Source organism: Wyeomyia smithii, chromosome 1, assembly GCF_029784165.1.
Source record: "Wyeomyia smithii strain HCP4-BCI-WySm-NY-G18 chromosome 1, ASM2978416v1, whole genome shotgun sequence".
Taxonomy (NCBI): Eukaryota; Metazoa; Arthropoda; class Insecta; order Diptera; family Culicidae; genus Wyeomyia; species Wyeomyia smithii.
The window spans coordinates 44,870,405-44,942,493 of NC_073694.1; the positions used below are offsets into that span (position 1 = coordinate 44,870,405).

At 41.1% G+C, this 72,089-nt stretch overlaps 2 protein-coding genes across 2 annotated transcripts; both read left to right on the plus strand.

The window, feature by feature from the left end:
• The first annotated feature begins 7,765 nt into the window (after positions 1–7,765).
• On the plus strand, positions 7,766–13,984 carry LOC129716715 (uncharacterized). The gene is made up of 5 exons (XM_055666550.1): positions 7,766–8,258; positions 8,350–8,670; positions 10,007–10,366; positions 10,439–11,614; positions 11,706–13,984. The coding sequence occupies exons 1-5, from the start codon at positions 7,766–7,768 to the stop codon at positions 13,982–13,984; spliced, it is 4,629 nt and encodes a 1,542-aa protein (XP_055522525.1).
• Positions 13,985–37,688: 23,704 nt separating this feature from the next.
• LOC129718071 (uncharacterized) lies at positions 37,689–38,936 on the plus strand. The gene is made up of 4 exons (XM_055668480.1): positions 37,689–37,910; positions 37,973–38,148; positions 38,206–38,585; positions 38,645–38,936. Exons 1-4 carry the CDS (start codon positions 37,896–37,898, stop codon positions 38,872–38,874), a joined length of 801 nt encoding a protein of 266 aa, XP_055524455.1. The 5' UTR covers positions 37,689–37,895; the 3' UTR covers positions 38,875–38,936.
• The last annotated feature ends 33,153 nt before the right edge of the window (positions 38,937–72,089 follow it).

Here is a 72,089-nt window from a genome sequence, read left to right on the forward strand (position 1 = left end):
CATCTGGAGACTCCAAAGCCGAATAAGCTGCGTAGTTGCATTCCCTTGGGGAATGTCGCGGAACAACTCTGCGGACACCTAGAGCCAGCAGAACTCCGGTAACATTTCGTCATCATCAAGTCGTTAGTTGTCAAACTGTCCGCCCGGGAAAAACACTCTACCGAAAAACCAAAGGAAAGTCCACACTCCGAACTTTGATGGATTTTCTCAGGGAGATTGTCATTGACGCATGTGAGGCAGCGCACGAGTCCAAAGGTGACTCGTAATTTGGAAAGAAGAAACCGAAGAGGAAGGGCGCTTTGTACTGCCATACCGAGGAGACCCAGCACCATGTTCCAATGATAGAAGGAAGTTGAAATCATTTAACTTAATGAACACAACGGTACCTGTCAATCGAGTCGTACGACTGTTACCTGGGACTACTAATCGGATTGAATAATCACTTGTTTGGTCGGTACTCCTATCCTGTCTTGACCTATTGCGGTTCGCTACAAGTTTGGATAGACCATATAGGGCCCAGGGCACTCTACTGTGATTGGAGCGGGTTGTTTCTTTGGTTACTACCAAGCTATAATGAACGAAGATCTACCTGAATCCTCAAAATCCACTACGCTCTGGAACGGTCGATACCCGGATAGTTATCCCATAGCCGTCAAGAGAATGAAGCAACAGCAAGATTGAGCTACAAAAGAACGTCGGCCAGTAAACCGATGAATGTCATCAAATATCAATTCGTCCAATTTGATGATCCTGTGCTGCAATTCAAGACCACAGCAGTGGAAGAAGGTGACTTGAGAGCTAAACTATATTTAATCTTATGCGACATCTATTATACGCAGGTGACGGCACTCGACACCGATCGAAGAGAAGGACCGATCGGAGAGGGAGAAAAAGCAAACCGACTTGAGTGGTGCAGGACTCGTCGGAGGTAGGGAGAAAGTACCACCGTTCTGGCAAGGTCGAGTACATGCAGAAGAACTGTTGTCCGAAGAAACCAGAAGGAAATGCTTTAGCGGCAGTCCATAAGGAGGCAGACGCGTTCATGGTAAATGGTAGCCAGCGGTCTATACGATAAATGAAAGATGCTATCATTATCGATGTGTCCAAGAATGCCGTGTCACTGTTCGGAAGGCATGATGGAGTAATTAAAGGTATGCCTAACAAAGGAGACGACCATCCAGACTGTAGTACTGCTGCCGTATCTTCGGAAAATCTTGTTCAAGATCAAAAACTCTCACAACACAACTTTGCTGACTTTGGATGCCGTTTCTTTTGGGCATGCCAATATCAGCTAATAGCCGAGATAAGTGTGTTTAGTATTTACTCGGATCGCTGGCATGAAATGCATCACATTATTTCATATCTTTCACGGTTGGACGCACATCGCTGTAAGCGCAAAGCAAAGGTGTTTCAAGGACTATAAAGCAATAGCTATAGCTCAGTGGCAGATAAAAGTCTCATCGTGGACCAAGATCGCGAATATTCAAGGAACGAGAATCAAGGAATCCCATAGCAAAACGGTTAGCTGAACGCTTTAATCAGATGCAGGCTAAGAAGCTGAGATCATTTCTGCCTAACTCAAAAGCTGCGAAGATGTTGTGGTCGTCAGCGGCTCCGACGACAACGACCCTTCTGAACGGTTGCCCTATGGTGGCTTTGGCTGGACTCCTGCAGAGAAATGGATCAACGTGAAACCAGACCTTGACAGTATACAGATTTTCGGATGTAATGCTATGACATGGATCCTGAAACAGAAGAGAAACGAAATTAGACCCCAAGAGCCCAGAAATGGTAACGATTGGCTACGCTCCGAATGGATACCAGCCTCGGGACGAATGGCGAAGAATATCGTTTGTGCAAGAGACGTCAAGTTCAACGAAGCTCGTATCTTTGACACTGAGTGGTTCGCAAATCAGTGAGTGGCTTCTTGTTTAAAGTTTACGGCCACAGTCTCGTGGTCCAACAAGAAGCATGTGGTATTGAGCGCTGATGTGGCTGGAGTGATTGGAGTGATGTTGGTGATAAGATTACGGAACTGGCGACGATCTATAAAGACGACCGTAGTGGCATAGGGATGGCCTAAAACCTGATATCAAACACCATTTAATACGCGGCCACATCGCAGCTGAACACTTACAAGTGGAACCTATTTGGACCGACAATCAGTTGGCGTCCGACGTTTCTGCCTTCGATCACTCTAGCTAACAGAAATGCACGTACCACCAAAATACTAAATACGAATGTAAAGGACCCGGTGAACTCAATGCTGCAGCATGACGTCATCTATAATATTCCGTGCAGGAACTGCGCGGGGTGTTATATCGGTATGACTACAAACAAGCTAAAAACCCGTATGAGTCGCCACAAGTCGAATGTAAACAAACTTCATGGTATCTTGAACGCGGGTCACACCTACAATGATCAAGCAGTAGTCGAGATGAGTAGCAAAACAGCTCTTCTAGAGCTTTGTATCAAACACCAACACCGGTTTGCATTGGAGGAAACCAAAATTATTGACAGATCTTTCTCCGCATCTCAACTACCAATGCTTGAGTGTTTTCACATTTACAACACTCCTCAGACTGTGAACTACAGGATAGATGTTGAAGAAATAAGCTCGATCTACGCAGGACTATTGCATACGATTGCGAAAAACAACCAGAACCAAAACAAATATTCCACCACCAGCGCTAACACCACTACCACCCCGGCTACCATCTCCACCAGTCACATCGTTTCCAATACAGCTTGAAACGACATTACAGCCAAAACCATTAAAAATAGATGCAAATTTTATCTCCACTGAGCAGGAATAGTGAGCGGGATAGAGTATCTCTCCTGCCCTATACCTATTTACCACACCAATACTGTTTTCAAGCATTTAATTATATAGAAACGAAAAATATAAGTTAGAATCCGTCTTGGTATTACCAGGAGTGCGATAAAAAGCCCGAGAAAACGAATTAAATCCACCAACGCATCGTGCTTTGTGATGTGGTAAAAGTTTGTAGGTAGTTTCTAAAGCTCAAACTAACTCTAACGTTTCAATATAGGTACTTTGAAAGAGAACCTACAGATAGTTATGACATCCTATCGTAAAGCCTTGTACGCTGAACGAAAAACGGAACAACTTTTTGTAATTTTTTTGAAAAAAAAAAACAATGTCAGAGTTTTTGAAGAGGAAAAAAAAGTACTATTTTTATAAAATGTTTTTAATAAATTTGTAGATCCCCTGAAAAAGGCCAAGTTAAAAGGCCGAAACGTCGGACATAAACCTAGTAACGTTTTAATACACCCCTAAGACTGAAAAAGCCGTATTTTCCTTGAAATTTCATGTTACAGTCGTCTATAAATTTGAATATTAACAAACAAAGTAAAGTGCGTATATATGTTGGCATAGGTTTTATTCAAAGCACGGCTGGGGTACGCACAAATGGCTGGGCAATGCGTACCAGCAGTACACCCGTAGAAGTTGGCATTAAAAAGACCCCAGTGTGGTCCATAGGATAATGCCCAGCAAATCCAATCTTTACCTCCACGTGGTACTGACTGGGATACGAGCAGGTTTTTTTCTAATTAAACTCTTTTTTTTTGTAGAGAAAGCAGTTCAATATAGCTCAAATAAACAATAAGTTATCTAAAAAGGGCGAACAGTTAAAGGGTTCACGTTATTCGCACAGGTATTTTGTATTAGATCTAAATACATTACTTTTTATAAACTTTTTTTGAATTTCCTGTCGAAAAAAAAAAAAACAAACTGTCGAGTGATAGCAATAGTAGAAGTGCTGTATTTGCAAATATGCGTATCGTTGAAAGAAAGTGAGGGTATCTAGCATCTAGTTTGCACTTTATTAGCGAGCATCTGTTGTCTAACGTATCAAATTTAATATCTAGCGATCAATCTTTTTTGGGGGCAGTTATGATAGAACTTTTTTCTAGATTTCGATCCTTAAAACTGCTACCAACCCTCAACGTGTGGTGAAAAATCCACCAAACCAACCAAAAAGCAACAGTATCATATGGCACAGGAAAATGTGCTCTCATCCACTTCTGTTATTATTTTGTAGCGCTTCGAAGCAAAAAAAAAATACATCTCACAAACCCTCTCCGTAAGATAGAAAGTGCTTATCAACTCTGCGTGCTCCAAGAACAACTTTAATTGGCTTCTGCCAACTTTGAGTTTTTGTTGGTGGTTGTTGTTGTTAGTTGTTGCTGTTGTTATGAATCCTCTGAAAGTAGCTCCATTAGCTTTCCCAACAAAATGCGGTAGGCGAAAAAGCCGAAGAGTCATCTATGGTGCTGGTTCTCGTACCGAATACACGACCAGACGACAAACTCGGCTGGAAAAAGAATAAAGTCATTGCCCTTCGCACTGGACATGTTCAGGCAGGAGTGAAGTGGGTTTTTTTCCCAACACTCATGTGGGTACCCATTTCCGGTACAGTCCGTCCCATTTGCATGCTGACAAACAGTGTTCATAGGTGCCCCGCTGTTTGTTGAGTCTTTGGTGGTACGTGTGCTTTAGTAGGTACATTTGCTCAAAATCTCACCTGGCTAAAAAACTGCAGACCAACAAACGAAACCGGTGTCAACAAAAAACGACCAATCGTGGTTGGATGCCACTAATCGCCGGTGACAAATTGGCAGAGTGGGGTCAATAAGTTTTGCAGGACTGTGGAGGCGCTTGGTTTTACATGAAGGTATAATTTCCAGTGAAAGTACGTGGACGCTTGGAGAAGGTGACCCAGTGGCAGTGACACATAGTGTCTGAGTATCATTATTCATTAGTTCGATATTTTGGAGTTGCACTGTTTTACCCCGCACACAGCAGAGCGGTAAAATGTCACAAGCTGACCACCGAACTAGGTGGCAAAATATCTTCGTGTTTCGAATGCTTAACACGATGGTAACTGAAAGGATTTCGCATGTCCCGCACGGTAAACTCAGTTAAATAGAGTTTTTCTAGTGCGCCTAGTTTGTTCTATGCAACAGGAAAAAATCAACTTTTAATATATTCAGACTGCTATAAAAATAAAACTGAAATGAGGTTTTGTGAAATTTTTGTTGTAAGCGCAAATAAACCGTACCCTAGAGAAGGTACTGTTTGTTTATTTTTTCTCATGAAACTGTAGTTAAACCTAGTACTTATTTGTTCACTAAGATATGTGCTTTAAGCGTTTCTAAAGGCGCCATATTTAGTAGAATTTACTTTGGTAGCGCTACCATACATATTATAAAGATATTTTTTTCAAGCACATCACTGGCAGCTCTGAAGTAAACCGAGCAATAATTAGGCTCATGTTGGTTCTAAAGACAGAATTTTCTTCACCATAACTACCATGCGTCTTCACTGGAAAAGCTAATGTAATGCAGTATCCAGGTCGTTTGTTATTTTTGCTCGGAGCCAAGAAATCGGATAGATATTTTTTGCATGACATTGATCAGAGTTGAAGAATATTTAAATACATGATTCATCACTTAGTAACAGCTAGACCTGTCTCTACTAAATTTGGCACAGGTATGTATTTCCATAAGAGAAAAGTTATAGAATGGTAATGGTGGATTAGACCCTGATTAATAAAGTGATCTTCTCTTTTGTAACATTTGAACCACTGCGATCATTATTTTGATCTTTTGTGGTAAAATAATCTTCTTACAATCCGGTTCAAAAATATAAATTTAATAGTAACGACCAGATAGTAACTACCAAGCCACCATAACAAAACAAGCTGATATTGAATCCTGACCATGATCGGGTACTCAGCTAGTATTTATTGAGGCAAATAAGTTTTTGCGTCCACGAGTAATAAACTAAGAATAATCAAGCTCTTCAAAATTTTAGAAGTAAAAAAATGCTACACTAAGGTCGCTTTTCACGCGGCTTTTTTACGCGGATTTCGGAATTTAAAAAGTTTTTTTTACGCGGATTCCGGAATTTACGCGGTTTTTTTTCGCGTTTCTATACGCGGCACGTAAAAAGCGACTTTAGTGTATTTTGAAAAATAGAAATAAATACTAGGGTAAATATGTATAAAACTACCACCCCCCCCCCCCCCCCGAGGCATAACGCCCCAGTCCATTTTTTCGGAAACACACAAAAAATAAGACATAACACTATTGCAAAAAAATAAACAAAAATCAATTTTGATTTGAGCTGCTTCGGATCTAATTTTTTGCAGCGTTTCCGTAACGTTTTTCCACTAATGTATAAAGTTTATTATCTGGTATTTACACTTATATATCTCAAATGAACCTCTAAGCAGCTGTATCTAGTGAAGAAACGATAAAAATTGTATGATTTGCTTAAGTATTCAATGCTTTCTGCTTCATTACAGCTCCCGGGCAATATGCCCCACCGCTAGCCCGGCTGATTTGTTCATTGCTTCAGCGTTTGCTTCTGAGACTTCAAGCGCTGTTTCGCTTCGCATGCTGAGCTGGCATATGAAGCTACTGCAAGGGGCATATTATACTGCATCTGGGGCGTTTTGCCCCGGTAGATTGGAAAGCTTGAAATTTAGTCATATTTTTTAATAAAATTATGGCGTTTTTGTGTAACAGTAATTACAAAACAAAATAATAGCAGTGCATTACCAACTAAATCGTGTATCCAACTGCATGAAAGATTTGTTGTTTATGATAAACATAGCTACAATATTGACGATGTTCCTTAGGGGGGGCGTATTTTACCTATTTACCCTAGTGCTTAGTGATTGTTACATCAAGGCAACCAGTGAAAAGTTGTCCTTGACATCAGAGTAGAAAATCTGATTATTCTTTGTCTAACCTCGAATATATATAGATGTTCTTTAGTAAAAACTCTTAAGTTCATTCAAACCTTTGGATATATTATTTTGGCGACGAGGATCTCAAGAATCCACGAACATGGCAGAAGATAGAGTTGATCAGCAGCCGCAACCGAGAATTCAAGATATGATTCTCGAGATAGCCCAACTTTTACAGCAGATGGCGGCCCAGCAGCAGCAGCCTCAGTATCAAACCCCAGAGCAGGTTTTGAAGTCCCTCTCGTCGAACATCACCGAGACGAAGAAAACGGAGTTACGTTCGGACGCTGGTTTAACCGCTACCAGTACTGTTAACACCGCTGGGCATTAATCGTGGGCCAGCCAAACTAAGCCACAGGGATAACCGGAGTGACAGCGAGTGTCAGCCAACCAGAGGGATAGCGAGGCGACAGCCGGTGTCAGAGGGGGTAAATAAAAAAAATAATAAAAGATTAACGATAGCGAGCGTGGATTATTAATAGTAAAAATATTGCTTAAAATTCATAGAAGATATTATACTGATCATAGCAGCTTATAAATCGTAAGAAAGGTATGTGCGAATTGGATAACATTAAAAAAAATCTAGCCGCAAGTTTGCTTACAGTATACGAAATCAGCGCGGTGCAAATATATATTACCGCATAACCTGGAAAAATACAGTGAAATAGTTGTAAGTAGAAAAAAACTGAAGGTGTATAAAGATTAATTATTACGTTTATCAGGAAAAGGAAAGGAAGAGAAAGGCAGGGAAAGGAAACGAAGGTTCAAGTGGAAGGGATCTATAGTGTTCAGGAAGACCAGGAAGGGAAACTAATTGTAAGATTCATTGATTCATTGAACTACGAATTATGCAAATCACTATATAAAAATCTTTACAGTTTGAGCTTCACTAATAAAAGGCTGCTTAAAAAAAATAGTTATCGGTTCCGTCAGAACATTCTCAAAAACAATTATCGAGAAATAGGATTCTGCTTCAAAACGTTATGGCTGAGAATACCGAACTGAATTTCACGCAAACTCCTTGCGCAGCCTGCGAACAAATTTCAACTACTAATGAGAGTATGATTGGCTGTGATGGATGCGAAAGCTGGTACCACTGTCGTTGTGTCGGAATAACCGCCGGAATGAGGCTGGAAGAAAAGTGGTTTTGCGACAGAGAAACCTGCAAAGCCCTGGCTTACAAGAATGAAAAAGAGAAGGGTGCTAAAAGAAAAAATACTAGCAAGAAAATTGCTAGCGATTCCGAACGGGCCGTTCAGCAGAGACTAAAGGAGATGAAAGAAAACCAAAAACGATTGGAAGTGGCTATGGAAGCAGAATTGATGCTGAAAAAAAGAGAACGACAGTTAAAGCGGACACTGGAGAAAAAGCGAATGCTGTTAGAGCAACAAATGCGCGAAGAAGAAGAAAAGGAAGAGCTCGCGCTGCAAGAGCAGATTCTACGAGAGAGAAAAATGCAATTAGATCGACTACAGGGTACAGGCAAGGCAGCAGTTGTTCCAAATCGAGATGGCAAATTTGGACTCTCAAATGTCGAAACTCGAAAGGGTTGGTGCAAAATCGGTAGCAAAGGTCGATTCGAACGTAGGTGGATCAGATGTACACCCTCTGGAGAATAAAAACACACCGCTTCGCAATCCGGAGGTTAAAGGGCGACAGAATCCGAAAAAACTGCACCGATTTGCTGGAGATGAATCCTCAGAAGAAGACGGCTATGAAAGCGAAGAGGAGCATTCTTCTGGCGAAGAAAATACTGATTCTAGTGACATTGATTACGATTCGAAAAATACAAAAGTGAAGGAAGATGGGAAAAACGGTAGCATTGGCCGCGAAGGGCTGGGGCAGCTGCAATTGAAGCCAACTAAAGCACAACTGGCTGCGAGAAGTGGTATATCGAAGAAACTTCCTAATTTCTCTGGGAGGCCGAAGGAATGGCCCTTATTCTACGGAGCATATCAGGTCTCGAACACACTTAAAACTGGATCTCGAGCTCGGCAAAAAAACATCCGAGTTCACTCGGCAACTTTGGATTAAACCGGTATTTCAGCAAAAAAATGCCGGTTGCCGACAGTTGTCAGATCATTTTGCCGAGACTTCGTCCAAAAAACTAAGCTTGACGAATCTCGTCTCTATTTTTTGCCGAATTTATCGTTAAACACTGTTGATGCCGAGGTCAGCAAAAACATTACTGGTATCTCGGCACAAATTTTACTCGTTGCCGTGTTTCGGCAATACAGCTGTCATCCTCATGAACGAGTTGCCGCCATTTTTCTTAGTGCAAATTTATGCGTGTTACGGGTGAGCAAACAGGAATCGGATACAAGTTTGGCTGAAATTTGTGCAAATTACAAGTGTTTACAATCCGGTAGCCGAAAAACATGTAGTACAGTTTGGGGGAAGTGGCTGGAACTCAAAAAGTGTAGTTTCAAATCGTGTGAATACTATATTTTATTTGTTTTAGGGATAGGCATTAGACGTAATTTTAGATTAGATGTTTAGCTCAATGCCCTACTGGCGAGCAAGATAACGATAAGTATTCAAGATTTAGTATGAATAAATTTCTTTACTTACTGAAACTCATCGAGCTTATAATTTATCTTTTGAAAGAAAACTACCTGATTTACAGCAAAACTATTTTCGACGATTGGATTCCACTGAAAAAACGGCTCTTTACTGTGCCGAACATTCAGCTTATATAACCGAAAGGTCGTTAGACTGGTTTGCCGCTTCTCGGTTGGATTTGCCGAGAGCACAGTCAACTGTGTACGCGATTCTCGGCATAAAATGACATCTGTCAAATATTGGTTTTCCGAGATTCTCGGCAAAAGAGATTCAGCCGAGATGGTTGCCGAGCACTCGGCTGTCCAAATCTCGGCACAAACTCTCGGCGAAATTTTTTAAGTGTGAATGAAGCATGTGGTTTCTCCGCCGTTGAAAATTTAGTTCGACTGCAAGAATGTATTGAAGGTTCAGCGCTAGAAATGGTACGAGGGCAACTTCTTTTACCTAAATCCGTACCGAAGGTAATTGAAAAACTGCGCAGCTTATATGGTCGCCCGGAACAGTTGCTACAAAGCTACTTAGAAAATGCAGAAAACTTGAGCCACCAAAATCTGGAAAGCTGGCGAGATTTATTCCCTTCGGGACTGTAGTTGAACAGCTCTGTGAGCATTTAGAGGCTGCTGGTTTAAAATCACATCTTATTAATCCACTCCTAATACAAGATCTAGTTGGAAAGCTTCCGGATAACGATAAGCGTGAGTGGGTCCGCTACAAACGCGGAAAGAAGCGAGTCACGCTACGGACATTCACCAATTTTATTTCCGAAATAGTAGAAGAAGCTTGCGAGGCAAATGTGACGCTAGAGTATAAGCCCGTTACCGAGTTCCGAACGGGCAAAGACCGACAGAAGGAGAAAGGCGGATTGTTTAACCATAGCATCAGCGAGAACACGAGAGCTAGCAATCAAGAACGGAAGAGGCAAAAACCTTGCAGAGCATGTCAGCGCACTGATCATCGACTGGAAATAGTAAATCAGTGGGGTTTGTGCTCAGTGTGCCTGAACGAACACGGTATGGCTCAATGTAAATTCAAATTGCGATGCAATGTTGGCGAATGCAGAGAACCTCATAATCCTTTACTACACCCCTTTACAGCCGTCGTTGGTACGAGTGCCCATATTCGAACCAACAACGTGACATTGTTCCGAATGATTCCAGTGAATCTCCACTGGGGGGATCGTACAATCACAGCTCTTGCGTTTTTGGATGAAGGTGCTTCCGTGACGCTGGTAGAAAAAAATATAGCAGATCGTTTAGGTGTGTGTGGCGTCCAGGAAAAGCTTACGATTAGATGGACGGCCGATATAATACGAGTAGAAAAGGAGTCGCGTAGGATGAATCTTTGGGTATCCGCCGTCGGTGCGGATGACAAATTGTTGCTGAAGTCAGTTCGGACGGTGGAAAAATTAATGCTACCCCAGCAAGCGCTAAAATCAAAGGAGATTGCGGCACAGTACGCTTACATGCAGGGACTATCGATAACATCGTATGATGGACGACCGGAATTACTCATAGGTTTGAATAACATCCATTCGTTCGCACCGACGGAAATAAAGGTTGGGACGGAGACAGAACCTATTGCAGTGCGCTGTAAGCTCGGATGGACAGTATATGGACCAACCCGAGCAAACCAATTTGAAAAAGAAGGCGCATGTTTAAACTTTCATCAAGAGGTCAGCAATGAACAACTGTACGATTTGCTAAAGACCCACTATGCATTAGAGGAATCAGTGGTTTGCGTGCCAAGGGAATCTGCAGAAGATAAGAGGGCTCGCGAAATCCTCCAGCGCACTACTAAACGAATTGGAGACCGCTTTGAAACCGGGCTTCTGTGGAAAAATAACGATCCGTATTTCCCGGATAGTTATTCGTTAGCCGTGAAAAGACTGAAGCAGTTGGAGAAAAAACTGGAGAAGAATCCAGAGTTGTACGAGAACGTATGCCGACAAATCGATGAGTACCAGGAGAAGGGGTACGCGCATTTAGCAACTCCTGAAGAGCTTGCTGATACAGAACCAAGAAAAATATGGTACCTCCCTTTAAATGTCGTCTTGAATCCCAGGAAACCAGGAAGAGTACGGCTCATCTGGGATGCTGCAGCTGCCGTGCAGAACGTATCACTCAACTCTCAGTTATTAACGGGTCCTGACATGCTTGTTCCGTTGGTTACAGTAATAATCGGATTCCGAGAGCGCAGAATTGCCTTTGGAGGCGATCTGCGTGAAATGTATCACCAAGTAAAAATAATCGACGATGACAAGCAGGCCCAACGTTTTCTTTTCCGAAAAAAAACCCCAAGACCCGCCAAATATTTTCGTTATGGATGTTGCCACATTTGGATCCACATGTTCTCCCTGCTCAGCTCAATACGTGAAAAACTGTAATGCACTGGAGTATGCCGGACAATATCCAGAAGCAGTGGAAGCAATTATAAATCGCCACTACGTCGACGATTATTTTGATAGTGTCGATACCGTTAAGGAAGCAATTACCAGAACGAATCAAGTAAAGTTCATTCATAAATGCGCCGGATTCGAGATTCGCAATTGGGTATCGAACTCGTCTGAAGTACTGCAGAGTTTGGGAGAGGAAATTTCAGCTACGAAGGTCCATTTCAATCAGGACAAGATTACGTTACAAGAGCGTGTGTTGGGTTTGATATGGAATCCAGAACATGACGAGTTTTTCTTCTCCACACAGCATCGAGAAGCAACTCTTCCGTACCTTCGGGGGGACAAACGGCCAACAAAACGAATAGTGTTGAGTTGTGTAATGGGTTTTTTTGACCCCTTGGGCCTGCTGGCACCTTTCACAATACACGGGAAAATTATCGTTCAGCATCTTTGGCGTAGCGGTTGCGACTGGGATGATGTAATTTCCGACAGCTGCTGGGAGATGTGGAAACGATGGATCGGTTTACTGGTGGACGTAGAAAACGTACGCGTCCCACGATGCTACTTAGGCGATTCAGTAGCGGCGGACGCTGAGTCAATAGAGATCCACATTTTCACCGACGCCAGTGAAAACGCCTATGGAAGCGTTGCATATCTCCGGGCGGTTTTCAAAGGCGAGGTGCGGTGCTGCCTGGTTATGTCTCGAGCGAAAGTAGCTCCGCTGAAACGCCAATCGATACCTCGACTGGAATTTATGGCTGCTGTTCTAGGGGCTCGAATGAGCCAGACCATACTAGCAAAACATACGTTGAAGATTGACCGTTGTATTCTGTGGACAGATTCCTGGACAGTGTGCAGCTGGATAAGCTCTGACCAGCACAAATTTAAGCAGAACGTGGTTTTCAAAGTTGGGGAAATTCTGGAGCTAACTCGTGTAACAGATTGGCGATGGATTCCGACAAAGTTGAACGTGGCTGACTTACTAACTAAATGGGGTCGAACTCCGTTTTTGCACAGCGACGGAGAATGGTTCAAAGGTGCATCTTTTCTTTACAATTCGGAAAACCAATGGCCGTCTACGAGTATACCAATTGAAGATACCGACGAAGAAACTAGAGCTCACGTACTGTATCATGAGGTCATCGTTGATAATAGGTGCTCGCGATGGACCACATTACTTCGAGGTACAGCATACGTGTTAAGGTTCCTGAACAACTGCAAGCGAAAGAAAAACAAACTTCCCATCATCACTATGAAAGCCACGGAAACTCAGCGGAAGTTGATCAAAGCGAAACATGAGACGATTCAGCTGCCACTAAGCAAAGAAGAGTTCCAGAAGGCAGAAAGTGTTCTTTGGAAACAAGCACAGTTTGATGGGTTTCCAGACGAGATGAGCGCGCTGATGACCAACATAACGCTCAAACCAGGACAAGAACCCGAGAGGATTACGAAATCCAGTTGTATTTACAAACTAACACCGGTCCTCGACGAAAACGGGGTACTGCGCGTTGGCGGTCGAATGGAAACATCAACCGATATTCCGTTTGTCAAACGATTTCCGATTATTCTGCCGCGGAAGCACGGCTTGACAAGAAAAATAATTCAATTTTACCACGAAAAGTTTGGTCACGCTAACCGCGAAACTGTGGTGAATGAGCTTCGCCAACGTTTTTGGATTCCAAATATTCGAGCAGCGATTATACAGGTCATGCGCCAATGTATATGGTGTAAGGTGAATCGTTGTCGTCCATTGGCTCCGATGATGGCTCCACTACCCGTTCAGAGAGTGACCCCCCATCTTCGACCATTTAGCTCGATAGGCATCGACTATCTGGGTCCCATTGAAGTGGCGGTCAACAGAAGGAAAGAGAAAAGGTTGGTCTGCGTATTCACTTGTCTTGCGATTCGTGCCGTACATCTCGAGGTTGTACATAGCACAACACAATCATGTTTAATGACCATACGGAGATTTAATAAGGAGCATGGCATACCAAAAGAAATTTTTTCGGACAACGCAACTTGTTTCAAGGGCGCAGACCGCGAGATGCGTAGAATCTACAGTGAGTGCGCGAATACAGTAGCGAGCGCAACGACAGCGTGGCATTTCAATCCTCCAGCAGCGCCGCACATGGGTGGCATCTGGGAGAGAATGGTAAGATCCGTGAAGGAATGTATGAAAACGCTTGATGATGGAAGAATCCTAACCGATGAAGTTTTGCTAACGGTCCTTGCGGAGCAGAGGATATGATCAGTGCGCGTCCCCTAACGTACATACCACAAGAGTCAGCTGAAGAAGAAGCAATCACCCCGCATCATTTCCTTCGTGGAAATGTGACGATTGCGGACATGAAGGTAGACGGGAAAGTTAATGTTGCAGGCGCTCTACGAGACGCTTACAAGCGATCGCAAGTTGTTGCGAACCGAATGTGGGAGCGCTGGTCTAAAGAATATTTACCAACTATAAACAGGCGAACCAAATGGTATGAAGACCAGAAACCATTAGAAGTAAATGACCTAGTATTCATTGTCGACGGAAAGAACAGGAAGTGCTGGACTAGAGGTATAGTAGAACAAGTGCTTCAGGGACCGGACGGGCGAATCAGGCAAGCAAATGTGAGAACAGCTGGAGGCGTACTGAGACGTGCTGTAGCCAACTTAGTGGTGCTGGAGATAAGAGACTGTAATTCCGAAACTTCCGGAAAAGTTACCGGATGTTACGGGCTGGGGCATGTTAACACCGCTGGGCATTAATCGTGGGCCAGCCAAACTCAGCCACAGGGATAACCGGAGTGACAGCGAATGTCAGCCAACCAGAGGGATAACGAGGCGACAGCCGATGTCAGAGGGGATAAATAAACAAAATAATAAAAGATTAACGATAGCGAGCGTGGTTTATTAATAGTAAAAATATTGCTTAAAATTCATAGAAGATATTATACTGATCATAGCAGCTTATAAATCGTAAGAAAGGTATGTGCGAATTGGATAACATTAAAAAAAATCTAGCCGCAAGTTTGCTTACAGTATACGAAATCAGCGCGGTGCAAATATATATTACCGCATAACCTGAAAAAATACAGTGAAATAGTTGTAAGTAGAAAAAAACTCAAGGTGTATAAAGATTAATTATTACGTTTATCAGGAAAAGGAAAGGAAGAGAAAGGCAGGGAAAGGAAACGAAGGTTCAAGTGGAAGGGATCTATAGTGTGCAGGAAGACCAGGAAGGGAAACTAATTGTTGTATGATTCATTGATTCATTGAACTACGAATTATGCAAATCACTATATAAAAATCTTTACAGTTTGGGCTTCACTAATAAAAGGCTGCTTCAAAAAAATAGTTATCGGTTCCGTCAGAACAAGTACCTCTTCGAGAACGATGCAGGTCAGCTGAATGATGCGGCGAAGGTACGCTTACTTCTCCGGAAGCTGGACACCCATTCGCACAGCCGCTATCTCAACTACATCCTGTCAAAGCTTCCCAAGGACGTGAAGTTTAAAGACACAGTCAAGACTCTCAATAAAATCTTCGGGCATTAAACGTCAACGTTCCGGAAGCGGTTCATGTGTCTTTTCACGATTGTTGTTGACCATCTGCCGATGAACACTCAGCAAGCAGAGAGCACTCAACCGCTGTTCAACCATTGTTAACCTCAGCCAGGTTTTCACCCGACGTAATGTGCTGAACGAGCGTTCGATCGTGCATGTTTTACATGGTAGGGCAAGTTTATTTGCTTTCTTAGTCGCAGGGAAGGAAGAACAGGCTTTAGCTAGCAGGTCTATAAGAACCAACAACATGCGTATTACGTTAGGGGGATGCAGCAAGGACAACGCGTAGGCAACTGGAAAACCTGTGCAATTCTACACAACATAGCGCAAGTATTTCAATCAATTATTTCTGATTGGCTGATAGTTTACACAGATGTTTCTATGGGCTAAAGATGTCGTTTTGTGCTATTAGAGTTATTGAAAACAAAATTCTGCACCAATGTCAACAACTAGGTGTGTGTGTGTGTGTGTGTGTGTGTGTGTGTGGTAACTGCTCCCTGCCCCCCCCCTCTGGCTACGCCTATGGTTCAGTGCATTGGGCCATCATTAGATCATACAGATTTTTATTCTCTGCTAATTTGTTGAGCAGTACAGTAGCTTATGTTTGTTCCGTTCGATTTGTACGTTCGTTCGTAAGTTTGTGTGTTCACGTTGGAAACCGACGCTACGGTGAACCATGATATAGGTAAAGCAAAAACCAGTTCCAGTACGGGGAAACGGCCTCGGCCTGACAATACCCGTGGAAAACGCCACGGATCCCGAAGTAGTGAAGAAGGAGAAAATCCCGCCTTTCTATGTGAAAGGCTTCGCGCCTACGTGAAGCAATTGTGGTTTATATCGACGAAGGACTGAAATGCACCATCCTCATGTGCACTGAGGGATACAAACTGATGGTACCGTCGTTGAATCATTACAAGGCGGTGCAAGTGATACTGCAGAATCACGAGGTGGAATATTTCTCCCATGATATCGAAGCAGAAAAACCCCTCAGGGTCGTTCTCCGCGGTCTTCCTGACATGGAAGTTGACTCCCTGTTGGAGGAACTAAAGGCAAAAGGGGCCATCCACATACCACGTGGACAGATTTTTAATGATTCCAACCCCCCCCCCCCCCCCCCTAAAGCTGTCCACGTGGTTTGTGGATGGACCCAAAGGACTTAAACCAATCCAGATCCACAAGATGACGCGGCACAACAAAACTCGGGAGTACTGTGATCAACTATATCTCGTAAACCTGGAGAAAAATTCAACGTGCTTGGCGGATCTGCATTCCATCCGAGCACTTTTTCACATCATCGTAGCCTGGGAGCGCTACAAACCAGTGCATCGTGACGTCACCCAATGCTCTAACTGCCTGCTGTTTGGACACGGGACTAAAAATTGCCATATGGCGTACCGTTGCATCAAGTGTGACCAAACGCACGCCCCCGATGCCTGCCAGCTGATGGCGACCGCCGATCCGGTGTGCGCCAACTGTGGGGCTGCCAACAAAGCAACCAGTAGAACGTGCCCGAAACGCGCAGAGTTCATCGAGATTCGTAAGCGGGCCTCCACCAACAATCAACCAGGTCACCGGAAGGTGCCCCCAAACAACACAAAGGAGTTCCTTGCCATTAGCTCCCGGCACCCCATAACTTTGCTCGCCCCGCTACCGCTGAATCCAACCACCAAACCAGTAACAGCTGCCTCTACGTATGCTGAAGCAACGAGATCCGGTAGCCGTTCAACCCCACCAGGTCTCCAAGGGGACTCGTCCGCGATGACTTTCTCCCAAGCTGCAACTGGCACAACTGACAACGAACCCATGCTCACCATGGAGCAATATGTTTCACTGGTCGTGGAATGTATCAACACTTTTCGCAATTGCAAAAGTAGAGCTGAACAACTGCAGTCTGCGGTGATGATTGCTTCCAAATATGGACCGTGAAATCATCAAGATTGCTAACTGGAACGCTTACTCCATTAGGAACAAGAATCACGAGCTTGTTGACTTCCTCAACGTACACAAAATAGACATTGCAATCATCACGGAGACGCATCTCAAACCTGAGGTGAACATCTTCCTTCCCGACTTCCGATTTTTACGGCTGGATCGAGCATATTCTTCTGGAGAAGGTGTGGCTATTGCTCTTCGGCTTGAAATAAACTGTCATCTGCTACCGAGTTTCCAACTCAAAGTCATTGAGGCCGTGGGATTGGAAGTAACCACTGGAGTCGGTCCCATTACCATCATCGCAGCCTATTGTCCCAAGCAAGTTAACGTAAGCGATGGGACGCCAACGAACCTAAGAAGCGACATCATCAAACTGACTCGGAGGCAGGGGCAGTTCATCATTGCGGGTGATCTCAACGCAAAACACCAAGCCTGGGGCAACAGTCGACGCAACCAAAACGGCCTGATTCTCTTCAACTACCTACAAGTAGGCCACTACAACATCCTAGGTCCGGCCGCTCCCACCCGGTTGAGCAGATCCGGAGTACACGCAACCATCTATCTATTCATCTCAATATGGGCAACATCACCGACCCGGTTGTACACCAAGAACTCAGCTCGGACCACTTCCTAATGGTATTCGAAGTTGGATCCTCTGCTAACCGATTCCAAGTCTCTCGGCGTAACTACCATCGAGTCGATTGGGCGCGGTTCCAGCGATGTGTGGACAACGCAATTGACTACAGCGTCCAGCTAGAGTCCTCAGAAAACATCGACCAGTGTCTTCAGTCCATCGATGAGGCATTATCACTGGTCCAGGATATGCATGTGCCGGCTTCTAATCTGGTGAGTAACTCTCTGAACCTAGACAACGCAACCAAACGATATATCCAATTCCGTAACACTATAAGACGGCAGTACCAGCGCTCTTGCCTGCCTCACCTGAAGACCAATATCAATCGTCTCAACAAAATCATCAAAGCCAGGTTGGTGGATTTAAGAAACCAACATTTTTCTCAACATCTTCGCTCCCTCCCAGTCCGTGGAAAGCCGTTCTGGAGACTTACCAAAATTCTGAAAACCAAACCGAGACCTATTCCCCCTCTATCACCCCCAACACCAAACCCCGGTCATTTCCTTTTAACAGCATCTGAAAAAGCCAATGCACTTGGTCAGCATTTTGTCAATTCTCACAATTTGGGTCATGCCATGGTTAGCCCGCACGAGCTTGCCGTCCAGGAAGTAATAACTAGAGTCGTCGATCTTCCATCAATCATTTCCGATGAATCTAAAACATCCGCTGATGAGGTGTTAGCTGCTATCAAGCGCACCAAGAACATGAAGGCCGTCGGTGCCGATGAGGTCCTCAACCCTGAGTTGAAAAACTTGAGTCGAGAATTTTTTGAACATCTGGCAGCGATCTTTAATAAGTGTCTGGAGCTCAGCTATTTTCCGTCTCACTGGAAGTTAGCTAAAGTGATCCCCATTCACAAACCCGGTAAGGACCCTACCAACGCTAAAAACTATCGTCCCTTCAACCAATTATCGTGCATCTCGAAGTTGTTAGAAAAGTTGATTCTTAGTCGCTTTCTGGAGTTCGTAAACCATTCGTAACATTTCCCTCCCACGTTCGTAACATTTTCCTCCCAGAACAGTTCGGGTTTAAGCAGGATCACTCCACCGTTCACCAACTCACTAGAGTTACTCAGACCCTAAGGCGGAACAAGCCCGTTAGTAAAACATCTGCCATGGCATTGTTGGGCATCGACAAGGCGTTCGATAATGTTTGGCATGATGGCCTGGTGTTCAAGCTGCAGCGATTCAACTTCCCGATCTTCCTCGTAAAGATCATCAAAAATTATCTGTCGAACAGATCATTCCAGGTCTTCCTCAACAACACTCCCTCTGATACGTTTAACGTAGATGCTGGGGTTCCACAGGGTAGCCTTCTTGGTCCCATCCTGTTCAACATATTTACCTCAGATGCTCCTCCCCTTCCGGGTGGTGGCATCCTGTCTATGTCTACAGACGACACTGCCATTATCTACAAAGGTCGAGTGATTAGAGCCTTGACGCGTAGACTACAGGAGGAACTGTATGTTCTGTCCGACTTTTCCAACAGCTGGAAGATCTGCATCAATGCAGCTAAGACCCAGGCTATTATATTCCCGTATTCAAAATCAACTCGACTTGTTCCGCCTGCCAATGTGAGAATCCATCCCAATAACACTCCCATCGAATGTTCGAGCGAGGTTGCCTATCTTGGTCTCTTCCTGGACCAAAAGCTTCTATTTCGTTTACACGAGAGAAACCTGTTACCAAGTGCAACATACTGACCAAATCCCTCTATCCTCTCATTAATAGGAAATCCACCTTTTCCCTCACCAACAAGCTTGCCGTTCACAAGTAGGGGTAAGCGGGGTAAGACCGCCCCCTTAAGCAATGCTGTTTATAAAAAAAAAGTTGCGGCTGCAATTTCATTTTTTCTTCGCTAAGAGGTTCTTCTAATCAATACCCGCATTTAAAAAATAAGAACTGATTTTTTTGTGTTCATTTTCCAGCTTTTTTTTCAATTTTAAAAATTCATTGAAAATGTGCAGATCTTTTTCATGCGGGGTAAGCCCGTCACCAGCGGGGTAAGATCGCCCACCATTTTTTGAGAATAACAAATATTTTTAGGGCCAAGTTGGGTTGATTTTATCGGTATAGTGTCTTTGACAAAGTTGTGGATGGTATTTTTTTTCTTTTTTGATAAAATATAGCTACACTGTGAAAAATCTGAAAAAAATTTTTTTTCTAAGTTTTAACTTTTTTTGTTTTTTGATTATCCAAGGTCAAATCAATGTTTAGGTAGCTCTTTGTTGTTTTCAAAATACATAGATTTTTCAGAATTGGGGTTTTTCAAGATATTCAATTTATAATAAACCTGTCTTTAAGCTAAAAATACGAACTCAATATACCTGTCTGTATGATTTTTTTGAAGACTTATTATGTATAGAGTAATAATAATATTATTGATTTTTTGTTCATATTTTAAATTTTTCTATGGTTTTTTTTACGAACAAAATTACCAACGACGCCCGAGAAAAAATCTTTACAAGATTTGAGCTATAAATATTTCTATTACTCCATGATCGAATAACCATCAAATTTTAGCTTACCTTTTGTAGATTCTGCAGGCAGAAACATCATTTTTTTAAATAAATAAAAAAACAAATTTTAATTCTATTTTTATATCTTTTCTTAAATTTTTTTACAGTGTATTCTTTTTCGGAAGTAAAAAACTGCTATTTTAAACTCTGCCGGAGAAGTCATATCGATCAAACAAACCGTCCTGGCACTAATTTTTTTTTTGTTCATTAATACCATTTTTACACAAGTTTACTTTTTTCAAAAATTAGTCGCGTTAAAAAAATTTCTAGAAAAGCTTCTACCAAATCGGAAATGGTCGATTAACATTGATGTCTTATGTGGCTTGAAATTGCTTTACTGATCCTGTAAATATTCCCTTTGTAGTGTTGAGGCATTTGGGTCTTGAAGTAAAACAACAAGCACTTGTATACGTGGCGGTTTTACCCCATGTATAGTGGGCAACTTTACCCCCAGTGGAACATTTTCATATTCCATCGAAAAAGTAGTCAAAATTACAAGATTACTCACGGCCTTCGATAGTTCCGAAAGAAGACAGATTCAGGCAAGCGGTTAAACGTATATTCACGAATAAAACAATAGATTTTTAGACAGAAAACCCTTAAGTCCCGTTGCCGCAAAACAATAGCGCGTTGACTGGTTGCCAGCTGAAAGGTTGTTTTTAATTATTTCTGTGAATGTTCGCGCACTATCAAAAATGAAAGGGGTGCAAAATGTTATGTAATTATACTGTAATAGACATGTTAAAGAATTTTTTCAATTATTATATAACTTGGTAGTAAAATCACGGTGGGCGGTCTTACCCCGCTGGGCGGTCTTACCCTGTTTACCCCTAAATAATTTTGCCGGTCATAGAGTACGCTTTGCCTGTCTGGGAGGGCTGCGCTGAAACCCACCATCTTAAACTTCAGATTGTTCAGAATAAAATATTACGTATGATCCTAAACACCCCTTCGGGGACACGAAACTTTGAGATCCAACGCCTGGTTGGTCTTCAGGTGCTGCAGGAACGGAGAACAACATCGTTGACTAGGTTCAAAGAGCCCTGCGCCAGGTCACCTCACCAGATCATTCGTGAGCTGGTACTTTAGTTTTGAGTTAATTTTAAGTTAGTTAGGCTGATACAAATTTCGAATTCTTTTTATGTCCAAGGTTATCAAAGTTAGCAAAGGGGGTGGCAAAAAATAAATAACACCGAGACGAAAAAAAAGAAATATCTTTGATCAAAGTTTGTGTGCAAGTTATGACGTTTGTAACTTGCACTCAAATAAATGTTGCAAAATAACACTTTATTATTATTACTGTTTAGGCTGATACAAATTTCGAATTCTTTTTATGTCCAAGGTTATCAAAAATAAATAACAGCGAGACGAAAAAAAAGAAAAATCTTTGATCAAAGTTTGTGTGCAAGTTATGACGTTTGTAACTTGCACTCAAATAAATGTTGCAAAATAACACTTTATTATTATTACTGTTTATTTCGCTTGCTTTTTGGAGACATTCTCGCTGTCACTGGACTTGTTTGTTGCTAAAAAAAGCATTTATGCTGTCGGAAAACCAATAAAATGAATAAAACAGTTTGAGCTTTTTTTTTCTTCCCCCTCCAATATTCAAGATTTTTGAAGGGGGGGGGGGTTGACATAAAATGGAAATAAAATTTGTAACGGCCTTATTCGTAGTTAAGTAGGTTATAAAAATTTATTTTTCAATTAAAAACTAGTCCTATAATGGATGAACTGTAAAACTCTACACAAATAATGTAAATCTATAGAATTAAGTAACCAGCAAACCTCAAAACAAAGATGCAGAGCCTTGAAAGGTTAAACAATTATTATGTAAATCATATGTAACCATATAAAAAAAATAATAAATACACGTTGAGTTGAAAAAAGCATTGGGCCAGTTAATATTCGGATGCGAAAGAAGTAACATCAGCCAGCAGCAGCAGCCAAACAAGAGTTAACATTGAATTTTCTGGTTAGTCCGATAGGCATCGGACTGCGCAGTTCGGATTGGCTATATAAGCCCTCCACCTAGTTTATCCATTCGAGATGGAGCAACCTCCTTTCGCTGTCCACCGCGACAGCGACAAGCAGGATTGTGCTTATTGGCACGCATATCATGACGTTGAGTTTTAGATTTTATTCAGTAATTGCTTAGTTTTTTCCTAACTCTCTCTTCAAATGCGTTTTTTTCTGCCCCCCTCTTGGGGAGCTTGAAGCCCAACATCTTCCCCCAGCTTATGCATGGTTAAAGTGTATTTATTGAACAGCTCTCACGAATATATTTCATCACAAACAAATGGTAATATAATAGCTACATTATTAAGGGAAGGAATGAAACGAATTCTTAGCTTATCCAAAACACATATTTCAGCAGATTCCCCGTTCGCCGTTCGATATTGGAAAACGCGACCGATACTTCCTCCCCCTCATCCTGTGGTAGTTAAACTGCGAAACATATACAGGAAATTTTCCAATATTTATGGGAAAAGTTTTCAGTGGCTCTCAAGTTCACGTATGAGAGGGGAATGCGTACCTCCCACAAACAGAGCAGGGAGTTATCGAGGATGGTATGAAGAGAATCCAATAACATTGTAGAAAATATTCTTTTCGTTTTCGTTAAGCATCTTGCGATTAAAAGCTCACTCGAACTTCGAAGAAATTTTCTTTATACTATATATCAAATCCAAGTTCAGGCGATGAAGGTTACGATGTCTTCATCGTTCAATACAGTGCGGTAAAATTATGGTACAGGGTGTTCCCTCCGGGCGAACAGCGAACCGTCCCAACATGTCAGCTTCCCGGTAGCATGAAACATTGCGTTTTTATTATGTTTTTTTTTTAAATTTTGGCGTAAATTTGTTCATTCGTGGTATCGGTAGGCGATTCTGCTGTAAAAGTAACAAATAAGTTGATTGCATAGGCTTTTGTTTTCGTTTTGTTAACCTCAAGTCTTGTGATGGAAAAACACTCAAGAGTGCAGGCGGATTTAAAAAAAAAATCGAGACATCGAAAATGTTGTATAAAATAACGCTAGAAATAATAAAATAATGATAATTGGATTGCTAAAAGTATGAAACTTAATTAATTTACCACTCATTGAACGCTAGTGAATTTAAAAAACCAGTAGTGGGAATTACTAAACATTGATTCCTTCACGCGCTGAACATTAAGCCCAAATTAGCAAAATTGTTATGTTGTAAATGTTATCAGTTTATCGAATGAAAAATATCAAAACTTTTGGTTGCACTATTGCTTAACGAATCGTGTGACAAAAACGTTCCACTATGTACAGATGTTAATTTACAAAGTTGTTTCACCCGTCTATTGTGAAATCGAGCGGATTGCATTGTGTTTTTCGAATCTTACACACGCAAGGGCTTCGTCTGTCGTCGTTGTGGCTGAAGTCGATATCTGCATCACCCGTCTACAAACCGAACGAAACGGAAACTCTGTCGAGAGAAAATTGGATGAATTTTTTGCACAAATAAAGTTGTAAACTTATCGAGAAGTGATTCAATTTTGTTTGGAATGCATTCCCTCACCCGCCCTGTTTGTGTTATGTTATAGTACAGACTGATAGACGCAACACTGGCGCCTTGCTGCACCGTCACAGGAAATGATTATTTTCAATTTGCAATCAAAGAACATGCGACATGCGACAAGCCGACAAGACAACACTGCCTGCTAGTTCCCAATTTGACACATGCACGTACGCTAGCGCTGCTGTCTAAATGTAAGGGCGCAGCGCAAACACGGCAGTAGATGGTGTGTTGTTTACGTAAAGTACTGTTATCATCCGGACGACGATTTTATCAAACATTGCATAAAGTCTTATGTCTGTTAGCCTGTGGCTATAGTTCGCAGTACCGAGTAAACCAACCCCATTCGTAGTGGTTAGCTTTGGCATTTTTCAATAAGAGGTTAATATCAATTGCAATCACCAACATTTCTAGATTCTTGGAATATGTTGAATGAGTCTGTTGATCAGTTTTGCGTTACATTGACATAAGAGAAAAAAAATTAAGTGCTACTGAACGATTTTATTGATATTCTCTAATTAAGAGACTTTGGAGGTTACTTTTTTGATCAATTTTACATTAATCTATATTTATTCATGTACAGAATTTTTAATCACGATTTTTTGTTAAGTAATTTGTTTGACAGTAATCATTTATTATTTCTACTTTACAAAAACTCACAATTTGTGTTTGCGAACAATTGTTTTGGAAGCTGTCAAGCAAATTTGGAATCCATTTTCTTTGTGAATACCGCAAAATACCATATTGTAGGGGATATTGATTCTAATAGGAAGTAATTCAAACATATGATCGGCATAAATAAACTCCGATATAGCTATTATCGTTTTTACAATAAAAGTGGCTTAGATGTGTTGAGGAGCAAATACTTACTGGAAATATTCGGTTCATCATGCTACCATTAGCAGATAGGATTTATTTTTGCCTTGCAATTTCGTACAACAAAGAAGAAAACAGCTCAGGTTTCCCCATACCGGACAATTGGCATGTGAGCACTAGGAGGAATTGCTAGGAGACCTCATGCACAAACAGTCTGGTCGTTGATGGGTGCTACACAAATGCATAATTGGCAAATATTTTCTCTACTAACGGAAGACGGGGAGAGCTTATTCGTTGAGCAAACAATAATATCATTTTCGTCGCATCGTTTGCTCCGCTTACGGAGTGGGCGGCGATGGCGGGTGAGCGCCACATTCCCATCTCAAATACTACCCTGTCCGGAGCATCCAGAACGGTAGTGGTTCTTGAAGGAGCCAAGCAAGTCATGGCCGATAGTTGAACGTCTTGCTCACGTAATCTAGTTTTGCATGTCCTTTCTAATATAATGGAGGTAACGGATCAAACGGTGCATCTGCTATTTGCTGCTTTTTCGTACGAAAAATATCGTCCATTTGCCGATTTGTCAAAGCACCCACCGTTTTATGACTTATACCGTACCTCGAAGGTACGATTTTTGAGTCCTACATACAGTGTGCTACCAGCTGTTGAAGAGAAATATAGTGCAAGCAAAAGCAACAGTCGAATAGTGTGGAACATGCGATTCTCGGGCGACAAACGAAGGGTAGCGAAATGCTATTATGCAGATGATATACCTAAATGTGATATGATGCTCCTAATATCAACAACTATGACAAATAACAAGATATTTATAAGTGAACGGTAGAAGAAATGGATGGGATCTGCTCCAGGGAGTAGACATGTAGCTGAATGATGCATATTGACTCAATTTGCGAGCAGGATTGTGTATTGGATGCTGTTGATTTGTTCTATTGTTCATACGTTGTGCTCGGAATATGAAATTCTACGTATGATAGCCGAGTGATATTATAATCGTATTTGTATTTTACATGGAGCATATTTTTATTCGAAATGACCTACATATCGGGTTGCAAAGAAATATTATTCAGTTCTATTGTGTTTCTATAACTTACAGCACCAGTAATATTAATTACGGCTGAATTGTATAGTATAATACTATAGTACAATTATGATTGCATGTTGTATGCTGGTAATACCTTTTTCCCATTACGAGGATAGAGAGTTTGATCTGGGTAACACGGTTTAAAGTTTTTTCATAACCATATTTAAAGTTGAAATCTGGTTCATGAAAACCCATTTCGAACTGTTTGAGGTATCACACGGGGTCGTTGTTCATTTAGGTTTGTTTAATGCAGATAATATTGTAGTTCCGTTTATATAATGCTCCAGCAAGGTTTTAAAACAGTTTTCGTGTTTCACGTCATTTTGGTCCATTCTCCGTCTGGTAGTAATTTCGTCCTCCACCTGGCGCAATTTGAACGACCGGTAAAGCTTTTATTCCAGGGTGCTTGCGATACCTGGGTGGTAAATAGCGATGAGAGATTCAGGGTCGGGTGGTTTCGAAAGGCGAATGTTGCGAATGAATATGAGGTACCGTGCTGGATCGAAACCCGTACAGTATCGAAATCCGTACACCTTGATGTTTTTCTTCAGTTTTAAGCATTATAAAAATGAAAATTTATATAATAACTACATGTAAATATCCGTTGAGCTGTTGGCCTTCTGTTGAATTAAACTATGCGCCAGTAGGCCATGAAATAAAAATATTAAAAATGAAAAATCAATCGTGTATCGGTTTCAGTTGTCATTTCGTTGTATCGTTAGAGAATTTACTAAGGGAACGTTCTTCAGATAAAAACGGTTTTCAAGTGGGATATAAGTGTTTTACTCTGTGAATCTTTTTGAAATTGATGGGAAAGATAAGTCTTTGTCATTTTCGAGCTGTATATTGTCTGGTAAATAGTGTAAATTGTATTTATTCAACAAAAACTGTTCTGTACGGATTTTGATTCTTGTTAATTGCTTGAATCGAAATCCGTACAGCGTGTGTATTATGTATATATTATTGAACTTTCTTCTTGTTTTCAGCATATAAGAAGAAAGAATGGAAGAAAACAAGTATAAATATACGGCAAACAATTTCGAAGGAGCTGTGACTGAGGTGCGCAAGGAAAGTAGTACCGGGATGCTTCGAGAGGTTCCGGTTACTACGAAACGCTACGAAAATTGCACTATTTTAGCTGATATAGAAAATTAGAAAACCGTGTGAAACTTTAGAAACCAATTGATCGTCAAAATATATTTATTCGTAAATTCAAAGATAAATTATAAATAAAAGATGTTCATTTTTGTACTTCTATATCTATTCGGATTTTGATTTATTGTTGTATGAACTTTGATCCAGTCTATATCGCGTTCGTGCGTATTTCGATTCAAAAGTGTACGGGTTTTGATTTAGACAAAAAACTGTGTACGGATTTCGATTCAAAACATGTTCTATTTAAACATGATTTTTTCGAGTTTCGGAGTGATTTTAATCATTTTGCTTGAAAATAGTGATAAAACATAAGTAGACCTATAAGTAATCATGTCAGTTTAAAGCAATATGTGATTTCTTGTTTTTATATTGACCGTTGAAGATTATCATGTGCTTAGGTGTACGGATTTCGATCCAGCACGGTATTGGAGATTTCTGCTGGAGGATAAAAGGAAAATACCAAATATTGAAGATAAAAAGGGGGTCTACCCGTTTCTGGTGACCGGATTTTGTGTAGCCATCGGGCTCGATCCTAATTCCTTTTTTGGTAAAATCATTGGAACAACCCTTTAGGCGAGTCTCAACCGGGCAAAAATTAATTTAGTTGGTCAATATTCGTTTCGAAGTGGCGCTTAAGAAAGCTACCTACCTTCACGTGGCACCGACTGGGTTATAGGCAACCAAGGTAAGATAGGTGAACCGGTTAAAGCTTTATGCTTGGGAGACAGCTTGCCTGACCAACTGTCCACTATGCTAAGGGCAGATAAAACAGCTGCTGATTACAACACTCAGATCCTTCAGGAAGAGGAAAGTTCAGCCTACACCAGCCGACCAACGAAAACGGCCTTAAGCTCATCGACTTTACTGCTTCCAAGTATATGGCCATACGTAGCACCTTTTCCAGCACAACCTCCCACATCGGAACATTAATGTTAGCTACATAGCAGCGTAGCAACGTAGATGCTAAGATAGTTAGGCGACATCCATAAATTACGTAACGCAAAAAACCCAATTTTTGGACCCTTCTCCCATATGTTACGAAACGTAACGCCAACATCATCACAAGAAATCGCTTGGACAAAAAGTAACGCTTTTAGCGGTTGTTCAACAGGGCAAAAGTCACATCTAACTGGAACGACTACAGAGCGTCCCTCACTAAGCACAACGCCGAGCTACGCAAGGCTAAACGGAAATCCAGAGTTAGTTTTTGTGAAAGAATCCACTCTGCCGGAAGCTACGCGACTCCAAAAGGCGATGTCCAAAGACCATACTAACGGTTTAGGACAAGTGAGGAAAGAGGATGGATGCCTCACTGTCACTACCAAGGAAACGTTGGAGGTTCATATGAACACCCACTTCCGACAGAGACCGAAGAACTGAATAGTGATGGGTCGCGGCGAGACAATTAGAGACATATGGCGTCTCGGGAGTCCATCCTGCTGGCCCGTCGCCTGTTCACGGAAGCTTCAATAGGTTGGGCTCTAAGCTCATTCGACCCTATGAAGTCTCCAGGTCCAGGCGGCATACTACCCATTTTTCTACAAAAATCGGCCGCAGTTATCATGTCCGAACTCATCATCCTCTTCAGAGCCAGTTTTATCCTGGGCTATATTCCGGATAACTGGCTGAAGGTGAAGGTAGTGTTTACCCCTAAAATTGGAAGAAAGGACAAAACCCTACCTGAGACTTTCAGATCCATAAGTCTGACTTCATCATTTCTCAAGTTGATGGAGAAAACAATAAATGAATATATCCGTGATGAGTTTCTTAAAGACTCTCCGCTGCATAGGAACCAACACGCCTATCAAAGCGGCAAGTCAACGGAAACTGCTATTCACAGCTAAGTGACGTTGATTGAAAAGTCCCTGAATTATCAGGAGACGTCGCTATGTGCCTTTCTTGATATTGAAGGGGCCTTCGATAGCACGTCCTTTGCATCAATTAATACGGCTCTCATCAATAAGGGAATCGACCACACTTCAAGGAGCTTGATACACGCAATGCTCTCTAGCAGAGTGATCACAGCAACCTTGGGAGATTCGTCTGTTACAATGTCGGTGATCAAGAGATGCCCGCAAGGAGGGGTTCTCTCGCCCTTGTTATGGTCACTAGTTGTCGACGCACTTCTCAACAAGCTTTCACAGCTTGGTTACGAGATCATTGGATACGCTGATGACATCGTCCTCATCATCAGAGGTAAACACGACGCAACTCTGTCGAGCCGAATGCAAGCGGCTCTGAATGCCACCATGTCATGGTGTCTACAGGAGGGTCTAATCATAAACCCCTTTAAAACAGTCCTGTTTCCATTCAGCAGACGAAGGAAGATCTCCATCATTCCTCCAACATTGGATAGAGTTAGATTGGGATTCAGCAATGAAGTCAAATACCTCTGAATTATTCTGGAAAAGAAACTGAACTGGTCTGCGCAACTGGATCATGCCGCTAAGAAAGCAACCTCGGCGAGCTGGGCCTGCAGGAATCTGTTCGGTAAGGCCTGGGGACTGAAAACAGACTTGGCACTCTGGTCTTACAAGACCATTGCCCGACCAAGAATCACCTATGCTGCCCTAGTGTGGTGGCCTAAGGTGAACGAAGTGACTGCGCAAGCCAAACTCAAAAAAGTTCAAAGATGTGCATGTCTTTCAGTTACCAGCGCTATGCGAACAACTCTAACTGCAGCCATGGAAGCTATGCTCTGCCTACTGCCTCTACATCTTCATGTGAAAAAAGAAGCAGAGCTTGGCGCTCTAAGGTTGCAAAGGAGGAAAACTATACTTGAAGGGGACCGAATCGGCCACCTTCGCATACTTAGGGAGTTCAAACTAACTCTGCTATTAACTACAGTCTCCGACTGGATGGACGTTAGGACCAACATCGATATTCCATAAACAAACCGTTCTATGTGGAACAATGGAGGGCTAATCTTCCACCTGCCATCGTCAGTTTTTATACGGATGGCTCGGAAATGGAATCCCTAACGGGATCTGGTGTATACGGACCCGGTATCAAGGAAACGTTTCCCCTGGGCAAATGACCCACCGTTTTTTAAGCAGAGGTATATGCCATATATATCTGCGCAAAAATATGTCTGAAACGCAACTACAGACATGCGAAAATCGGTATATTCTTGGACAGTCAAGCAGCACTACTAGCACTTAAGTCCGTCAAATGCGCTTCCAAACTTGTTTGGGAATGCATTGAAACTCTACGGGAACTTTCCCGACTGAACTCAGTTTTTCTGTTTTGGGTGCCTTTATATTGCGGAGTCGAGGGTAATGAACACGCTGATTACCTAGCAAGACAGGGATCAGCTCAGTGGTTTATTGGCCCCGAGCCGTTTCTGGGTACGTCCAATTCCGCTATCAAGAGCGAACTACTAACTTGGGAAATGCTAGAAACGCATCCCAATGGCAACAGGTACAGGGTTGTAGGAAAGCTAAACAGTTAATCTATCCGAACCCTGGAACCGCCAGAAAGTACTTAGTATAAATCGTAGTGAACTACGGATAATCACGGGACTCCTTACCGGGCACTGTCCCGCTTTTTATCATTTAAAGAAAATCGATGTGGTGTTGAACGACACCTGCCGATTCTGCAAATCTGAACCAGAGAGTTCAGAGCATTTGCGTTGCTCTTGCTTCCTCTAGGTACAACTTCTTAGGAAGCTACATTTTAACTCCATACCAAGTATGGAGCTCGAATCCCAAGCATGTCATTAGTTTCATCAACTATGTTGTACATAATTGGGGTACCGGTTTACAACAAAACAGTTCTGCTCCATCAATGAGTACGAGCAGTCCGTAACCTGCGCACAGCAATCGGGGCCCGCCACAAAAGACAATTAGCACGAATGTCGCAGTGGCATTTCAGTACCCAGTGCCCTTCAGGCATACAGAAAAAAAAACGCTCTTGAAGCAGATCACGAACCAGAACTACCAAGTAGGTAAGAATATGGGAGCGTATCTGGACGACTTAATGAAACGTTACGCAAGGTTGGAGAGTTCTGAATTTTAAATAGAAGAATGTATGAAGGTTGCTTTTATTCTACGTGGGCTTCCGGATTCGTACAATCCTTTGAGGACTGCTCTAGAGGCTCGTAAAGAAGAATAACTTACTTTCCTGGTGGTAACAATCAAACTCTTCTGGCATGAATGTGAAAAAGTGTGAAACCTAGCCATCGTGCGAGTGTTGTATCCAGCGGTGGCAGAGGAAACTTCAAAGAAGATCTTGGACATTGTTCACAGCGACGTCAGCGGACCGATGACGAATTTTATAGGTGGTTGCAAATACTACTTGACCATGATCGATGACCATAGCACATATGCAATACTTTCTAAAGGAGAAGTCAGAAGATAAAGTTTTGTGGAGAACCAGTCCGGCAAGAACCTCGAATCAATGCTTTTGGGCGCTGGATTGCCAAGACGATTCTGGGCGAAGGCAGTAGATGTTACACTGTTCGTAATTTGGTTCGGCAGGAAGCCAGATATGAAACATTTGAAGGAATTGTGCTGTAGTGCATACGTTTGGAGGTCACCCCTAAAATGCTTATAGCCAAAAGCGACGAAGTTAACTGGATATGCAGGAGATAGCAAGTCCTATAAATTGACGAACACTAAAACAAGAGAAGTAGTTATTAGCCGTGATTCCAGATTCTTTGAGCTTTATGATGAAAACAACAAGTTATCAGATGGATCCGTGGGAAAAGATCTGAAAGAGAACAGTTCTGGAGAAATCCCTGCTCGTTTTTCTGATATGGAAGATGTTCAGCAATAAGAAGAAAATGAACAATCAAAAGAACTAAATGATTTTGGGCAGTTCTCAAGGCTGAAGACGGTGATTATTGTGGAGAGCCAGGCCTGGAAGAAGATGTGCCATTTTCTGATTCAGCACGACGTTCAACGCAATCTAATATTGGTTTTGCGGTAGATTTACCAACTGAACCAAGGACGTACGCTGAAGCTATTTTGTGTTCGGAGCATGTCAAATGGAAGACTGCAATTGAAGAAGAAAAGGCGTCACATAAAGAAAATGGCACATGGCAAATCACCGATCTACTTTCGGACCGTAAGCTGATAGGATGTAAATGGAATTTCAAGCGGAAAAAAGGTGAGAACGGGCAAGAAGCCAGATACAAGGCTAGACACAAGGATTTTCCCAAAAATTCGGCGCAGATTATGACAACCTCTCAGCTTCACGAGTACCGAACGTATCGTGTGCCGATTGAGACGCAGTCTATACGGTCTCAAGGAAGCCGCAATAGTTTTGAACCGCAGAATCTATGATACTGCCAAGAAGCTTCGATTCCAACCGTCAAGTGCAGAATAACTCAACAATGTATCTACTAGTTTATGTGCATGACGTCGTCGTAGTTGAGAAACCATTTAGTGAAAGCAATACGAGCAGAGGTCAAGTTAACAGAGCTGAACGAACTACGTTTCTTCTTGGGAATTCAAGTGCAAAAAAACGAGGGACATGTTGTCCTGAACCAGAAGAATTACATTTTAAAGATATTCTCACGTTTCCAAATGGCAGATGTGAATCCAAGATCCCAATGGCAGCGGCTTTATTCAATGAAAGAAAAAGGATATCGAACCACCCCCAGACCATGAGCAGTTCCAGAGTTTGGTAGGAGCTTTGTTATATATCGCCGTCGATACAGAACCTGATGTGGCCATTGAAACCTCCATTTTTGAAAGACGGGCATCCAAACCTACTAAAGCCAACTGAAATGAAGCCAAAAGAGTTTTGCGTTATCTTAGGGGAACGATCAATCTTGAACTACACTTGGGAGACACAGCCAAAGGTGATTGGGCTGGCGAAGTCGGTGACCGAAAATCAGATACCGGTTACATCTTCAAGCTGCGTGGTGGAATTATTGACTGGAGATGTAGCACGCAGACTGGAGTTTCTATGTCAAGTACTGAAGCGGAATAAATCGCCTTTGCAGAATGTCTTCAAGAACTGCAGTGGATCCGCAAACTGACGGACGATCTTCGGAGAAGCTGCAGCCACCGATCAAAGAGAAGAAGACAATCAGACTGACTTGTCAAACTCTGCGGTAGAGCAGGCCCTATCACTGGTATCGCAGGCTCGGCTAGCTACCGGGCAATCAAGGTCATCGCGAATAAAGGACAAAACCAAGAACCTTCACTTTGCTTATTTATTTCCTGTATTTGTGGCGTGTGTTTACATAACGATAGTGTGGCGTGTAGTGTCTACTCGCTGGAATTTGCTGCTTCTCACTGATTAAGCTGACGCAGGAGTCCTCTCGACTGCGCAACCAGATCATGAACCAGTGCAAGGCGGTAAGCGCATGGCAGGATAGCAGGAACCCAATTATCTCGGATGTTGATCTCAAATGTTGCAAGCGTCTTTCCTCCTTGACGCAATCTGCTCGACCGCGGCTGACTGCAATGCCCAGAACCGAGAGGAGACCCTCCGGTTATTTTTTTTTTAAATATCTCATATAGATAAATCGTCTAGCTCAAACCCCTAAGTAGTGTGATCATGTTCTGTATTCTGGAGAAACGTGAAGGTTCGAAACATGCAAACTACGTTACAAAAACTAAGGATTGTAGCCAACATTTATACAGCAAAAATGCGTTACAGCTTCCACTCTCTCCCTCGAGTGGCGTTTGGTTCAGTCACAAAATCTGTACGACAGCAGCCGCCCAAGCATCACCGTAATGTACACATTTGACGGGCGCAACGTGGAAGCACAAGAACCGTATACAGGGCCGGATTTAGACGGTGGGGGACCCGGGGCAAATTTGTTTGTGAGGCCCTCTTTTCTTAAAACATTTAGAGGTAACGTTCTGGAAGTTGACGAGTAGATTAGTAATGTAAATTAGTAAAGAATTAGTAGGTAGCACCAGGACTAGGGGGCCCCTTGAATCGGGAGGCCAGAGGCATTTGCCCCCTTTGACACCCCCCCCCCCTTAAATCCGGGCCTGACCGTATGTAACCATTGTGATTAGTAAATTAGAACATTAAGCTCAAAAAATCAAAATTTGATTCTACTTTTTCACTGCGTTGAAGAAAATCAAAAGTTGCCAAATCAGTTTCTGCTAATACTAAAAAATCATACTGAAAATGTTTAATTATTCCGACATAATTGATATAAATCTACAGCACTGTTGTGGTTACCTAGGTTACCAAGTTTGCACGTAAACAACTGCAGCGGATATCTAGGTGACCTACTACGACGGGCTGCGGCTGTGTTTATTCATAATAATGTGTTTCATTCATGATTAACAGTGTGATGAATATGGGGGCGTCTTGAGATGAATAATTGAGCAGTGTTGAGTTTTGAGATGGATATGGAAGCGTTGTGAAGAATGGTTTGTTTTACAAAATTCAGGATAAATCTAGCTAATTTTACTGAATATACAATGCTAAACGATTCCATAAGAGCACGTAAGCATATTAAGTTTATTTGTTCAATGATTTCGTGAAAATTTGGTGTTAAATCCGTGCATTCTTAGTGAATATCGGCTTAAAAAGATGAATAATGGAGCAGTTCCCCTATAAATAATTATTCTCTTTTATTGCCTTGCTATCAAATTCTTTAGATTTTTTGTAATTGCCTTGCTTTCAAATTAATTTAATTAATTAAAATAAGTTGATGGACACATTCACTTGGTAAGGTCATGACGAAAAATTTGCCCTATCTATAAGATAAGACAAAGACTCGACTGTTGCAACTATCGAGGCATAACTCTCCTCAATCCTCGCTTGAAAAATTTTCTCCCGCATCCTGTTCCATAGACTGAGCCCGTTGCAGGAAAACGTTTGTTGGTGAATACCAGTGGATCTACAACGGACCAGATGTATACCTTGAGACAGATCCTCGACAAGTTTCGAAAACCCAACTGGCAAACACATCATCTGTTTATGGACTTCAAGGCGGCGTACGATTTAGTAAAACGCAACAAGTTGTGGTAGATTATGCTTGAGAATGATTTCCCAGCAAAACTGATTGAATTTTTTAAGTTTTCATACGGTTTTTTTTATGAAAAAAACCGCTTTGACGAGCGGATTTTTTTATGAAAATCTGCTTTGACGGGCTAGAAAATGTTGACGTGAATGCTCGAGCAGCGGGTGTAAGGGGCGACTGGAGAAGAGCGGCCCAAAACTGAGTTTCATGGAGGCGTATTCTGGATTCGGCATAGGATCTCTATGAACTGTCTGAAAGTAAAGTAGAGTAGGTATACTCGATGCCAACACAAAAAACATTTTTTACGCATGAAGGAAAGGAAAGAGGCATAGGTACTTTGTGTCAATCATTCCGTCTGTTGAAACTACTGGAATCGAAATGACTGCGGGACATGCTCCAGTATGTTTTTGATGTTTCGACAATGTCTTCGACTTGGCGACCAAATAGTCAAAATATTTTGACTTACGGTGTTCGGCTGTTCAGCGTTCATGTATTTCGAGAAATTTGTTTTTAATACGGTGTATCACTAAGTTAATTCATAAATATAACATCTTTCATAATAGAAAAATGACGATTATTTTGAAATTTTGCTTAATGGGCAGTAAGCCACTAGTGTCGCTATAAGCAAGCGTGCAAATTCATTATCAAAGACATACCGTAAAACGGGGCGAATAGAAACAGTCTGCGATATATCTTGCAGTGTACAAAAAATACTATAATGTATAGTATGAATATGAAAGTTTTAAAACATGGGTCTTGTCTCCCTTTATTAAGGGTGTAACGTCCATTTTGATACAATAAGTAATTCATTGTTTTATTGAAAAAAATGTTGCATGTTTTTATTCACCCCGCAAGGCGAATAGAAACACTCGCCAATAAAATACGTTTTTCTAGTTCTGATAGAAAGTTTTAGTTATAATTTGGAGAAAACAGAACAAATGCATCATATTTATTGAAATGAGAGGCAAGAAAACTATATAAAATATTAAAATAGTGGAAATGTTCGGTTTATTACTTCATGTTTGTTATCTTATGAATGAATATTCTATTCAGAGTCCTCATTAGGAACAGAAGGACTCGGGGCCGGGGTAAGCATTTCCACCGGTCTGCATCTTCCGGTGTTTCATCTAGGACACGACATCCGGGAACATTTTGTCTTGGTGGAACTGAAATTTTGATCCATATCTCTCGGGTCAGTCCATGTCGAGCATCATGCAGCAGATAAATCAGACTTTCATCACGTTTTTGGCAAATAGCGTGGTTGTCTACTGGATTGAAGTCTAAAGGTAACATCCGATTTATCACAGAGTAGTTGATTCTATATTTCGTAACCGCTTGACAAGGAAACAGTTTTTTTGCGTAAAATCTCAACAGCATCAGGCGGAGCGAATACGTTTTTGGACTTTTTTGTTAGTAAGTTCTGACCATGATGAAAATGCACAAAACGTGTTCCAGACATCATTTTACATATAAAACATTACATCATTTCTCAAATCCACATGTTTTGGTACAAAAAATATCCGCTACGGCGTTGTTTCTATTCGCCCCGTAATCTGCGAACCGCGAGTTTTCCATGAAACATAGGTAACGTGGTGATGAATACCTTACGGCAATCCTTTATTTCACCGTAAAAACTTGAAATGCTTAACTACTGACCCAGTATATCACACGAACAAGTTCTAAGTGAAGCAGAATGGCTTCCACAGACAAAGTTTTTTGGTACTCGGAAACGTTCAGAATTCGAGCCTCCATTTTGCAATTTTTTAAGCAAACCGACAGTAGTGCTGCTAACCCATTAATGGGTTTGCAGCACTTGTTTACTATTGAACTATCAAAGAAAATATTTTGTGCATGGTTTTTAAAATGGAATCAATGACTTAAAATCGCATTTTTCAAGTTCGGAAGTTTTGTTTCTATTCACCCCACTGTTTCTATTCGCCCCGTTTGACAGTACACCGTCAGTAATGCCGCTGGTGTTGATTTAAGCAAGCGTGCACCTGCACACCCATTAGCAAAGACAAAACCCGTTTTACGAAAGTGAGTTGGTAGGCAATACGCTCACAGGGTGGCGCATGAGTGTAACGTTTCAAATAAGGACGAATATTTTTCAGGATTTTTCTTCGAAAAGGCACATCTGTTTGTCTGTGTTTATAGTTTTTCGCCGCTTCGGTGATCGAAAACTAATCAACCTTTGAATATATATTTCCATCCGACATCCTGATCGCATCGCATGAAATGTAGGCTAACTTACTTCATTAGCAATTTTCGCCCTGTTCTAATTGTTTCTTGGCTGACTGATGACCCAATTACTCAACCTCATCTGAAATTTGATTAGCCTTGACAAATTGTGGGCAACGCTACAGCAACTATTGCATAACGAAATTATCTGCTCTAGTCTTCGTCGATTGATATCGATTCCATAATACAATCATCAGGAACAAATTGACGATAGCGAGTGGGATATCCGTGAAGGGTAGCGAGAGGAGGCACGGCTGGAATCGAGCTGGTCGATTTTCTTCTCCTGTAAGACAACTTTGTCGGCGAGATTGGAGACGTGCCTCCTGTTTGCAAGTGAGCAGACGGGGTTCATTACTGGTGTGGCGGCAGCCAAGAAAGACACAATTTCAACAGCGCCAAGATATGGCTGTTGTACGGAGCAAGTGTTCTGCTGCGAAATCAACGAACCAAATGCGGATAATTGGGTGGAGATAGTTTATGATGAACGTTTCTGATAAGGATGGTCAAATTCGATTACTACAGCAGGGCTGGTGTTTGCCAGCGCAGAAGGTTTGGAATATTTTTACGTCATTACCGGCGGGAGGAAAAGTTCGGAATTGAAGCCATTTGTGATTTTATTTTCAGTTGTTCTGCTTGGGGGGAGTTATGCTATAAATTGAAATATGCTGCAGGATAGTCTGACAGTTCTGTGCTAGGTATCCCATAGCGAACAAAGTTATTTTTCATCGAGAGAGGATGTTCAAGCTTACGGTATATTCAGATTCTCGAAATTATATCGACAATTCCTGATGGTGCATTTCTTTACTTTTCAGATATCCGTTGTTGCCCTAGTTGGATTGACAATCGGTGAGGGAACAATTGAAACTACCTCTGAAAAAAGTACAGCGAAGCGTGGCTTAGAATCGCTTAATTTTGGATTTGGCGGACATAACTCGATTGGAGCTGGAGATTATTGGGCCAATGCTCAGAAGCTAGCTCCTTGGATACAGTACGTTTATCTTGGTGTAGTCGTTTTTTTCTAAATAATCTTATTTTTTCCTGGCAGATCCACTGGTTGGAAGCACAGCCCGACACCAGCGGAAATCGCTGCCACCATTGCAGCCGCTAAGCAGGCTTCCGCTCAAGTGCTGATTGCTCAACAACAGGTTCAGGCTGCCAAAGACAATGTTTTGAATCAGCAGAAAATTGCCAACGAAAAGGAAGCTAACGCGGCTTACGCCTCGCAGAAAAGTGAAGCCACTGCCGCCGTTCAACGTTCGGAAGCAGCGGCAGCTGCGCAGGCGGTAGTTCTGGCTCAGCACCGACTGGCGGCGGCCAAATCTAATGTAGCACACCATCAACGAATTGCTGCCCATAAGGAATCCCTTGCGGCGCAAGCTATTCAAAACTCAGCGAAAGCAGCAGCAGCCGAGATTCATCGTGCTGGTAGAGAAGCTGCTGCAAATAGATTGAAAATCCAATTGTTAATATATTTTCCTTCACAGAAATCGAGGCTACCAAACTGGCCGCTCACCAGCGAGCGGATGCCGCTTCCCTGAATCACCATGTGATTGCGACCAAGGATGATGCTTTCGCTCCGTTAGTCTATGGAGGCAATCAAATTCCCACCAGCCAGCTGTACCAAGCCTTTGCAGCCCCGTGGACGGATCTGGCTGCTCAAACGCCGTGGATGAGTGGGTTTCAATTTAATCAAAATAAACCCTTATGGGGATAAAGTACAAGCATATTGACAATGATATTTTTGTTATACTTAATAAAGGACTATATATTCGTAAAGCAGTCTAGCTATTCATTAATTAGCATAGGTAATTTAATACATGGCGGATATTTTTTATTAGAAGATTAGTTATTTCGTTGGCATTGGCCAAAAAGTACAGTTTAAAAAAAGGCTCTGTGCATAAAGGACTGCTTGTAAGTGACCTAGCAACTTTTCCACCAAACTTTTTGAATGATTCATTTTCATGCTGCCTACAGAGCTTTAAACAGTTGATGTTGTTTTTTCCTTGGACAGAGGAGTTAGTTCAACAACAGTTTAACTGTTATTTTTTGCAAACTAATTTTACTCAATTTAATCAATTCATCAAGTGCGTGTTGTCAGAGAGACTTATTTCCGCACAGTCGAAGCACGTAAAGGTTGCGATCAAAATCCTATCATAGTTCAAACAGCAAACTGCTCTTCTTAGGGCAACTAAACAAGAAACTGAACATTTACCATTTTTTCGAATGGTTTCAAACGTTAGACTTAGGAAGGGCTTCTGGGTTTCTCATTTTATCTAGTCAGTGATATCGTATTTTTATGTGTGAATTAAAAGTCGATTCAACAGCTCAGTATTTAATTCAGGTATCAGTATTAATTTGTTACAATTTCATTAATTCATTGGTGTCTTGGGCAAAGTTGTCGGTAATAAAATTGCAGTTATAGAAAAAAAATGCAATAGAAAGTTTTTTTTTTCTTCACCAAATTTCCGAAGTTATTCTAAAATATTAAATATCTCAGAACTACCTTTTAAAAAAATCTAATATGTTTAAAACTATTTAAAACTATTTTTAAAAACTATTTTTTAATCTGAATGTTATCTGAATGTTCGAGAAAAAATATACGTAGCAAGAAAAAGTTTTTTCTTAAAAGAAAAAAAATTAAAGAATAACTATGAATTGAACTATTAATTAAACGTTGATGCTTTTTTGAACATGGTAAAATGAAAATTCAGAAGTTAGAGTTTGTAATTTAATTTTTTTACAGTGTATATTTTGTTTTTGAAAGGACAAAATTATTATTTACACCTTGTCAAGGACACTACACCGATTAAACAAACCATCTAAAAGCCAGAAATATTTCTTATTATTTATCGACATTCGGCTCAGGAGATCATCCCAAAATTTGATTTATATCAGCCCCAAATCCGGGACATCAAGTTTCGGAATTATCTCCTGTGCCGAGTGCCTATTAATGAAAAAAAATATTTTTGATTTAATCGATCGGAGTAGTGGCAAAGTCATAGATAATATTTTGGTCCTTCCTAAAAAGAAAAAAAAAAAACTGTATCTGTCACATTTCTATGCGCCCTCCACACGAAGATGAGATATCATAAAATGACCTCTTTGTCAAAGATAAACAAAGTTACAGCGAAATCTGAAATTTCATGTTAACAAAATATGTTTTTTTATTCATTTTCTATGAAATACCCCAAATAACCCGGCTCTTTTTCAAATTACATCATTCTCTTAGTCGTATATAAGAAGAATGCACGAAAAATTAATATCTCGCTTCGTGTTGGCAATCAGCAGAGGCGTAGCACTCTCAACCATGCCATAAACATATCATATTGTTCCGGATGCAACACCCGTGGCTGCGGCTTGAAGGACGATAAAATTCTTTTTGTGTGTTTTGTGTTGGCTGGTAGGGGTCTGAGGAATAACAATTTGCGAAGAAAAAAATATCAATTGAGTTTTTAGAAGCATTGGGAGCAACCCATGCCCCGGCAAGACTTAATTATGTTATTGAGTATCTAACTTGGGTTATGAACAGCAAGGAAGGGCTCTTCAACACGGTATTTCACAGCGCTCTTGGAATGATAACAATGAGCATAAAAGAGAGGTGAGGAGGAGAGTGCATTTTTCTAGTATTAGTAAATGCTTCAAATGTAAACAACTAGACGAACTCAATGGTAAACCCAAATAGCTACGTCACTATTTGGCATCAACTCTGGGCAGAGGGGGGCGAGCAGAGAGGCGCGTGCAAGTGTTAGTAAGTTTCCTCCTCACCTCTCTTTTATGCTCATTGGAATAATATATGACATGCATAATACATACGAGACACTGGCCCTCCTTTTTGGTACAGTTTTCCCCCAAATTCTCCAATGTATTTTGGTCCCAACACGTCATCATTTCATATGAGCTCCAACCAAAACCACGATGTTTTGAAGTTTTTATTTTTAATTTTTTAATATGTAAATTCGAAAGTTATAAGCTGTTTGAAAACTTATCCTGTTTCAAGCAGTGAATCTATAATGCATGGTAGATCTACATGTACATAACTGGGATGCATGGTTAACTAAGGGTGAGGCTAGTTTTTAAAGTGAAAACTAAGCTTTCTTGACAACGGGCGAATGAATTTCATTCCAAGTTCATTTTTCGGGGGAAAAATTACTTTTGTTGTCGATGATGCAAATAAGATTTAGAGTTGAAGACCAGACCTACAGATGGTTTATGACCCAGATGTGTGATAGCAAGTATCACAATTTTAGGTTTTTTTTCAGCTGTGCAATGAAAGACCATAACTTGAAGTTCGGTTTAACGACGCACGCTCAGAAATCAGTACGAAATAGAAACTCTGCAGTCATAATGCAACTTTTACTGCTTGAACTCGTGTGGGACCGCTTTTACTGGTCACAGGACTGCATTAATGTTCTATTTGTGTATGTATACATATATATGTACCAGGATTGTATCGTAAAAAACAACTGCTGCAGTGTTCCACAGAGAAGGTGGTCTGAGGAATAAAGCCATAGTCTGCGAGCTTGGTGATAATTGTTTAGATTTTGTCGAAGGATGGTGCGGTATATCTACCTCTTGCCTTTCCCAGCCGAGTTATATGTTTTGGACAATTATATTGATTTTGACTGCCCTTGATGTGGGGAGCAGATTGCGTTGGACAGTGGTACAGCTGACAGAGAGATAGATTTACTATCTTTTTTTTCTTTATTAGATAGGCTTTCAGCTTTTGGCTGGTTCGCCACTAACCGATTTACCATCTTTTTTCAATAAATTTGAAAGCATTTATTAGAATACCAATTAACTAGTGATGCTAATCCAATTACGTACTTCTTTTTTCTGAACTAAAACCAGTAACAGTGACTATATTACTTCCCACTGTGAGCCATTATATCTCTGCTAGCCAGGCAGTCATTTTGCGCTATTGGGTATCTTTAATTAAATCGCAAACGATAGTAGTTAATGTTGCACCAAAACGATCCCTGCTGGGCTGTAGATTGCAATCGTTAGTATTACTACGGGTAATTCAACATTAAGGGACACTCGTTTTCCAGCGGTCTCCCTGAAACTAGTTTAATAAACTTATAATTCACAATAGCTTTGCCTGTTTGCCGCAATCTGGCTTGGAGAAGTATGTTGCCATTCGCAAAAAATGTTTTAGAAAATTTTTAGATGAAGCAAGACTTTCACTACGATTATCTTGAGCTTATGTGCACGATAACTCAAAAGCCATTTTCATGACCTAAATAGGGAAGAGCCTGGCACTGCCTGCCAGAGATAATATCCGTGAATAAATGTTTTTTGCTATTATTTTTCAGAAGTTCATCTATCGCCCATCCAGAACAGAAACCCTTATTAATAATAACTCATATTTTGTAAACGTAAAGATAATTCCCTTTAAATGCAAATTACATGTTTAGGAGCTCGTAAATAATAAAATACAGAGGCCTACGATATTTCTCCTAACGCAACTCATATCAAAAATGTTTCTTCCTTCAAACGACCGGACCAGATTATTTATCTGAAAATTAATTCATTGCATTACGTAAGTATACACATAATTGCAAAAGCCTGCCGCGATAGAATCTGAGGAAACAGGTGGTGATGAAAGGTGAAAATAATTTTACACCTTCCGGGGCTGGTCGGAAGCTAAACCAATGAGAATCTGGACAGGTGCTGCTATGCTATACACATACACACTGACACAAACACACACATACAACCGACCGACACGGCAGGGAGGAAAATTGTACTCATAATGGAGTTAGCAGCGGCATTGAAAAATGAAAATATTAATTTTTAATTTTCACTCTTTCAAGCTGATTCTGTAACGGCTGGCCATCTGGGTTGACCAGCATCTGGATTATGAAGTTAGATAATTCAACCGTGAGGGATCTCGTTTCCGGGGGGCTTAAATTCTAACACGGTTGGATGGAAATCGTGTCAGGTTTTGCTACGGATATGTAATCACCTGAATGTTTAATTTTACTGGCTATATTCTTTGAATGGTAGAAAAATGATGTTTAAACTTTGTCAGTTATATTCAACTGATAACCTAATAGGATGGTTTGATTTATATTTAATCTTTGAAAATATCTTGGAGTTAATATTGGCAGATCAATCACGTTATCAAGATGAATGGGGTTATTTTAAATTGGTCTGCCAAGGTTAAATAATTGCGACTAATTTACGATAAAAAACTTATTTTCAAAAAGCACACTGAAAGTATGCAAGCAAATTTCGTGAAATATACGAGATATTTATATCTTAGCTTTGTCTCAAGAGTAAACTTTTAATTTGCAAACATTTTTTTTACCAGCAATGTCTGATGCTGTACCTATCTGGTCAAGTTGTTGTCTAAAATGGAACGCCTCAAAGGATTCAGAATAAAAATCTGATAATGATTTCAAAGCGTTCTCTTTGATTTGGTACACTCGAATTCCATAGAATTACTGGTGTTGAAACAGTACAAGCTATGTCAAATAGAATTATTGCCAATTTTCGACAATCCTCAATTGCTACGATAAGCTTTCTTTATAGCCGATAAGCTAGTAATTAAGTTAGGAGACGGGCTTCAGGCTCTTCAGGAGAGCAGCGACGAGGTTGGAGCTCACATGGTAGCTGGCACAGAACGTGGGAAAATCTAGGAATTGGTTAACCTTGATAGCCTCGTGACAACGACGTCGACAATAGATGAAGAAAAAAAAAAAAACGACGTCGACCGACGACAAGTCACAGCTGCGAATAGGATTTTCTACGGCATGTAGACTCGCACAAAACTGGTGCTGTATAAAACAGTGATCCTACCGGTTGTCCTTCATGGTCGAGAATCATTGACTCTAAAGAAAACTGATCGACGAGAGCTCGGTGTTTTTGAGCGTAAAGTGCTGCCTTCAGTACTTGGCAATAAGGTTGAAGATGGAGTCTGGGGCAGACGCATGAATCACGAGAAGTACCAAGTGTATGAATATGCTGACATAAATAAGAATAAGATTTTTTTCCGTGTTGGGTATTTTCGTCACTGCGACCAATTTTTTGATATTTTGTGACATAAAAAATAAGATGATACAGCGTGGCAAGCTGGAGTAGGCTGGGCATGTAGCCAGAATGCCTGGCGTAAGAGCTGCCAAAACTAAGCTATTCAAGGATAACAGGGTACTTCACCTGTTTTTTGTTTCAGGTGGAGGGGAAATTTGCAACCAAACGCCTGAGGTGACCAACCTCAGGGAGTGTGCGGTTGGTTTGAATCAGTGACCGGACCCACTAAAACGCCTCCAGTATCCAGCCCATAATACTCCCCGGGACGACCGCTAAGTATTTCTTCGAGGAGCGGCTTTCATGCTTTGTGCAACCTGCTGGCTCTATCGAGTCTCTTAGCTAATTAGCTAACTAACCTGGAGACTGGCAGTTAGCTAACACTGGCGTGTCGGTGGTCAACCTGTCGCCTGCTTTGTAACTCTAGGACTATTTGAGAGGCGGCTGCACAAAGTGCCCTCCAGATGTTCGAGTCTTCACACATCCTCTGAACTAGGTTGTCCGGAGTAGTGTCTGGCCCGCTCATTAGTGGTGATCTTCTGGTACCTCGTATGTCCCTTGTGTCACGTCGATCGAAGCATTCTACGTCTTCCCTAATGGATATGCTGGCCGGACAGGACGCAGATTGCGTCGTATGACACTGTACGGAATGCACTAGCAAACATTCGAGCACATGAGCCTGTAGGTACTTTCCAGTTTACCACGATAGCTCTTAGTAGGTCCCCATACCTAAGTATTGCCGAAACCACGCTGGCAAGAAGTTTACGCTTGATGTTATTCACTGCTGAGCTTTTCTGAGCTTTCTTTCAGCCATAACCCCCAAGAGCTTCAAAGATCGTTTTGAGGTGATGGTGCAGTCTCCAGCTCTGACCATCGCCTGTTGCTCTTTTTTTTTAAAGGAGGGGATTTGTTAGTAGCTTAAGTATTTATGATGAATATTAGTAAATAATGAGTATGTGTGTCCAATCACAAATGGTGACTTCTCAACACTGTTAGAAATTTGTAATTTTAATTGTTAGGATTTGTTTGCTTTCGCAATTAGGACTTATCATTCGTAGGGATTTAAACCTACTTGTCAGAAAAGGGGAAGTAAACTTACAACTAACTTTATTGCTAACTTATTGGCTATAAAGAGAGCTTATCATAGCAATTGAGGATTGCAACGATTTTTGTCGAAAATTGTTAATAAGTTTATTTGACATAGCTTCAACACCAGTAAGTCTATGTAATTCGGGTGTACCAAACCAAGGAGGACGCTTCAAAATCATTTTCAGAAATTTATTCTGAATCTTTTGGAGCGTTTTCTTCCTTGTTGAACAGCAACTTGACCAGATCGGTACTGCATGAAGCATTGCTGGTCTAAAAATTTGTTTGTAAATCAAAAGTTTGTTCTTTAAACAAAGTTTAGAATTCTTGTTAATGAGAGGATATAAACATCTCGTATATTTGATGCACTTGGCGTGTATACTCTGAATGTGCTCTTTGAAAATAAGTTTTTTATCATAAATTAGTCCCAAGTACTTAACCTTGTCAGACCAACGTAAAATAATCCCATTCATCTTGACAACGTGATTATTGTTTGGCTTGAGGAAAGAAGCCCTAGGCTTATGCGGAAAAATTATCATTTGAGTTTTAGAAGCATTGGGAGAGATTTTCCACTTTTGCAAGTAGGAAGAAAAAATATCTTAACTTTTCTGTAATCGACTGCATATGACACGAAGACTTTTTCCTTTTACGGAAATGCTTGTGTGGAAGATCTGAAGTGAATATGTTGTACAGGACTGGACCCAAGACTAAACCTTGAGGCACACCTGCTCTGAGAGGAAATTTATCAGCTTTTGAATTCTGATAGACAACCTGCAGAGTTCGATCAGTAAGATAATTTTTTAAAATTTTGATCAGGAAAATTGGAAAATTAAAAGTTTGCAATTTCGCAATCAAACCTTTATGCCAAACACTGTCGGATGCTTTTTCTATGTTTAAAGAGCAGCTCCAGTGGAATAACCTTCAGATTTGTTAGCTCGTATCATATTAGTAACTCTGAGCAATTGATGAGTAGTGGAATGTCCATGGCGAAATCCAAACTGTTCGTCTGCAAAAATTGAATTTTCGTTGATGTGTGACATCATTCTGTTAAGAATAATTCTCTCAAACAGTTTACTTATTGAAGAAAGCAAACTGATTGGTCGATAACTTGGAACTTCAGCTGGGTTCTTATCCGGTTTTAAAGTTGGAGTATTTTTTGCATTTTTCCATAATTTGGGAAAATATGCAATTTTGAAGCAGGAATTGAAAATTTTCACTAAAAATTCCATTGTGCTTTCAGGGAGATGTTTGATTAATGTATTAAAGATTCCATCGTCACCAGGTGCTTTCATATTTTTGAAATTTTTAATAATTGATTTAATCTCATTCAAGTTAGTTTCAATTATTTCTGCAGGTAAAAAATTCTGGGAAGAAATTAAATCAAATTGACGTGTGACTTCATTTTCAATTGGACTCACAAAATTCAAATTTGAGTTATGAACACTTTAAAACTGCTGAGCAAGTCTTTGAGCCTTTTGTTCATTGGATACAAGAAAACGTTCACCATCTTTTAAAACTGGAATAGGCTTTGAAGGTTTCTTAAGAATCTTCGACAGCTTCCAAAAAGGTTTTGAATATGGTTTCAATTTTTCAACTTTAGTCTCAAAATTTTGATTTCTCAGAAGAGTAAATCTATGTTTAATCTCTTTCTGTAAATCTTTATAAATAGTTTTAAAAACAGAGAACAGAACGTTGATATTGACGTCTGCGGACATTTTTCAAACGAATTAGAAGTTGAAGATTTTCGTCAATTATTGGTGAATCAAATTTCACTTGAGCCTTTGGAACAGAATAATTCCTGGCATCAACAATTGCACATTTTAATGCTTCCAAAGCGGAATCAATATTCACTTCGTTTTGCAAATCAAGCTCATTATTGAAATTTCTCTCAATATGAGTTTTGTATCTTTCCCAATTAGCCTTGTTATAATTAAAAACAGAGCTCATAGGGTTTAAAACTAATTCATGTGATGAAGAAAAAGTTATTGGAAGATGGTCAGAATCAAAGTCAGCATGTGTGATCAAATCACTACATACATGACTTTGATCTGTTAGCACCAAATCAATTGTTGAAGGGTTTCTTACAGAAGAAAAGCATGTAGGACTATTCGGAGACAAAATAGATTAGTATCCTGAAGAACAATCATTGAATAAAATTGGAATTACTTTGAGAATTATTCCATGAACGATGTTTAGCGTTGAAATCGCCGATCGTAAAAAATTTCGAACGATTTCTGGTGAGTTTTTGTAAATCACCTTTAAAATAATTTTTGTGCTCGCGTGTGCATTGAAATGGTAAATATGCTGCGGCAATCAATAAAATCCCAAGTTCAGTTTGAACTTCAATTCCCAAAGTTTCGATAACTTTCGTCTCAAGATGGGGAAGAGCACGATGTTTGATTCGGCGATGAATAACGATCGCAACTCCACCGCCGGAACCCTGAATCCTATCATATCTATGAACCACGTAATTGGGATCATATTTTAATTTTATGTTAGGTTTCAAAAATGTTTCAGTAATAATTGCAATATGCACATTATTTACTGTTAAAAAATTAAAAAGCTCATTCTCATTGGCCTTCAATGAGCGAGCATTCCAATTTAATATTTTAATTGTTTCGTTCAAAATCATTGCTAAATTTTAAATTAGAAACAATTTTAATAGTAAAATTTGTGCCCATTTGAATGGCTTCAAACATTGATTTTGCCTGCAACGTGGCGTTCATAAGATCGAACATTGCCTGTTGCAAAAAAAGAAAGGTTACCTGCCGTAATAGGCCCCAGGCAGTTGACATTAGAAAAATTGTTTTCGGCAGCAATATTAGCTGGAGTAATAGGTGTACAATTATTTTCTAGCGTGTTTTGCTTACCCATATTCACGGTCATTTTCGAACTACCAACACTAGGCGGTATAATGTTCGAACTACCTGTAACCTGTGCATAAGTTAAACGGGTATGCAAAGGAGTAGGTAAACTATGCGTCACTGGTACGCTTGGAGAATTTTGTTTTGAAGTTTGGTTTAATTGAGAAATAGAACTTTGTTTACCTTGCCTTGCCTTAACAATTGCTAAACAGACGAAACAGCACAGCGAAAATTTTTACTCTCTTTCACAGGACATGTGTCCTTTTTGTGAGAAGAGTCTCCACAAATGAGGCATTTTTGGTCCATGTTACAAAACTTTGAACCATGGCCATAACGTTGGCAAATACGGCATTGGGTGATATGCTTTTCACCTCCGCCAAACTTTCGATATAATTCCCATTTTACATGCACGTTATATAAAGCATGTGCTTTTTCAAAAAATTTTAAGTTATTTACCTCACTGCGGTTAAAATGAATTAAATAATTTACAAGGGAAATTCCAGTTCGCTGACTGTTTTCGCCTCGTGATATTTGTTTCATCAGAATTACTTGGGTAGGGGCTATACCAAGTAATTCTGTCAAAGTAATTTTGATCTCATCAACGGTTTGATCGTTGGTGAGACCTTGGCGCTCTTCGTATCATATGTAAAAAATTTATACATCTTTTCAGTTAAATACTGAGTAAGACGATTCCAATCTTTCAATGTTTGGGCCAGTAAACGGCATTCGCCTCTTCGGCCAATTTAATAAGTAACTTTGACGTCGGAGAGAAACGTAGAAAGTTCTCTTTTAAAAATATATCAGAAGCAATAGTAACCACAATAGGTGGAACTTTCTCCTTTTTGCCTTTCTCCTAGAAAGGTATAGCAATCACTTGCAAAACCGAAAGTATAAAAGTGCTCCAAAGGGCCGAATGGCATATATCACTCGACTCAGCTCGACGAGCTGAGCATTTTCTGTATGTGTGTGTGTGTGTGTGTGTGTGTGTGTGTGTGTGTGTGTGTGTATGTGCAGATTTTTATTCTCACTCACTTTTCTCAGAGATGGCTGAACCGATTTTCATGAAATTAATTGCAAATGAAAGGTCTTTTTTCCCAATAAGACCCTATTGAATTTGATTGTAATCGGATTTTTAGTTTAGAGGTTATGTTTAAAAATGTGAAAATCATGAAACATCAATATCTCAGAAAATACACAACCGATTTGAACAACATTGGTCTCAAAAGAACGGGCTATCTGAAAAACCCTTAAGTTTTGAATTTCATAAAGATTGAACTTGTGGTTCAAAAGTTATGAAAAGAAACGTGTTCTGAAGACTGTTTAATCTCACTCATGTTTCTCAAAGATGGCTGTACCGATTTTCATAAAATCAGTGTCAAATGGAAGGTCTAATTGCCCCATAAGACCCTATTGATTTGTTTTGCAGTCGGACTATTACTTTGCCTGTTATGTTTAAAAATGTGAAATCCAGCTATGAAAAGGAACATATTCCGAAGACTACTTGGACTCACTCACTTTTCTCAGAGATGGCCGACCCGATTTCCACAAAATTAGTGTCAAATGAATGGTCTAGCTGCCTCAGAATACCCTATTGAATTTTACTGTAATCGAACTGTAACTTCATTCGTAATGTGCCGACTTGTGAACATCACGAAACTTCATTATCTCAGAAACTACACAACCGATTTGATTATTATTATCAGATGAGCGGGCTAGTTAAGGGTTAACTGATGAATTATGATTGAACACGTGGTTTCAAAGTTTGGCTGCCCTATATGTTCCCATTTCTTTTGATTATAATCGAACTTAAGCAACCGTTATGTATCAAATTGTTAATAAAACAACGAAAGTCTATTATCTCAAAGATTACATGACTTATTTGAACATAACTAGTGTCATACGAACGAGTCATCTCTCAAACTTACAAATAACAAACTTCATAACAATTTGATATGCGGCTCAAAAGTTATGGAAAGAAGAGAAATTCAAAGACTATTTAAAACTATACCTGCTTCGATCGATATATATGGCCTCAACATAATTTGAATGTTGTGTCGAACTATTTGAACGTTCCAAGTTCATTGATTCCTTGCGGTTTGTTTGAAGTCTGCAAATGTACGACGAATCGGCCATAGGATATGATCAAAGTCAAATAACAAATCGTTTGAAATGATTGGTTTTATCGAAATGACAACATCCCCGTCTTTTGGCTTCTGTACATCGTCTTAGTTCTCAATATATTCATATTGGGTTGTATTCTGTCATTATCAGCAGACTTTCTGGCATCAATATTGGGAGGTATTTTTGGTTGTTTTCCAGAAACTAAAAGTGGTCGTCTTCAAATTCAAAAAAGTGTCCAGGGTCAATGTTTGGTTTCTATGCATCATCACGTTTACGGAAATATTCATATTGAGTATTATTCGGTCATTTCCGACTGTTGCCTATGAGTTGCCATTTAGCAATTCAAAATGGTGCCTGAGGATGACACCCCGTTAAGCATACAGACGCGAGGCATACGGACGCGAGGCATAGTACGCTAGGCATAATGGACGGCAGGCATACGGACGCGAGGCATATGGACGCTAGGCCGAATGGACGCGAGGCCGAATGGACGCGAGGCCGAATGGACGCGAGGCCGAATGGACGCGAGGCCGAATGGACGCGAGGCCGAATGGTCGCGAGGCCGAATGGATACAAGGCCGAAAGGACACAAGGCCAAGGGAAAGTGATGCGGAATATGTTATTATCGTCATCATCATCACAGCCCTCTTTCAATAACATGTATTTTGCTTCAAAGTGTCATTTGGAAAGCAATACACTCGCGGCCTTCGGCCAACTCGCTGTTCGAGCGAATGCTGTCCTTACTCGCTATCGCTCGTTCGGACTTAACTAAGGGAAGAAAACTCTGTTTGAATAGACCTAGCAAACCAGTAGATCAGTCGTTTGGGTGCGAGAGGCCGCCGCTTCCGACGGCGGGTCGGCGGCCGGCTCGGACTGCGAAAATCACGGCGGCTTAGTGCCGCCTCGTTTCCTTGCCCTCGATTATGCGTCTTCGCCGCATGATTTCAAGAAAAGTATTATACCCAACTTAAACTCTTTAGGAATATATTAAAACCGGAACTACATATTTGGATCTCATGCGATCGTACAACATCGCATTCGGCCTCGCGTCCATTCGGCCTTGCGTCCATTCGGCCTCGCGTCCATTCGGCCTCGCGTCCGTTATGCCTTTTGGCAGTGTGCCTCGTATCCATTATGCCTCACATCCATTATGCCTCGCGTCTGTATGCCTAGCATACTATGCCTAACTTCCATATGCCTAGCGTCCATATGCCTCGTGTCCCGTCCCCGTTTTTCACAAACCGGTAGTCGCCATCTTGGATTTCAAAATCGTATTTAGGATACTGGTTAAAGAAAAACTCATATTGGGTGATATTTGGTCACTTTGGACTGTTTTTCAGAAGCCGAAAGTCGTCATTTCGGACTTTAAAATTGCCTGTGAAATCAATTTCTGTCATCTGGGCGTAATTCTGGTTCCGAAAACATTCATATTGAATGGTATTCGGTCATTTTCGGCTGTTTGCCAGACACCGGAAGTCACCATCTTAAAATTCAAGATTGTGTCTGTGATCAATTTTTAGCTTTTGTGCATTCTGGTTCCAGAAATACTAATATTTAATGAGAATCGTCCATTTCAGGCTGTTTTCCAGAAACCGAAAGTTGCCATATTACAATTCAAAATGTTGTCTGAAGTCGATTTGTGGCTCCAGTGCATCATTACGGTTCCGGAAATACCCATATTGGGTGGAATTCGGTCATTTGCCGCTGTTTTTCCGACATCGGAAGTCGCCATTTTGGATTTCATAATGGCATTTGGAGACAATTTTTGGATTTTGAACGGCATACTGGTTAAAGAAAAATTCTCATTGGGTGGTATTTGGTCATTTTCTGCTGTTTTTAGAAACCGGAAGTCGCCATCTTACAATTTAAAATACTATCTGTGGTCGATTTTGGCTCCTGTGTATTATTCTAGATCCGGCTATTGTTATATTGGGTGGGAATCGGCCATTTTCGGCTGTTTTCCAGATACCGGAAGTTGCCATCTTACAATCCAAAATGTTGTCTGAGGTCGATTATGGAACATATTTGTTACCACTAAAAACATTCACCTGCCAATATGGTTCTATTTAGTTGATTAGTTCGCGAGATGTGCAGAAATTTGTGATGAAACATGTACTTCCAGAAGAGGGAGGGGCTTCAAACCATTATGGACATATTTGTTACCTCTAAAAACATTCACATACCAAATTTGGTTGTATTTTTTTGATTGGTTCTTGAGCTGTGCGAAATTTGTGTTTCATTTTCATGGAATCCCTTTCTTATAGAAGAGGAATTCGGGTTTCAAACCATTATGTACATATTTGTTACCACTAAAAACATTTACCTGCCAAATTTTGTTCCATTTGGTTGATTAGTTCTCGAGATGTGCACAAATTTGTGTTTCATCCAACTATTATGGACATATTAGTTACCCCTTAAAACATCCACATGCCAAATTCGGTTTCATTGCTTGGTTCGTTCTTGAGTTGTGCAGAAATGTATGTTTCATTTGTATTGGACCCCTCCTTTCCAGAACCTTATCGGAACCTTAGGAACCTTTATCGGGACCAAAAACCCCTTCATACAAATTTTCACGTCGATCGGTTCGGTAGTTTTCGAGCCTATATGGATCAAACAGACAGACAGACCGGACTACATTTTTATATGTAGAGATTACAACATCAATATTTTAGAGCCTAAAGAGTAAGATGGCAACTTACAAATACATTTATTGGATTGAAGCGTTCATGTAAATCTATTTTTACAAATAAAAGTTTGAATGAGAAAGGCTGGGTCTGACCGCTAGGTGGATTAATTTAGGTTTTTATGACATAGATACTTTAAGGAACTAGTTTCACCTTATATTTTATATAAATTATAAGTAAATGATTCGTCATCTTTTGAAAACAGCTTCGTTTGTATCTTATTTTCTGAAATCAGAACAAAAGAGTAATACTTTTGTGTGACAGCTATTATTAGAGATTTTTTGAAAATATTGCTCCATTCTGTTACTCCTTGTTCATATTCTTCATATGATACCCAACTAAATGACATTTTTGATGAATTTTTATTACATTCATACAATTCTTTTGCGCTTGTAATGGGATGTTCATGTTCTTTAGCTAAACTTGCATTTCCTGCCATTCGTTTTAATATGCCACCAATTGCATCGCATGGGCCTTTAACATGAGAAGTCGCAAAAAAATACCACTCTGCATCGACGTTATATTTTGTTTTGAACTTGCAAAGACTTGCAAAGTTTTTTCTATTTTTATATTGTGAGGCAGCTCCATCAGACATTAATATCGCTTTTTTCAACTCTATTGTTGTTTTCAAAAAACTCATTAATTTGGCAATGAACACCTGAACCGCAACAGTATCATGATGGAGTACTTCCGATATTATGATGAAGCTGATATTCTTAAGTGTTCCAGATTCTGAATAGTAAACAACGATGAATGGTGGCTTGACTATCATTCCAATAACTACACGAATCACAAATTGATAAAGACGTATTAAAATGAGCTTGACTGTTCAATATTTTTAATTTGGCAATAACCTTTTCGTTTAATTTACGTAAGCTTGATGAGCACCGATAATCAGGAAAGAGTTTACAGCATTTGGGCTTGGTGTATTCCATTTTCACTTTGTTCATCTTCACAAAATGCAAACTGTTACTAACACATCTGGAGTAGTGCAATCGTATTTATATACGAAAACAGATATTATATGTAACCCAGTAATTATTGGTTGCGTACTTTACAAACAGTTATTATTAGTAAACAAGTGGGTAGTGTTGCACGACAAACATATTTTTTTATAAAACATTCGGCAAGAGTGAATGTGTAGGTAGGCTAGGGTTTAGCGCTTGAGTTATTTATCCAATCGTTTTGTTGTCAAAGAATGAATTGTATATTTTTGATCAAGCATTCCAATGAACGTATGGTTTTTGCTGGAGAACCATGGACAAATTAAGAAAAACGTGTATTTTCCGAAATATTGATAATTTTTCGAGCTTAAATTAAAAATAACTCGAAAACCGATGCCTTTAAAATGTTTACTACCAAAAGTTTTTTGATTCAAAATGACTCTCTGCATCTTTTAAAATCATCAAAATACAAATATTTTGAAAAATGTTTGAATTATAATTTTTATAAAAAAATTAATCTACCATAAGAAAATGATTTTTCATTTCTCCTGGACTTTTTTTTAAAAGTTGCGTATTAACGTCAAGTTTCATTAAAAAAAAAAAATAAAAAAAAATTCAACTCTTTTTTTTTAAATTGAAATTTAATGTTTATTTTCAATTTGTTTTTAGTCAAAAAAATTTTTTTTGTACAGTGTATATTTTTTTTATGGTGCATTTTGAATTCCCTACAACTCATTATCAGACAGTTTTTCTATACAACCAACGGTTTCTGGGCTACAATGCTTCGAATAAAACCTATGCCAAAAGGCATACGCCCTTTTAGAATGTAACTCATGGGTGTGAAAAATCTCTCCATCTGCGAAAAATGCTCAGTTTGCTAAGCCAAATACGTGTGCAAAGTTTCATACAAATCAAAAATGGTCGATATTGATCTCAACTTCCATGATTTTAATATTATTCGCCTTGATCGATACACCCCATATGGAGGAGTACTTTTAGGGATTAAAAAGTGCTATTCTTTCTATCGTATTAACCTCCCCTCGATTCCAGGCATCGAAGTTGTCGCATGTCAAATGACAGTACAAGGTAAAGAGCTTTGTATTGCCTCAATATATATTCCTCCCAGAGCATAGGTTGGGCAACGGTTGCTCTTTGATTTAATAGAACTTCTTCCCTCGCCACGTTTGATTTTGGGAGACTTCAACTCTCATGGTGTGGCTTGGGGTTCCCCTTACAATGATAACCGCTCCTCTTTAATCTATAACCTTTGCGATGACTTCGACATGACTATTTTAAACAACGGTGAAATGACACGTATCCCGAAACCTCCAGCGCGCCCAAGCGCTCTGGATCTATCCTTATGTTCGACGTCGCTACGGTTGGATTGCACATGGAAGGTAATCCTCGATCCTCACGGTAGCGACCATCTGCCTATTCTTATTTCAATTACAAACGGGTCAACTCGCATGCGACCAATTGACATTCCGTATGACCTCACACGGAATGTCGATTGGAAGTTATACGAGGAAATGATTTCAAAAGCGGTCGAGTCGATTCAACATCACTCACCACTTGAAGAATACAACATCCTCGCGGGCTTATTCCTTGACGCCGCGTTGCAAGCCCAAACGAAGAAATATCCCGGCGTAACGATCAAAGAGCGGCCTCCAACTCCGTGGTGGGACAAAGAGTGCTCCGATGTCTACACGCAAAGATCCGACGCGTTTTTGGCCTTCCAGAAGGGAGGTATACCTGGCGACTATTTACGGTACTCGGAGCTTGATACCAAGCTTAAAAGCTTGGCTAAAGCAAAGAAACGCGAATATTGGCGTCGGTTCGTGAACGAGACGTCGAGGGAGACATCGATGAGCACTCTTTGGAACACAGCCCGAAGAATGCGGAATCGCGTAACGGTCAACGAAAGCGAGGAGTCTTCAAGTCGGTGGATATTTGATTTTGCCAGGAAAGTATGTCCGGACTCTGTTCCTGAGCAAAACATTGTTCGCGATGCGTCTCCGGGCCACGACGCGATAGAATCACCTTTTACGATGGCAGAATTTTCAGTTGCCCTTCTGTCCTGTAACAATAACGCGCTTGGGTTAGATAGAATCAAATTCAACTTGTTGAAGAATCTACCCGGCAATGCCAAGAGGCGCTTGTTGAACTTGTTCAATAAGTTCCTGGAGCAAAACATTGTACCGCAGGATTGGAGGCAAGTGAAGGTGATCGCCATCCAAAAACCAGGGAAACCAGCTTCTGATCACAACTCTTATAGGCCGATTGCAATGCTATCCTGTATCCGGAAATTGATGGAAAAAATGATACTCCGTCGTTTAGACTATTGGGTCGAATCAAATGGTCTACTATCAGATACTCAATTTGGCTTCCGCCGGGCCAAAGGGACGAATGATTGTCTTGCGTTGCTTTCAACAGATATTCAGCTGGCGTATGCTCGCAAAGAACAAATGGCGTCTGCGTTCTTGGATATTAAGGGGGCTTTTGATTCTGTTTCTATTGACATTCTTTCGGTCAAACTTCACCGCCAAGGATTTTCTCCAATTTTGAACAATTTTTTGCACAATTTGTTGTCCGAAAAGCACATGCATTTTACGCACGGCGATTTGGCAACTTTTCGCATTAGCTACATGGGTCTTCCCCAGCGCTCATGTTCAAGCCCCCTTCTTTACAAATTTTATGTAAATGATATCGACGAATGTCTGGCAAATAAGACAACTTGCAGACGACAGTGTAATCTCTGTTACAGGAGCCAAAGCTGCCGATTTGCAAGGAACATTGCAAGATACCTTGGACAATTTGTCTGCTTAGGCTTTACAGCTAGGTATCGAATTCTCTCCGGAGAAGACTGAGATAGTAGTTTTTTCTAGGAAGCATGAACCTGCTCAGCTTCAAACACAATTAATGGGTAAAACGATTTCTCAGGTTTTGGTACACAAATATCTTGGTGTCTGGTTCGACTCTAAAAGCACCTGGGGTTGTCACGTGAGGTATCTGATGAAAAAATGTCAACAAAGAGTATATTTTCTTCGTACAATAACCGGACAATGGTGGGGTGCCCACCCAGGAGATCTTATAAGGCTTTACCAAACAACGATACTGTCTGTTATTGAGTACGGGTGTTTCTGCTTCCGCTCCGCAGCAAACACACATTTGATCAAACTGGAGCGAATACAATATCGTTGTTTGCGTATCGCCTTGGGTTGCATGCAGTCGACCCATACGATGAGTTTGGAGATCTTAGCTGGAGTACTACCATTGAAAAACCGCTTCTGGAGCCTGTCTTCTCGTATTCTAATCAAATGTGAGGTCTTGAACCGTCCCGTGATTGAAAATTTTGAAAGGTTAATCGAACTTAATTCTCAAACCCGTTTTATGACATTGTATTTCAATCACATGTCCCAAAATATTAACCCTTCTTCGAATATTCCAAATCGTGTCGACTTATCAACTACTTCTGATTCTATTGTGTTTTTCGATACATCCATGATAGAAGAAACTCGTGGAATCCCGGATCATTTACGCGTGCAGCAGATCCCTAAAAATTTTTCCAATAAATATCGAAACATCAACTGCAACAATATGTACTACACTGACGGATCACTTCTTGATGGGTCCACTGGCTTCGGTATCTTCAATAACAATTTAACCGTCTCCCATAAGCTCGATAATCCTGCTTCTGTTTACGTCGCAGAATTAGCTGCAATTCACCCTAGGGATTATCGAAAAAATGCCCACGGACCATTATTTCATCTTTACGGACAGTCTCAGTTCCATTGAGGCTCTCCGATCGATGAAAGATGTTAAGCACTCACCGTATTTCCTGGGGAAAATACGGGAACATCTGAGTGCTTTATCCGAAAAATCTACTCAGATTACCTTAGCGTGGGTCCCTTCTCACTGCTCGATACCGGGTAATGAGAAAGCGGACTCTTTGGCTAAGGTGGGCGCAACAAACGGTGATATTTATGAAAGACCAATTGCCTTTAATGAATTTTTTGCATTTGTACGTCAGAATACGATCATCAGTTGGCAAAATTCTTGGACCAAGGGGGAACTGGGAAGGTGGTTACATTCCATAATCCCCAAGGTATCGACGAACCCGTGGTTCAAGGGGTTGGATGTAAGTCGGGTTTTCATTTGCGTGATGTCCCGGCTTATGTCCAATCACTATAGATTTGACGCGCATCTCCGTCGTGTTGGGCTCGGGGAGAGTGGTATCTGTGCCTGTGGTGCAGGTTATCACGACATAGAGCACGTTGTTTGGTCATGCCCTGTACACCGTGACGCCAAGTCTAGATTAATAGCTTCCCTGCAGGCCGAAGGTAGGCAGCCGGCTGTTCCTGTTCGTGATGTCTTGGCGAGCCGTGACCTATCCTACATGTCCCTTATATACGTTTTCCTGAAATCCATCCACGCCCCAGTTTAGTCCTATCCCCTTCTGCCTACATCCAACCAAACGACAAGAACACGTAAAGACCCCGGATCCGGAAACAGCAATCAGACCCGCACGATACTCTCAAGGCCCGATAGAAACAACCCAATATGCCAGTCCGTAATATCTTGGCCCAGCAGCGGAACAAATTTAATATGCTGCTTACCTATGGCAATGAAAACCATCAAACAGCAAACCTGTGCTTTTAATGCAAAATATTCTAGCTTTAAGTTAGATTTAGTTTCAGCTCGTAGTCGGCAGCGAGGATAAAAAATTTGCTTTTAGTTTTTAAGATACTTTAGTAAGTAAGCTACCAGATATAATTGGCGCCGTTAAACATTGAATTGTATTTGTGCCGTGTCAAATAAACTATAGATGAAGAAAAAAAAAACAATCACAAATGTTTTCCCTTCCCACAGGAAGAACGCGGAACATAGGGAAGAGACCGTTCCTCTGAGTGAGATGATTTGCAGGCATTTTGGAGATTAGCTTATATAATGAAGGAGAGTGAAGGAGTGTGTTATGTTTCTGGATCCTGCAATCCTTCCAAGCTTCGCAGGGCCACTTGCCGTGACTGTATAGACAGGTTCGGCAAAGAGCTTTTTGATGGACCGCATTTAACCATTCGTCAACGTTGTAGCATCTGAACTTGTCGCATTCTGCTACTCGATGTCCTTCACGATCACATATGGCACAATGCTTACCTGTCTTCTCTGCCTGGTTTGCAGTGAAAGTAACCGGGAGTGACGAATGCGCTTGTACAATCGGAAGATCGAACGTCACCTGGCTGGCTGCTGTCATTAGTCATCCCATGAAGTCACCGAACGTCGCGTCCAGTTGCTTACTCTTGTAGACCGCCCATTACATCTTGAGAGACCCGGAAATTTGTTCTACCAGCTCCTACATCAGTACCGGGTTGGCCACATGTAAGACCTAAATTGCCGCCTTCAGATGATCCATGCGGTTTTGATTTCACCACCGTCTCGAGTATGTCGTACTCAGGCGTTGGAGCTCGATGAATCTTCTCGATGAGTGACCGTATAGGAGTTCCGGTCTTTTTTTTTAACGTGGCGGGGATATCTGCGAACAGACACCTGAGAAGAAAACTCAGGGTGTGGGGATGAGACTAGGGGAGAGATGCTGGGGTAGTTACACTCTCCCAGCCCAGACACCTACTAATCCCTGTCCCGACCCACTAAAAACTTTTCCAGTCTCCAGCCCTGGTCTTCCCGGAACGACGGTTAAGTATTACGTCGAAGAGTGGCTTTTGTGCGTGATGCACCCTCTCTACTTTCATAACCTCCTAGCTAAATATCTGGGGACTGGTAGTTAGCTACCACTGGCGCGTTGGTGGTTGACCCGCCACATACGTTGCAGCTCCAGGACAATCCGGGAGGCGGCCGCATAGGCGGATTCCGGTCGGCCATACAGCATATGCAGGGTTGATGATGACTTGTGGTACACTTGATGGAAGTGGCGGTCTACTCCGAACAGACTCGAAAGCGTGTCCCTTTAAGCACCGTTGTAGGCGAAGCAGGGTTTTCTGCGAATGAGTTTACGCATGCAGCTGTTGTTTGTTCGAAGCTGAATATGAATATCGGCCAATCTTCCGAATTGCCTGAGAAATGCAGTAGTTCCTTAACCAACCTATCTTGCTACCATTTTGCAAAGTGGATCTGGCGGATTCAATGGGTTCGATTCGAGCTCAGACGGTGCCAGGGGCCCCAGCGGACCTGGTGGTATCGATGAATGATCAGTTGACGTTACCCTTTTAGGCTGTACTCTCGAAGCTGGTGATGGACCAATTTGCGCTGGGTCTTCAGGTGGGTCCGACGATATTGGTGGCAAATTGTTTGGCACCGAATCTTTCTGCTGTCCTGATGAAAACGGAGCAGCGAATGGAACCCGGTGTTGTAAAAATGGCATATTGAATCTCGGTGGCCACCATGGTGTTGGTAGGTGACCAATTTAAAGCGGAAATCCTGGCGGATACCATGAGGACTGAGCTCTCTGCAATGGGTGTTCAGGCGATTGAGAAAATTTTTGCGGATGTGGCGGTTCTGGGACTTTAGAGAGATTTTTTGTTGTTGAGATTGCGTCGGTAGGCCTGGTTGACCAGACTGGAATGTAATGGCTGGACGATCACTCGGAATCGGATTGTCCCGGTGGAACCTCTGATATCGGCGGTAGGTCTTTTGGTATCGAAGATGGTCCCAACGGTATCGATGTGCTAGGCGGGGTTAGCGGTAGCTCAGACGCCACCGAAGAAATAGGCGGTTGATCGATTAGATTAGTCAGTCCATGCGGGTTTGATGAAATCCGCAGTTGATCTGAAGATTTTGCACAATCAAGATGCGAGTGATGTATAACTGAAAACGGTGGTTTCAGTTCCGTTAAAGGCTCCACTTGCCCGGATTCTGAATCGGTATCGAATATGTCGGAATGAATTTCGTTCAACCAGCCGGACACCCTTTGCGATCTTGCTCTGCTGCCACAGTCACTCGCTGCCCGGGCACTGGACGTGGATCTGGGCACAATCGATATCATTTTCTCTAGCTTCCCAGAGCCCGATCTAGCCGAGGACGATCGAAGAGTCCTGCCGGATGATGTGGGTTTTAAATAGTCGGTGAATAGCTGCACTCGTTTTTTTTGTACTTGTGCTTTTTTTTTCATTTTGTCAACCAGAGTTATTTATCGTATAATTTTGCAGAAAAAGTAAATATAATGGTGCCTTCGACAAGCGAATGATGATTTTTAGATATTTTTACCATTTCTTCCTTCCGTCGACTAATCGAGCTCTACATTCACTATTTGCAATAGTTTGAAAGATAAGGTGTACAATAAGCTGATAGATAGAAAGTCGAACAAACTAATTCAATGATTACACCAGTAAATGCCAATGAAAATAGTACCGAAAACGAATGGCGATAGTGTTGAACAAATAACTGCTTATTACACCACCACCATCACTAATTTAAACCACCATTTTCCCTTCTCTCGCTTCGCTGCAAGCAAGCAAAAAAATCAATTTTATACTCGTCCATTTTTCCACCGCCCGTAATGGATTCCGCGCCATAGAGGGCAACATCTAAATCAACGTAAGTTTCTTCGTCACGGCCCCGCCTTCTAGCAATTTGTCACTGTTCCACTCGAGCGCGTGTTTAACTCCTGATGGTGGAGTAAGTGACCTGTTATTATCAAACAGATTAGAGAAAACTAATCATTCCGGTGCTGTTTGTTTCTCTCTGCTGCAGCCCAAGCGGAAGGGTCGATTTAAACAGTAAAGTGAACTGTTAATCTATTGTCACTGGTTTGAAGCTGGAGACGCACGGACTACACAGCTCCGAGTGTGGAGAGGTCCTGCTAGAGTTTCTAAAAGACACCCGAAAGGAGAGTAAAAGTTTACGGCGACGTCGTCGTTATGCTTTGTTTAACAGATGGATGAATGGATTTGGCTGCCAAGTCTGTTGTAGTAAGATCCGGACCGTCTAACCGTTATCGCAAATTACGGCTATTAATTTCGGCGCATAAACCCATTCGACGGAGATGCTGCGCTATTTCTCACGGCTAATCGTTATCATTATCTACACGAGCATGGTTCATTTAATATTGCGTGGGTTACTGTTTATGATGAATCTGCTTTGGTCGCCATGTTTTAAAGCTAAAGTTTGTGTCATGATTTAAAACACGCCTTGGTTGACTTTTTTCTAAATTTTTTGTAAGTTCATAATAATAGATCCTTTGATAATTTTTATTCGCTCCAACGATCCCCTTTTGATTTTTTGAAACTGATCCTCACTTATTTTTTTGACGTGGGACCACGTCTTTTTTCTGTACTGGGGTAAGATGAGATTGGACTGTAGCCATAATTTAATTAGCTCCTGCATAGTACTTTCCAGGTTCTGTCATCAAAACCCTTTTTATTTGTATCACTGGCGGGAGGGGTTTCTAACAACAAAAGCCAACGCCGTGCGCACGGTTATGTAATATTGTTGTTAAAAACACACGAAAGCAACAACAATGTTAATCAGGAAAATTGAAGATCGTTGTAATCGATCAATTGCAAAGCATCGATTATGATACCGCAGATACGATCAATTTTCCAATCCTTAGATTTGAAACTTAAGGATTATGATTTACTATGACATCAATCGCTTAGCTCTCATGTTATACGATTTTCCAGTAATCAGGAAAACGATTATTCCAAAAATTTCCCTCGTACTCTATCACACGCTTACGCAGACAAAAACGATACAGGAAGTTCACCGTCTATTAATTGGCATGCAGTTCAACGACCCGCACGCGGCGCTACATGTGCAACAGTAGCGGCGGCGGCAAGCAACGGGATAAATCTATCTCGTAAATAATTCAACTCTATATCTGCTAAATACCGCCGGCTGCAGCAGCACAAGCCTGGCGCTGGGGGTACGGCGGAATGTCAAACTCAGATAACTCCAGAACATGAGGAATGAAAGTCGATTTATCCAAACACTCGACATTTTTACAGCAAACACGCCACCGAGTGAGAACGATTCGTTCTATCGCGTAATCCTGCATTTTGTACCAGATAGAATCCTAACACATCAGACCGGAGCGACTCCGACCGAGCGCCATGTGCGAAATGTTTTACAACCCTATATTTTACCTCCTACCACCGGACCGGTTTCGATGTATTACAGTGGACGCGCATACATCCCCACACACACACACTTACACATAGAGAGACAGAGTCATCATATTCGACGTTCGTTTAAACTCATCAGTCAGTCAAAACTTCGGAAGCTTGCGGGATGAGAGGAAATGTATGAATAAATATGAATAGCCACGCCGGGCCGTTCGTTTAACCCTCTTTTCTCCATTCCAAGTGGAGAGTTTGGGAGGTTGAACCCGAAAACGGCTACGTGAGAATACTACAACTGCAGAAATTTCATTCAATAACACTGTTGTTTCATGGCATTGTGATAACATTGTTGTAAATTGAAGTTGGTTCAGATGAAATTTTCCGCTAAGTTGATTTTAGTTTTCCATCGTCTATGTGTACTAGCGTAACTTTTTTACTCAGTATCTTGTAATAACATGGATTACTTTCGCACGATTCTTCGAAATAACACGGATTACTTTCGCACGATTTCTTAAAATAGCAGAGATTATATTTTTGCTAGATTTTCTTATGCGGTATGTAACACTGGCAAAAAGCGTATATGTGTTTCAATCTTATCAGGAGGAGATCAATTTATGTGATTTATGTTTTTTATTGATATCAGATGTTAATTATCGATCCTATAACAACATAAGCATTCCGAAAAACCGCAATCATTTATCATAACACTGGTCAACACAGGTTTTTCCCTAAAGCTCAAACTAGAAAAATATGGAAATAGATATAAACATAAAAATGTTTGATTACATGTAGGAAGTCGATTACTAGGAGGTGAAGAACCATCAGAACATGGGGAGTTTTTATGGATTAGAAGACATTTGTCAGTATAAGCATATTACAGGTGTATTCGTGATTCTATGGGGCTACTTATGAACTTGCAGTATATTTAAAATATAAACGAAAATCCATCTTTTCAGAACAAGTAGAGTTATCCAGAGCTGGAGTGTGAGGAAATGGAGCAGCTGCCCCGTTCTGGGATGAACGAATGCGGGTCGATAAGTCCACCACAGTGGGTGAGGGAGACGTGAAGTTAAGGATGTGCGAAATGAACTTTACCTCGGAACTCATTTTCGTCGTGGGGGAAGTAAAATACGAAGCGCCCTGCCAGTCGTTGTCAACCGGGGTGAGATAGGTCTCGCCGTCCATCATCACCGCCACGTCGCAATTCGCCGGGAAAATCGATTTGACCATCTTATTCAGCCGCTACCGCTGCGTCATTGCCTGTAGCTCTGAGACTGGTGGATGGACCTGCCGCTTTCTGACTTGTATGTCCATGTTCACCAGGTAAGTTTTCACTATTTGGCCGGTTGCAATGACCTCCCGGCCGAGCGTACCCCGCGAAGTAGCTACTTTCAGCTCTGTCTTTCTTTTCAGCACCTTTTGGAGCTTCTTGTCGTTCAGGGTCGTTAGTCGTCCGGAATCAGGCTTTCTTTCGGTACTCTGATTGTTGTTCCATAGTGCCAAGATGTTATTGATGCCGGAACGGGCGCATTCGGCATCTACGAAGTGCTGAACGCTATTACGGTTGGAGTTCGATCGATAGAGCTGCCTATTTTTTTTCTGCTGTCTCATGGGTTACTATGATTGCAAACGTTAAAGTCTGTATAAAACAGAATGTTTTCGTGAAACAACTAATTTGCTTCAATAAACAGTCAAAATATACATCTGGTCCTATATTGGTGTTAGTGTTTTATTTACATGCTAAAGATACTGTATTCAGGGCCGGCGTCACATTATTTTCCCGAGTGGGTAGTAAGGAATAGGGAAGGCTCATGGGTGACAAAGGCGTGGGACGCACCCTGGGTACCGCATTGATTTTCAGCCGCTCCAACTCCTCCAATGATTGCTTCATGTAGTGAGCCGACCAGAGCTCATCGGCCAGAGCTCATCGTCTTCGCTCCTACGGTATTTCTTGATGAACGACTCAACTTCCGGTAGGCACTTCGTACTATAAATTTCCCCGTTCACGGTCAGTACGGAGCTTCTCGCTGATTGTCAGCTACAGCAGCACCTTCTTTGGGAACTTGCTGTGTGAAATAAATTTCACCTCAGAGCTTACTTCCTTCGTGGGGGAAATAAAATATGGAGTGCCCTGCCAGTCGTTGCCAGATAGGTCTCGACGTCGACCACCACCATCATTTCGCGGTTCGCCGAAAAAAATCGATTCGACCATATCCGAGATCAATGGACGGGACTGCCGCTTTCTGATGCCCATGTTTGCCAGGTACTTTTCCCCTGTTTGGCCGGTTACACCGACCTTCCGATCAAGCGTACGCAGCGGTGTAGCCACTTTTCTCTCGGTCTTCCTTTTTAGCATTCTTTGGAGCTTCTTGTGGCTCAGGGTTGTCGGCCGACCGGAACCGGTCTTTCTTTCGATGCGCTGATTGTAGTCCAACAGTGCCAAGATGTTGTAGATACCGAAACAAGCGTAACCGATATCCGTTTTCCGTACGATGTCTGCATTCGACGCAGCGGGGTAACGTTCTTCGATCGCGCATACTTGTGAGTGGAGTAGCTTCACTGTTTTCGCTGTTACGGTTAGAGCTCGAGTCAATTTTTTCTCATGGGTTACTATGATTGGTGCTGCATTGGTAGATTCGTCAGCGCGTGCTAAGGTAAACCCATGAAAAATCGGCATTTTTCAAGCATTTTCTTAATTAACGTTAGGGCTAAACAATTTTGTCTTCTCGAAAAAAGTCTCCATCCAACATTTGAGCTTAATTGAACTTCTGATAAGGTTTCACTTACAGTCGTGAAAGTCTTACATATTTGACCAGCCTAAAAATGCACAAGAGTAGTTCTTGAAGTTTCCAAAACCGATTTTTTTTTGATAACAAATCTCTTAGAAATGCATGAAATGTCGAGATCTGACGTTATTTCATAAAAAAAAGGTTTAAAAAAATTAACTTTCAGGGACATTGAAACTTTTGAGTTGGGAGATTCGAGCTACAACAGAACACACAAGAAACACTCCCAACATTTCTTTCATCGATCAAAGAACTGTAACTTTGACCGCTTTGAGGCTCTACTTCCCGAAGTCCTATTGAGCTCAAATTTGGCATGCGAATTTTTTACTAGAAAACAAAACTTTAGAACTATATCGTAAATGAAATTTAGAACTCTATCGTGAATGAAATTCTCTATCGTAAATGATACAATTGAAAAAAAAATAAAAAAAAATAATCCTTTTCCCTAAGAAACTTTACAAATGTACATAAATCTGTAGATTTAAAACCTCAACGATATCCATCAAAAAATCTGTCGCTCGCAACATTACATTTTCTTGGGTTTTGTCAGATGGTTCCGTATGGGTAAGTACCTACATGGATATTTTCCGAGTGGGTACTACTACATATACTACCCACATAAACCGCCGGCGCTGACTGTATTGCTCGTTCGTACGCAGTGTCCTGGAATATGCCAGTCCGGAGCGAATCCCGCCTAGATGATTGTCAGCCACAGCAACACATTCTTGGGAAACTTGGTGTGTGAAATAAATTCACTTCCTTCGTGAGGGAAGTAAAACACGAAGCGTCCTGCCAGTCGTTGCCAACCAGGGTGAAAAAGGTCTCGTCGTCCATCATCACCGCCACGTTGCGATTCGTCGGGAAAACTGACTTGACCATCTTATTCAGCCGCTATCGCTGCGTAATTGCCTGTAGCTCTGAGACTAGTGGATGGACCTGCCGCTTTCTGACTTGTATGTCCATGTTCACCAGGTACTTTTTCACTGTTTAGCCTATTGCACTGACCTCCCGGCCAAGCGTACGCAGCGATTTAGTTACTTTCAGCTCTGTCTTTCTCTTCAGCACCTTTGAGCTTCTTGTCGTTTAGGGTCGTCAGTCGTCATTTTTAGTCCATTTTCTAATACAAACGTTAGGATCTGTATCAAACAGAATGTCATCGTGAAACAGCTAATTTTATTCAAAAAACAGTCAAAATATACAACGGGTCCTATATTTGAGTATGTGTTTCTCCGACTTTTCGCCGGAATCCGTGCATATTGATAGAACTGTTTAGCTCTGACGCGTAAAATTCACTGTGAAATGCAGCGTTGGCAGGCTAATTTCGATAATATCTGACTATTTCTTTTGTCACCCGTTGCATATGAAAATGAATGTGGTTGCCCACTTTATCGTGAGAGTACGAATACTCAGCACAAACATTCCCCCAATAGCGATCAATGGCATCATAGACAAACATCTTAAGGTCAACCACTAAACAAGTGGGCCCAGTAGAAACATTGGCAACAATGATTGGCAACAATGAAGAGCTTCGTAGCTGCAAGGTTACAGAGTCCGCTTTGACAAGCGAATGGTCATAAAACATTGGCAACAACATACAAACCTACATTGGCAACAACATACAAACCTATACCCTACATCGACAGATCGACGGTGCGCATAATAAAAACACTGCGTATAGATTTTCCAGAAATCACCTTAGCTACACGTTATGAGCACACCATAGGGGAACTGCTCCATTATTCATCTCAGTCCGTATATTCATCTCATTCAACATGTGAACACAATTGAAAACAGGAAAAAACGCATATTTCTTCTTAAACCAATCTGCTAATCCATGGAGTAGATTCTTCTTAGTTCACTTTAGATTCCTCATGAAGTATAATTCTCAAAAACTCATTAAAAAGCACTAAATTTGATATTATAGTCGGGCATCTGCACTCGAAAACTCATTCAATTCAATCACCTACCTTAGAAAATAAAATCCGCGCATCGTTCTATACTGCTACAACGGGACTCGTTCAGCAGCCAACCAAAGTATTTTTCATCACGAGCGGACCACTTTTTATTTTAATCACGAAACAAAATCACTCAATACACTAAGAATACTTTAATCTTTGAAATGTTCACCTCAAATTTCCTAAAAAAAGCTTGAATTAGCAGAAATATGTGAGATGATTTTCTACAATTCCTAAATTTCAACTGTATGTATTTTCATCTGTTTTCACTGCGTTGAATAAAATCAAAAGTTGCCAAATCGGTTACTGTTAATACGAACAAATCATACTGATAATGTTAAGTTATTCCGACATAATTGACATAAATGGACAGCACTGCAGTGTTTACCTAGGTTACCATGTTTGCACGTAAACTACTGCAGCGGATATCTAGGTAACCTACTAAGACGGGCTGCGGCTATGTTCATTCATGATAATGTGATTCATTCATGATTAACAGTGCATTGCAGTGTGATGTGATGAATATGGGGGCGTCGTGAGATGAATAATTGAGCAGTAAGGCTGATACAAATTTTAAACACTTTTTATGTACAAAGCTATCAAAATTAGTAAAAAAAATAACACCGAGAAAAAAAAAATATCTTTAATAAAATTTTGTATGCAAGTTACGAACTTGCCTTTAAATGAATGTTGAAAAGTAACAACTTATTTTTATTATTAATTATATGGCTTGCCTTTTGACGACACACTCGCTGTCACTGGATTTATACGCTGTCGAAAAACTAACAATATTATCAAAACGAATTGAACTTTTTTTCCTCTCCTTCCAATTTTCTACATTTTTGGAGCGGGTGGTGACATAAAATAAAAATAAAATTTGTAACGGCCTAATTTAAATTTCGAGATGGATATGGAAGCGTTGTGCAAAATGGTTTGTTTTACAAAATTCAAGATAAATCTAGCTTAGTTTACTAAATATACAATATTGAACGATTCTATAAGAGCACGTAAGCGTATTTTGTTTATTTGTTCAATGATTTCATGAAAAATTGTTGTTTAATCCGTGCATTCTTCGTGGATATCGGCTAAATGAGACGAATAATGGAGCAGTTCCCCTACAAAATTCCCTGTGCCGACTGCGATGCGTGCTATGTTGGACTCACTACACAGCATCTCAAAACTTGTGCGCAATAAAGTTTGCATGCAAGTTTCTGGCTACGAAAAAAATTGTTTAGTATGATTGGGAGTGCTACGAGTTACGTTTCGTTAAAGTGTCTAGTTTTTAATGTTCATAATGTAAGAAGTGAAAATCATTCGTTGTTTTGCTTTCGTCTCGATTAGACGCAAATTGTTTATCTCCGTTTGAGTTCGCAAAATAACAATACACGAGTTATCGTAAGGGTGTTTTTTTGTCGATTAGTTCTTGTGCGATAACAATAGCCTGCAGTATATCGGCAGAAACATCTTCTGCACACTGGTAGGGGCAGGCTACCCCGCCAGTGATCTGATACGCAGCTGATATATCAGCAAGAATAATTCTCTCGCACCGCTGTTACCTCGCTAGCAGCACGGACCACCATACGATCGAGCGAGTGGAAGTCAACTACAAGTGGCATCTACAAGGTCGCGTGTAAGATACGGCCACTGTGTCACAACACGAAGCTGGATCGTCATTGTTTGTTCTGCGGAGATGTTCGATTGATCCTACTATCAGCCGTGAGGTCGTGACTTAGACGTTCGATGAAGTATTCACTTTAGAACTTTTATCATTATAATTAATATTATTATTATTATTATTGTTATTATTATTATAATTATTATTATTATTGTTATTATTATTATTATTATTAGTATTATTTCTATTGTTATTATTATTAGTATTACTGTCTTTTTTTTATTTGATCCATCCACACATTCGAATATTTATCGTTTGTGTGCGGTAGAGCGTAACGCTCCCGCAAAATGGACGACATGCAGGTGCAACTTTTTCTGGATGTGGAAACAAATGGGGAAGAAATTGAAATTTCCCCCAGCAGTTCTCCCTTACCTTCCCCTGCACCACCCCCGCTACCTAGCCCCCTACTAAGGGTACCGGAAATACGGGTAAAAGCTTACCCAGATGCCGCTAGCGGTCCCTACGTTGTTTACTTCCGGCCCATAAAAAAACCTTTGAATATAATTCAAATAGGCAAAGACCTGGCAAAACAGTTTTCGGCCGTAACCGAGATTACGAAGGTGAGGCCGAACAAACTGCGAGTTATCGTGAGTAGCTTGAAGCAAGCAAACGAAATTGCTAGCTACGAGCTCTTTACAAGGGAGTACCGCGTGTACATCCCTGCCAAAGACGTGGAGATCGATGGTGTGGTTACCGAAGGAAGCCTCACGGTCGATGACATTTTGCGTCACGGGGTTGGCTGCTTCAAGAACCCCCTGATTCAAGATGTAAAGATACTGGATGTCAAGTAATTGCATTCAGTATCCATCGAAGAAGGGAAGAAGAAATTCCTCCCTTCGGATTCCTTCCGTGTAACATTCGCCGAATCCGCACTGCCGAACTACATCTCTTTGGACGGGTTCGTCTGCCTGTACGCCTGTTCGTACCGCGGGTCATGCATTGCCAAAACTGCAAGCAGTTAGGTCATACAGCCATCTACTGCTGCAACAAGGCACGCTGCAGCAAGTGCGGAGGAAATCATGCTGAGACCGCTTGCAGTGAGGATACTGAGAAGTGTCTTTACTGCGAGGGAACTCGGCATGACCTTTCGGCGTGTCCCGCGTACAAACAGCGCGAGGAAAAAATAAAGCGTTTCTTTAAGGAACGGTCAAAGCGCTCTTTTGCAGAAATGCTTAAGAGGGCTGAGCCACCCTCGACAGGAAACATCTTTTCCTTTTTGCCAACCGATGAGGGTACATCTGACGATCCCGTCGAAGGGTGTTCTTATGCCTTGCCAGAGGGATCTAGGAAGAGGAGAATGCTCAACTCTCCTAATCTTTCTCGCAAAGGTCGTAAGATAACCCCTAGCGGAATGACCAATAAGACAACACAAAAAGGAAGCGGTGAAGAAAAACCGAAGCAAGTACCCCCCGGTTTTAATTTCAAATCAAACCAGGAGTACCCACCGCTTCCTGGGGCACCAAAAACCCCTCGTGCACCCATTTCTCGATCAGAAGACATAAAAGAAACAGGGTTCATACAATTCTCTGATATTGTGGACTGGATATTTAAAACATTCAACATACCAGATCCCCTTCAAAACATTCTTCTTGCCCTTCTCCACACAGTGAAAAACCTTTTTGAAGCAACTCACAGCAACTTGGCCCCTCATTTCAGCTATCGTATTTTTCGATGACTAATACGTCGAAAGAGGTTAGGAATTTTATCACTGTATTACCGTGGAATTGCAGAAGTATCATCCCCAAATACGATTTATTTTCACATTTGATAAACGCATACAATTGTGATGCGTTCGCGCTCTGTGAAACTTTTCTCAATTCAAATGACCAACTTAATTTCCACGATTTCAACATCATTCGTCGAGATCGAGACTCACACGGTGGAGGGGTACTTTTAGGGATCAAAAAGTGCTATTCTTTTTTCAGAATCGACCTCCCCTCGATCTCGAATATTGAAGTTGTTGCCATTCAAACGAATATGAATGGAAAAGACCTTTGCCTTGTTTCGTTATATATTCCCCCATCCGCGCGGATTGAACAGAAGCAACTCCTTGATATAGCAGAATTGCTTCCGCACCTTTTTTGATTTTGGGAGATTTTAACTCTCACTGTTCGCTATGGGGGTCGCTGTACGACGACAACCGATCTTCTTTAATCTGTAACTTGATCGACGACTTCAATATGACACTTTTGAATACTGGGGAACTGACACGTGTACCTAATCCTCCAGCACGTGAAACCTCTGCTCGACATCACTAGCGTTAGATTGCCAGTGGAAAGTAATCAACGATCCCCACGGTAGTGATCATCTTCCAATCGTTATATCAATTGCTAATGGTTCAACTCCCCCAAACCCAATCAATATTTCCTACGACCTTACACGTAATATTGATTGGAAGCTATTATAACGGAGTCTATTATAGCGGAATCTATTGAGACTCACGAGGAACTTCCTCCGGAGGAAGAATACGCGTTCTTAGCTGGCTTGATAATCGCCGCCGCGACTCAAGCTCAGACGAAACCGATACCCGGGGTAACGATTAGACAGCGCCCTCCCAACAAATGGTGGGACAAAGAGTGCTCTGAGCTGTACGCGCGAAGGTCCGCGGCGTATAAGGACTACCAGGAGTACGGCACTGTCAACCTACTACGAAAGTACGAGGCACTGGGCAGGCAGATGAAAAGCTTAGTAAAGGCGAAAAAACGCGGGTACTG

Coding starts and splice junctions, on each gene's coding strand:
- LOC129716715 (XM_055666550.1), top strand. CDS start 7,766: ATGGCTGAGAATACCGAACTGAATTTCACGCAAACTCCTTGCGCAGCC. Junction 8,671..10,006: donor ACAACTGGCTGCGAGAAGTG/GTATATCGAAGA, acceptor TCCTAATACAAG/ATCTAGTTGGAAAGCTTCCG. Junction 11,615..11,705: donor CGATGACAAGCAGGCCCAAC/GTTTTCTTTTCC, acceptor CTCCCTGCTCAG/CTCAATACGTGAAAAACTGT.
- LOC129718071 (XM_055668480.1), top strand. Junction 38,149..38,205: donor AAGCTAGCTCCTTGGATACA/GTACGTTTATCT, acceptor TTTTCCTGGCAG/ATCCACTGGTTGGAAGCACA. Junction 38,586..38,644: donor AGCCGAGATTCATCGTGCTG/GTAGAGAAGCTG, acceptor TTTCCTTCACAG/AAATCGAGGCTACCAAACTG.